General features: G+C 36.4%; 1 protein-coding gene across 1 annotated transcript; it reads right to left on the reverse strand.

Annotated features, from left to right (window-relative positions):
* Positions 1-1,673: 1,673 nt before the first annotated feature.
* Positions 1,674-60,292, reverse strand: NAA16 (N(alpha)-acetyltransferase 16, NatA auxiliary subunit). The gene is made up of 21 exons (XM_009701657.1): positions 60,284-60,292; positions 60,094-60,108; positions 58,808-58,892; positions 56,469-56,573; positions 52,197-52,354; positions 50,985-51,119; positions 44,802-44,955; positions 43,346-43,465; positions 41,114-41,209; positions 37,668-37,774; positions 12,372-12,444; positions 11,962-12,131; positions 11,456-11,608; positions 10,623-10,751; positions 9,827-10,040; positions 7,493-7,686; positions 6,650-6,758; positions 6,048-6,146; positions 5,342-5,485; positions 2,565-2,662; positions 1,674-2,286 (listed from the first exon to the last, which is right to left on the reverse strand). The coding sequence occupies exons 3-21, from the start codon at positions 58,842-58,844 to the stop codon at positions 2,086-2,088; spliced, it is 2,496 nt and encodes an 831-aa protein (XP_009699959.1). The 5' UTR covers positions 58,845-58,892; positions 60,094-60,108; positions 60,284-60,292; the 3' UTR covers positions 1,674-2,085.
* Positions 60,293-61,133: the final 841 nt, after the last annotated feature.

Consider the following 61,133-nt stretch of genomic DNA (forward strand, 5'->3'; position numbering starts at 1 on the left):
GATTTGAAGTGTCATCCTAAACCAGAGGACTGATCAGCAGTCTTATCTATAGTGCCGCAACCTTCTTTTGAAGGCCTGCATTAAATCTCTAGCAATTTAAGTGCCATCATTATAAAAGACAGAAGACCACCCTACCACTTCATGTCTTCACCTTACACAGGGTGATGAAGTACTTCTGTGGTACTGCTGAGCCAAAATGATCCCATTACATTCAACTGCCTCTCCCTGCTTGAGACATCTTCAAGGAAGTCGTTCCACAGCAAATGGCACACGGTGAATACACAAGACAAAAACATCTTGCTGTACTTCTCAGGGTTGTATGTTACTATAGAGATATACATGTCTCAATGTGATAAATAGTGATTTTTTTTTTCCTTAACTACTTACAGAGTTCATGTTAAACCAGTGGATATTGCAACTGAATGGAAAAAACCTAATGAATGTGATGTCCATAAATACGCAAAAATTCCAAACCAAAGGCAAGTGTGTACAAAATAATTTATTACAGCATAACATATGTTGGCAATATTTTACAGTGAGTTTTCCATTCAACAATTTTGAATCTAAACAGATGACACACAAAGGAGAATTTTAATTAGAACAGTTTATTTGTCTTAATAAAATCCCCTCTTCATGAACTTATATTTGCCTTTGAGGGGCTAGTTAATACTACTGAAATTATTTACATTGCAGTGAAATAAAAACAAACCAGGACTGAATGATTCCATTACAGTTTCCAGAAAATGGATTTTCTGTACAAGCCACAGTATAGTTACGTTTTGATAGCAGTTCTTATAGAATGTAAAGCTGTCATATGTAGCCATTTTGTCCAGCAATACTATGCTTTAAATAGGTATATTAGATTCAGATTTCATTTTGATGTGTTGTATATTTAATAGTTAACGCACCAGAATACAAAGTAAGAAAAAGGGTCATTATGATTTGTAGTCAGCCTCTTTGTGCTCCCTTAAACAGTTTTTAAATGTAAAACATACTCCTCGCCTACTATTTGCTTTGCAGCACCTAAAGCAACCGTATTTAGGCGTGAGAAGTACTGGAGTATTGGCCGTAAGTGGAGACCTAAGACTTTTAATGGAGGTAATACAGTAAACTTACCAGTGAATTTTTATGATGTACAGAAGAACTGTATTCCCCATTACTGTACCTTCTGCAGTCCCCCAAATTGGAGCAGCTTTTCCAACTTAAGTGTCAATGGGTGAACGGATGGGGAGAAAGCAGAAGGAAGAGGAAGAAGGGGAAGATGGAACAAAGGACAAACAAGAGTATCAAATTCATTATGTCTTCTCAGGGAATTGCTTCAGGATACTCAAACTTAAGTGTTAAACTGACCATAAACTTAAGGAAACAATAGCTATGGAACACAAGGTAGATAGAACAGTTTTAAAAAAGCCTTAGTTCTTTTTACACAAACCTAATCTTCATATCCATCAACACCGGTTCCATATAAGACACACACCTGACAAAAACATGCAAACCCCCAATGCTTTTTCATTGTCACTGTGCTCCAAAAGAACTAGACTGACCAAAGATTTAAAAAAAAAAAAAAAAACAAACCACCAAACCCAAAACACAACCCCCCAAAAAAAACAGGAAAAAAAAAACCTGAAGAACAGTAAAAGACGAAGAGGGCAATTCAAGCAGCACTTCAGTCTTAATCCGCTAAAAACACTCAAATGATAATTTATTGACAAGATATGATCACATTTATCTGTATATGTAACGACACTTATGTGAAAGCAGTCTTTAACATCCATATTTTTTGTGAGGGAGGGCTGATGGATTATTAAAAGACTTAAAACTGTACAAGTATAAACATGAAAAATGCTCATTAAGGATAATGTTTACATAAATATTGGCAGTTTTTGTTGGGTGAAAAAAATAACTAATAGCATACTCCATTTCATTTAACTATCCAAATATTTTGTTTTATACCTGTTAAAGATATTAAAATACAACCTGGAAAAGTAACCCTGATCTGTATCCAGCCAGCATGTAATGAGAGTCAGAGTTTTGTATACATGTGCGCATGTAGGTATACACACACACGAGCTTGCACACACTACTTCAAATTTCATTAGACAGCACATCATGGTTAATGGCTGTATGATTCATGGATGCAATGCTGCTGTCGTCCTCGTTTGTGGCAGGCATAAAGGCAGACGTAAAAGGGAACAGTTTATGACACGCTGCTTGATACTCTTCACACTGAGTGTGGCAGCTTCCAAAACTGCCATCAAGCAGTGCCTCAAAAACCTTTGTTAATGTCTAAAAAACCAAAAGTAACAGTTAATAAAACAATTGTAAATCACATTTATTACTAAAAAGATGTACTGTTAAACAATACTAATCTGAGCAAACACTGGTTCTCTGTCAGTATTCAGATATCTTATAGTTACTTAGTGGAAAAAAATCTGCAATCTTGTTCTTTCAAATAGTATTAATTTATCGTATATATTATATGAAGCATGTACATTATCCTACAGTTAAGTGTATATTATTTAAGATCGCACACATTTTTTGGCTTTAAATACTGTATCTTTTACCTTCACATTTTTGTCTCTCATGTTTTTATCCAATCTAGTAGCAACAGCAATTGCTTTTTCTTGTCTTGATTTGTCCAGGAAATACATCATCTTTGCACCTTATTACAAGAAAGAATACAACATTTACATAATAGCATTCCTAAATACGACACTGCATATACAGATACCCAGAATACAAAAAACTTATAAATCAATGTGAATTAGGACTTTGTAACTTAAAACTAACAAAACTAAAGCTATTTTGAAATTTATTAGAAGCGTAAGGATCAAGTAACACAGGAGATCTGCTTCTGCAAAAGTGAAATGCCTCACTTTACTGAAGACCAGTCAGTCAAGAAATACACACAAAGAGCATGTTGATGACTAAGGCCTTCAAAGCAGCAGCCTAAACAAAATCCATCCTGAAAACATAGAAGTGAATAACAGACATTTTCTCAGGGATACTCTGAAATCTTTTTAAAAGTACTGAAGATAAGTGAACAATACAGTTACTAAACAATTGTGTAACACAGTCCAGAAGAAATTCCAACCAGCATATGTTCATATGGCAGAAAGTAAGGTCAAGCTGGGCTACTAACCTGGAGCTGAGTGAAATAGTTTAGGTACAAGGAAAGTGTAATGCAAGTCTGGTGCTTTGCCTGGACTAGACTACATTGGTGAGAAGTAAGATACTGCATTAATGCAACTATGCAGCTTCTTGGACCACAAACAGTTCAGCAAAATTTGTCCAGGCATCTCTGCGAAATACTGTGTTGTTCCTTGGATCATAGCTGCCTTAATTTAAAATCTCATCTTAATGAACATGTAGGCATTTCATTACTTCCCTTTCCCCAAATATAAAGTCTAGACACACCTCCCTAGATAATCTACTACAAAGAACAAAAAGCTTAAGAAATTATTTTACTGAGAAAGTTAAAAACCCACATTGTCTCTTCTTGCTCAATTCATTTTCCCCATTATTGTTTCCTTAATTGAAGAAAGTTTCCTAGTTCTTAATGCTTTTTGTATCCAGAAGGTTTCAGAAAATAAATTACTAGACTGAATATATTAGTGTTTGAGTTACTGTCAAAAAACTAATTAACCTTAACCTAGTTACATTTGTTTGAAGTCACAGAGGCTATGGTATGGAAATTGAAAAGGGACTAACGTTTCTGCTTTTTTTTTTTAACTAGTAATCATTTTAAGGTAAGAAAACACTCATTTGTACTCTCAAGATTTAAGGTTTAGGCTTTTCAGACCTTTACATTTTCAAACTTGAATTAAAGATGACAGTTTAGTAAGTTATAAATTGTACAGTAGGTAAGTCAATCACTTCAAACCTGTTTCAGCATAAACAGAAGACTGACACATAGGTGAGGACCTAAAGCTACCAAGGACATGTCTATGGTTAGTTCACTCCTGAATTCACTTTAAAATCCTAATCCTACCTTTGTTCCCACTGCATGTAAATTGACACCTGTTGGATCACAGTGATCAATGGACCCTAAGGTCTGCTAATTAACCCTAAGGAGCTTTTACACATTTAAGCCCCTCACCTCCACTGAATGTGAAGACACACGCCTTCTCCAAAGGGGTCCCTGACATCGCTCTAACATGGGTGCCACCACTCCCAATGACCTAGCTTGGGTTCTTCTCAAGGGCACTAAAGATGTGGACAGTGTGAAGCCAAACTCAGAAGTATGACAGTCTTAGCCTGTACAATTACTACGACAAAATGACTGAACTATTTTCCCTAATAACCGAGGACCAGAAAGTAGAACCCGGAAAACATCCAGTTAGATGCCCAACAACGACAACAGTGGAACAACACATCTGTAAGAATCACGAGCAACTGCCTGCTGAGATATCAGTACTTGACTTCCCAAATCTTGAGCATGCTCACAGGAAAGGGCTGCAAGTATTTCTCTCAAGATGCTGTCCTGAAACAGTGATCTTTTAATGGCCCCTGTAAGTTTGGGGTAAGTTACCTAACCTCCCTTTAAGAGAGATGAACAATACTCTGAAGCTAACTTTCTCCAGTGATTCCGGACAGACCCTGAGTAACTTTTACAAACTAGGTGAGATTAGTACTGTTCTAAGTGCTTTAAGTGCCTAATAAATCTACACTTATTTTTGCTTCCTAACTGCTGGAGAGGTTTTTTTTTTTTCTCCTCTACTAGCTTCTCAGGTGACATTAATTTTTATTCCAAACCTTTCTGTACTCAGTAGACATTACAAATTTCAGTTCTAACTTCCTTTGACTTAACTCCAGCAGCTGCTTGTAGCTCTTCTGCAGAAATAGTGTAAGAGCATCATATTTCAACATTTTCAATATTGACCATGAAGCAGAAAAGCAAAAATAGCATAACAAGTTTGTCATGATATTTTTATTGATGCTGTTGCTACATGACAAAGCTACGAGTAGGACCAGAGACATTCCAGCTGATAAGAAAACAAGGAAGAGCACTGCTTCTAATATATAGAATTTTTGTTTCATATTTTCTAATAATTTCAAAACTAGAAGCTACAACATGAAGGATGACAATGCTTCCATACTACAGTATCTGTGGTGGTTTGATCACGCTTTTTGGATGGAAGAAGCAGGTTCCTTATGCATCTAATAAAAAAAGTGACTGATTTTTTTTATGCTAAAAGCAGGCATAAAAAACCCAATGTAAACATGTGAATTTCTGGCTCATTGGAATTTAAGTATGAATTATGGACTGCAGATAAAAATTCTGGATTTAAAATCACTTAAACTATCTCCTTTTCAAGATCATTAAAGAAGTTAAACAAACCTGACAGTTGGTGCTGAATGGAGGTAGCATTGTGTTTGAGAAATTCTTCATTAAAATTTTCCAAGTTTTTATTAACAAAGATTTTCTGCATTTCTTGAGTTAGGACCTTGCTCACAATTTCTGGGAGGTTACTATGGTCAGATACTAGAAGGGGGAAGGTAAGAAAGAGAGAAGCAAAAAAGCCATTTAAACAACTGTAGAAAACAGTGTGAAACCATAAACATTACAGCTAAAATTCCCCTGGGCATAGAAACACAAATCTTCTCAGTTCAAAACAGGTCAACACAAGCACTACCAACGCATTTATACATGAAACATTTAAAGAGTGCTCTACCATGTAAACTTTCTGCTGCAAGTTCACAATGCATACTTTGCTTCAGTCACTATCTTTCTCCCATATCTGCCACTTATTTTCTTAAAACTTAAGAATTTCAAGGATCTTTGAAACACCAAAATGAGTTACTGGGTCCACCTGGTGGATTAATGGAGGAAGGAGTGTAATATAATACACACACCATACCCTGCATAGCACAAGCTGTGTTTTCTTGGATATTACCATGGAAAACAAACAATTCATTTTTATTTTTCTTCTTCATATCAGTTTGTTTTAAGAGTATTTATATCTTACAAAAATATATAGTTATGTCATTGTACAATTTAACTTCATGTATCTTAACACATACATACATACTTCCTACACACGTACCAGCTTTAGAGAATTTAATCAAGCACTCATGTAGCCATGGGTTATTACTGTTGATAGCAAAAGCTCTTTTGACAGACTGTAACATTAACAGAAACTTTCCTATGGGAAGGAGAAATAAAAAAAACATACCAAGATTAAGAACACAGAACTTTTTATATCAACTACTGTTTTCTTTAAATCTAGTACAAACATTAGAAACATCAATGCCTACACAGAATTAGAAAGGAGATTTATTTTTCCTCATCCAAATTGTTTAATAAAATAGAAATGCCTGCTGCTTGAACTCTGGCAACACTGCATAGATGATTTTACTATCCGTTTGGTTTTGTTTTCCCCTAGAAAATTCAAGATGACACTGCAAATATCTTTCTACAGCATTTATTAGTATATACTACAACTTACATTGCTTTTTTTTTTGTTCGTTTTAAGGGTGACTAAACCAAAAATGCTATTTCCCCTGTTATTACTGGATATGATGCAAACCCCAGCTTCAGTCAAGTAAATTTCTATTCCAGATCATTTTAGGCTACACTCAGATAACACAGGCTGCAGTGAACAGTTAAAATTTCATAAAGCAAAAATAAAATTATGCAGTACTTTACCTTTTCTAAAGTATATTTCAAATGCTAATAAATGTGTTTCTATGTCATCTCCAATAAGATTCTTAAGTGGTACAAGGAACTTAATGGCTTCTTCTAATGGATTTTCTACCTGTTTTAATAAAAACACAGTGAAATTTAAAGCTTAAAATAAATGTTAAATAAAAACCACCAAGGATAGTTTCTATTATTCAGAGAATTCAAATAATCAGAGGCCAAAGGTGAACTGTAGATAGCTTTCTGAATTAAACTGAATCACATTTTTATTTGAACAGCAAGATTTGAAAGTGTTACTCATGATTTCGTGTTGACAAAGAACATTCTTGCTAACTCTGGCACTGCTTATGTAATGTACTCAGTGGTGTAATTTAGCTTTTAGGAAACAAATACAACCACCTTAGATGACAAGCTTAAGCTTCTGAAGTGACTGTGATAAAGAAGACAGTTCTTTGTCCTTAGAGAATACTGGCTCACATCTTCAAATTTTGCGAATGGCAGTCACATTTCTGTTAGGTTTTTTTTCTAGTCACTGTATGAAAACTGAAGTTCTTCAGGTTAGAACCACCTTTTTGTCAGTATCTGTTTTAATGAAGGATGGCCTACTGATCGAAAACATTAAGTTTAAAGAAAATAACAAGAGTATTAATATAGAACTTTGATTTATTAGAGGAAAAAATATTACTTTTCTTTAGTGTAAATAGAGAGATAGACTACAAAAAGTTATCTCTGCATACAAAAATGATTTTATAAAAAATCCTGGATTCTTTTAGGAGAACCTGATAGTAATCCTGTATTATAGGCTTTTTATGATAATCACATGAATTTAACATGAGAGACCATGCTAACCCTTTCCAGTTTTTCAGGAATTAGCTCTTCCCTAGGTCCACTAGCTTCCTCCTCCTCTTCATCTCGCTTTTTCTTTTGATTTTTTTGTTGTCGCTCTCTTTCTGCATGTTTTCTTTCCTCTTCAAGTTTTGCTTTCTTCTGTGCTCTTCTTTGCTTACTAAGCATTTTCTTCAATTCTTTGGCAGAGAGATTTTCTGCAGATTAAGGTAACAAACAGGTAACTTCTATTAACAGAGTATTTACTTTAAAGTCTTGTTTCTCTCAAACAACACTCTGACATACCATTACCCTCCTCCCCCCATATCAAAATGGCATACTTTTACAGACATTTCCATAAATATCAGTAGTTGTCAGACTATCATCACTATAAGTCCAACATTACTACTGGATTACTTTTTACAGCATAACACAATACTTCATCTTGCATTATTTTCTCTTATATAGTTGCTATAGAAACCTCAACTATTTGAAAGTTTAACTACATAAGTTGTTGCATCTATGACAGATTTTACCTTAGAAAACAGACAATAGTTTTCAAGGGTAACAGTAAGCTCCCATATTGACTGTAGCTCAGCTTCCTTCTAATGCTAACTAGAAACATCCAGATGGATTTACACTCCGTCTTAAACCAAGTTTACCTTTCATTAAAGTGTCTGAACAATATAACAGCCATGATAATTGCATTGATTTTCTTCAAATGCCATGGGATAGCTAAATGGATGCAAGCAAAAATTTACATTGTTTGGGGTGAGAAAAGGTAAAATATTCGGGTATGTATTAGCAGGACCATTATGACTCTTCAGGCTACTGGCTGTGTTCAGATTTTTAGACTGATTTTAGACTTTTAGATAAACCAAGAAGGTTTAACAGTGGCATGAAAAGCAGAACACACAAAACAGTTTCCTACAGGTTCATATACAAGTGAGGAGCCTTCAGCCTTTCCATTCATCCCTTTTTCCTTCCCTGCCATCCCACTAACCTGACCAGTTTAGCCAGAATAACACTGTAGTTTCCACTCTGTTTACTGTGGTGTTTCACTGAGAACAGGATTTGTGCTAATAATGTGGCATGAAACAGAAGAACGGGCTCCTGAAGGACTAACATCTTTTTTGTGGCTATGGCACCATGACCTCTCTGCTGAGGCCAGCCACCATTCTTTGAGATGGGGAAGCAAGGAGAAGGAAGCATTCTTTTTACCCCATTCATACAGTGCTGTCTTCCCCTGTGGATGGCCCTACTGAATCCCAAAACACAGCAGGCAAAAGAACTAACATGACTTGACTCTTCCCCACCTTAGTTTCTATGACGTATTGCTATCAAAATCCTCTGATCTTACATTATATAGAGAAACAAATTAAAATTGGAGAGAAAAAAAGATGCAAGTTGAATTGTGCTGTGACATGTGCCTCTTTTTGTATGTACTTCATTATACATAGGCAGATATGGAAAAACTTGTTAATCACTTCCAAATGAAAGGTAACATTGTATTGGCAACACTGAAGTGGCATTTTTGGTTTAGTTTAACTTCCCCCTCATGTCAAATATTCTTCCCTTTGCAAAGGGCCATGCATTAATTTCACCCCTTTAGTCAACAGCCACTGCAGTGTTGATAGCAGCTGCTATTCCACAAAAGCAGCAGCAACTATTTTGAGTTTTTTTCCTTGAAGATAAAAACTCATTTGTCATTGAATCCTCAGATATCTTCAAGGAAAAAAACTCAAAAAACTCATTTGTCATTGAATCCTCAGATTTCCAAACCACAGCCCACTGGTTTCCTAAAAAAGTCTGCTTTCCATTTAACACTAGTTTTAAATAGTTTCCTAAATGTACAAATTTTGCTAATACACACTTAACCATGTATTCTTTGATCCTGAAGTTATGTGAAGAATTATAAAATGTAATGGCAGTGTTAACTAATATTACTATGTAATAAATTAAATACACTAAATCAAAATTCAGTTCTTACAATTCAGACTGCTTTCCCACAAAATCTAACAGATGAATTGTGAAACAATAATGACATTTATCTTCTGTTTAAATGAGTAAATGGCTGAACTGAATTTGATTTTTCCTCTTAATATTCTGAAATGCCACTCCTCCCCAAGCACTCCAACTGTAGCTAGGTTCATTCATGCAGTATGATGAGAGGAGAACAAAGAGGAAGAAAGCTGTAGCATATTACCTGTGTTCTCTTTTCAGTTATCAAACGGTGACAGAAAAGAGGAAAAGTTTGTATATGTTACAAATCATTTATTCTGTAGCACATAACTTACGTAGCTTAATAAGCTTTTACATGTGTCATACACACATGAGCCTCCATTATGGACTACATACCTGAATTCACTTCTTGTTCTTTGCTTTCATTGGTAAGAGGATTATCGTGGAGCTTCAAGTAGATTTCAATTGCTGATCGAGCAGCCTTGAAGTAGAAGGCATGTTTCCTGAGCACATCTTCTAATCTCAAAAGGTCTACATAGGCACGAAGAGTCATCTTTCTCATGCAGTATGTGTGGAAGTCAAATTGATCATCTGTTATCTCAAAAAAATGCTTCAAGGAAAAAAAAAGAAAAAAGTCACACAAAACTCTTTATACACTTTCCTTGCTTAGTCTATTTTTTAAAATTAGATAAAGGTGAATAAAGTTACAGCTGGTTATTATTTACAGGCAATATTTAACAGGCATAGCTATATCCTTATAATACTGACTGTCCCAGAGAACCTGTCAGTAAGGAAAAATCCACCCAGAAAAATCTCATTTTGTTAAGAAAAACCATAATGTGATTGTTCAAAGACTTAGGCACTCTTTAAAAGCCAACTGACATGTGATTGTTCTGATTAAAAAAACAGTTGGCAAAAGACAGCATAAAGTTAATGTACAAACAGTTGTATAGCTAGGAGACATAGTATTTTATATTGAATACTTTTCACTTTGAATAATCGTTTTTCACATAATAGCTAGGGATGACATCTTATGTACTACAATAAATCATCAAGTATTAACCTGTTTTTAAAAATCATTATACTAGAAACTTTACACACAAAGAAAATCATGCTGATTACAACAGCAAATATTTTCATTAGCATATGAGAAATACTGGGAAAGAAGTTGATGGTGTTTGGACCTACTTACCCTTTCTACTTCATGGCATTTTTTCAAGGCATCACCATACTTTCCTAGCCTTTGATAAGCTGCAGCACATTCAGTCTGGAACCACATACACTGCATCTCATTTAGGTTTTCCATAGCCGAAGTTCCTTCCTGAAATAAGTGTCATTATCACTTTTTGGTACTATAATTAATCAGCTGCTTCTTTCAACTACAGCTAGTTTCAGGCCATTAGCAGGAAACAATCAATCCTTCAACTACTTGGAATACAATAGAAAATGGATACAACCACCCAGCAACTGATAATAGTACTTGTGATACCCTATGCTCCACAAGATAGAAAGGAAGAGATTTAAATTATTTTTTAAAAAAAATCATCTGAACAAGATTAGTGTCTCAACAGGTAATTTTCAGTTTAACTGATGATTGTATATACAGTCTTACTTTTACAGTTTGGGGGAGAAAATAGCACTATTTTTAAAAATCTTGAAGTTTGGTAAATAATTATTTACTGTGAGGATGGCAAGGCACTGGCACAAGTTGCGCAGAAAAGTTGTGGATGCCCCATCACTGGAAGTGTTCAAAGTCAGGTCGGATGGGTCTTTGAGCAACCTGGTTTAGTGAAACATGTCCTGCCCATGGCAAGGGGGTTGGATGAGATGATCTCTAAGAGGTCCCTTCCAATCCAAATCATTCTATGTTTCCATATAGTTGATTACCACTAAGTATAAGAGCATTAGCTCTAAAATGGACACCAACAAATGGTAATTTTTTTTATTTTGGTCAAAAGTTACAAGAGTGAAAAATAAACTGCCAAAGGGAAACAAAACATCTCTTCATTAAAGTAATATACTCACTCTCGTGAATTTAGAGCACATCTCCTCTGCATCCTTCACCATATTCGCTCGCAGCATGTATTTAGCACATTTAGAATTGATAAATCTGTCTGCAGTGTCTAAAGACTGCGCTTCATCCATCCATTTGGCAGCTTCCTTGAGGTTACCTACATGCTGTTAGGGAGAAATTAAACAGTTAACTTTCAGTATAAGCCTGCTATTGACCAAGTCCTGCAATCTATAGTTACTAGTATTTCGCCCTCAGAAATAAAAGGCAGTATTATTGTTTGCTGCCCCCTGCCCCTAGACTTTTTCAGAATGACAATTTTGCTGTAAGTTGTGACTTGCTTTGCAAAACCTAAACAGAATTGGTTGCATTTTCTTCCTGACAGAACACCGCCCAAAAAGAAACCCACATAAAACCCAATGCCATTAACCATGGTTAATTGAAATACCATCCACACATTCAGTTTGATGCAGGGGTTTTTTTTAAATACATACTCCACATGTACAAATTCACTTTTTACCTTGTAAATTTTTGCTTTTAAATAGAATAGTTCTATTAATGTTGGAGTGCTTGCGATTGCAGCATTAATGTAATCCAAGGCTAAAGAACACTGGCCAAGTTTGTCAAAGTGCTGTGCCAGGAAATATCGAACCCAAAGCAGTGTCGTTGGGGGCTCTTTCTCTCCATTTTCTGCAACAAAATGGAAAGAGTTACAGTAACCAGTAAGGTTGAAGACTGCATTTGAAAAACAAACACAAAAAAACCCAAAGCTTGGTAAATCAGCAAATACTTCCTGTAATGTATTCATTTACTAGAAGGTATTACAACTATTTTCTTGCAAGATGTTTCAGCACTTCAACAGTTCTTGATAACTGCCATAAACAGCATTAGCAACTACTGTGTAATTAATATAAGACCATAAAAACTTACCACATGTACTAAAAAGGTCACAAGTTTTCAAAGAGGTTTCATAACCAGTAACAAGTTCTTGGATTGTAGAAACCTGCATATAAAAAAAAATCAACTTAAGTTATGCTTTACTATCATGTTTACATAAATTAGCACACATAAAAATACTTGGGCAAAATCAGAGCAACTATACTAAAATAATTACTTAATTTGGAAAAAAACCTGGATGTATCCTCATATAGTTTATTTCATCTTTCAGAAGCTATCTTTGATCACCCATTTTAACCAGTGATACAGCAGGGAAACAGGTGTAATCTTTGGCAGCTTACGGCACAAAGTAATCAAGTACATTCGATTATTATGCTTTTTAAGTTGTATTTTGGAATATTTATTTATGCTATTAATATTTAAGTGTCTAAACTGAGCCAACTGAAGAAAGGTACTTTGGAAAAGACTCTGCATGAACTTCCCCTAACAATGAAGATACAGAATAGACTTCTGTGGTTTTCTAGCAGGCAGACCTGTACTATTAAAGATTTTTTTTTTTTAAAAAAAAGATATTGTTACCTAGAATATGGGCTACATCTTTTTACATGAAAATCTCTAGATTGATTTAAGGCTAATACTTCCTGAAATCAGATCTTGTCAACAATATTATTGTTCATTCCAAGGCTGAAGACTCAAAATTCACCCATACAGTTTTGAACTCGCACTATACAAAAGTTTGAGATTTACAATACATACAAATTTTAATATCTTTGCATTTCATGACAATGAACTATTCCAATACCAGGGGTCCAGGGCTTACAAGCACCACATAGGATTTCCAAGCATTTTATGAAATGCTCAACTTGTTTTGTAGCTACATTCTAAATGTGCCAACAAGCAACCAGCCTCTTAAGGAAAGAATATTAAAGAAAGAAATATGATCTATATATATACCCAAAACACATAAGGGACTTAAACAAGATCTGACTGCAAGCATAGCAGGATAACGGCTACAATCACCAACTACGTGAAACCTATATACGGTAAAAATCTAAAACTTCAATGGTTAAAAGATGATCCTACATTAAAAAGAGCTGGGTTGCAAAAGTAAAAATAAAAAACGTCATGGAGAAACAGCAAAATATAAAAAAGCAGGATTTGACAAAGCATACATCCACTTCAAGATACACTTTGGGAGAGGGTGGGAAAGGAATAAACCTTGTTCTAGAAGATCAAAGTATACAATTTGAAGGATACTACTTTACATAACCTAATTCAGCACAATAGGCAAGAAATGCCAAACATTTTGTTTCAAAGCGAGCAGAGAAGGTGACATGCCCCAGTCATATGCAGCCAGTGTAAATGTCTCAAAAGTGTAATAAAATGTATAAACACACACACATTCTGGAAAGCTCTGGGCAAATCTCATAAGAAATGGTTTCTGGTAGCAAAATCTCATCAAATATAATAAAATGTTACTAGATTTCAAATAGGTACAAAGTGATACAGGAATGTAAAAGCATCAGAAGTAAATGGACAAAGGCAAATATATGCATTAAGCTGTTTGCTGGCCTCAGACATCTATTTACTAAAAGAAACCTCCAACAACCTCAGAAAAATCTTTGAAGATTCTTTTCTCTAAAGTAAGTTTAAATACAGAAGTAAGCATCTACTTCAGGTAGCAGGCTTATAGTGTACATGTGCAACAGAGTAAGTGTTATTTCCTTGCTGCTTTTCACTGCAACTTCTAAGTATTCCCAAAGTTATTCTCATCTGGCTGTTAAACTTGATTTCCTCTGAGACCAGCCAGTTTTGCTAGACTGCAAGTGAACTGTGCATAAAGGGAGAAAGATCCCTTCATTTCTTTAATAATTACACCCGCCCACCACCAAACTCTACAGATAATTTTTTTCCACTACTGCACGCTTGGGAGTATGGCTTCATGGCTAGACAAAGACCACCTTACCACCAAAAAGAATGGTGCCACCCACTTCCAAGCCACAAGTGCCTGGTCCCTGCTTTGGATCAGTGCTAGTGGCTGGATCCAGAGTTACAAGTTTACTCCCTGCTCCACCTCAGCATACAGATGCCCAATTACTAGTTCCATCATCAGGGGGAGCTGGCAGAGGACAGACTCGGGGCAGTGAAACAGTAAGAAAGCCTCTCTTCCTAGCAGGAGGGTCTTCAATCAGCTTACAGCAACAGTGAAACCAAATCCTCTGATCTTGAGGCAACGGAGAATACCAAACTGTACCACGTTTTAAAAGATGCTAAGTTCTTCTAAATTCAGAATTCTGCAGTGGTTTTGGCTTCTACAGTCCAAGAAACTACACTGGAATCGTCATTCTGAAAACTACTTTGAACAATACATTTGGAAACAATTATTCAGTGAAAGTAACAGCTACAAAAATAATGCTAATCAGGTAGGTAGGTTATCGCAGACATTCTTGATGAAAATGACAGTATCTTTGTTTCTCATGACTATTCAGAATATTCTTCCTCCCTTTTTATGCTTATGCTTCAGTCTCTTGCTACTAATTTCAGGAAATAATTCCAGGTTCATGTGCTGCTTCAAGGAACAAATGACCTGGAAATATGACCCCCAATTTCTGCGTCCATATTAACTGCAAATTTAGTAGTAAAATCTGTCTCTTGGATTTACTACCATCTATTATCTGTATTCTAGAGTCACCACTGCCATCTTAAAGGCAATAATATTTTACTATTTCTAAATGCGATAGCATTCTTCATAAGTATCATTTTACAACTTCTAAAAATCAAGCTGAAGTATCTCAAAATACCATGATACTGACCATGAGTTAAATTTCAAACAGTATTATTCTAGGGAAAAAATTTTCAGTTATTCCCTTGCCATGGATCTGAAAAAGCTTAAGGTATTGCAAAAGCATAACTGAAGTCATCAACAAATCACAGGTTTCATTATGACAAGAATGGAGCCAACTCCAGAACTGGGCATCAGTTTCAGAAGTCTCTTAAATAATCAAAATTCAAGCTCCAAATCTTTCATAGGTCACTATCTACAACTTTAGTTTCATTATGAAAGAACAATGAGCTAAGCAGCATGAATCCAAGAAGGGGGAAATGGGCTTTAGCCTTCTCCATTAGCACAGATAACTGAAGTGCTTGTTTTCTCTCCTGCACCTTAGGCAAATATTAAAATTGCACATGCTCAGAAACCAGTACAGATTCTTGTCAAGTGTAATAATCTTGAAGTTAAGAAAGCATCTTCCACACTTTGTACTACTTGAAGCAAAGCCTCCACAAAGGCCAAAATGGTCTTTTCCACTCCTCTGCAGTTTATTTCCATTGGAAAGGGTGGTTTCATAAGCAAACTTTGAGTAAATGCCTTAAAATGAGCATTTGAGAAATACAAACTGGAACTGGAATAAATATTATGCAGACACATCTTAATTTCTTTTTAAACCGTAAGCATCAAGAACACAATTCACTTGAACCCCAACTTTCCCGTGAGTGTTAGTTTTTACTTAGCTGATTATTCTGAGAAATATTTTGTGTCCCCTTTTGTAAGGGACAGTCTACTGTTTCCAGGTAAATGGCTGATGGCTAGAATTCTTTTATCATCACTCATAGCTATTTCGGTGACAACTATGGGCCAGTCATTAAATGGAAACCTGTGCTGTATGCTATGCTGTATACTAAGTGACTCCTGCCACAGAGATTTTTATTTAGACAAAAAGAGGACCATCAAAGGTAAGTACAATAACAGGGGGATCCAAAATGGAATGTTAGGGCTACAGTAGCCTGAATCCTAGTTTGATTTTTTTTCCCCTATACTCCACGTAGGAGGTTAATTGAATGGAATGACAAATGAATAAGAGAGAAAAGCAGTAAGGAAAGGTTTTTAAGAAACATAAATAAGAAAGGTGAGGTGAAATACATAATGGAAGATGAAATCAACAGCCCGCTAGCAGAAAGCGGGAATGCAAATTTTTGAAATAAAATGCTCAAACCCTCTGGTTTATTACTATGGAAGTTAGAGTACTAAATTGATTGTATATCCTATTATTACAGCAGTTGGGCAAAATATTTTATATTAGACTGCTGTTTCAATGACAACCTTCAACACTAATACTGTATTTCCTTCTTCAATGAAACAACTGCAAGAAAAGGAACCGAATCACCAATACCAATCATATAGAAATATTGTAATGTACTATAAAGTGTTCAGACTTAAGTTGTGTCAAATAGCTTTTTTTTTTTTTAAGGATTCAGCTTGTTAATTTAATCAGTCACAATCACTATATTTAAGTATTTTTTTCAGTTGCTGCCATTATAAATCAGTAAGAACTTACCAGCACTTCCAATGCACAGATTAAAAGCTACCGTAGGCAACAATCTGTATGTTTAACATTTGGCACAGGTTTGAGTCCCTGTCTTTTGAATTCCTGAGAACGTGTTTAGTATTATCTGCATTATTCTCAAAGGCAAACAACCAAAAGGGAAAGTCTGAATACTGCTACTGAGACATAAAGTTTCCATGGGCATCTATAAAGCTGCCCAAACAAGAAAATATGCCACTGACCTGTAGATATAGATGCAATGGTCTTCTTCAGTTAAGAAAATTTAGTTATGCATTAATGCAGAAGAATCTTCAGGCAAATCCCAGAAATACTTTAGAAAGATGTGCTCTAGTATGTGCTTTTATAAAAAGATTTAACTGTTACAAAATTGATACATATTTACACTACTGAGACACAGGCAAGGGATACATTGTCTTGCCTTGACCACCATCAGCAACGAAAAGGATACAAAACATCGGGAAGAATAAAGAGACAGCAGACAGGAACAAGATCACACATTGATTGGCACAAGTATGTGCAGAGTGACATTTACATCACTAAAATTGCCCATCATCATGATGTATCAAACAGATCACTTCTGGGAATTACCACACAGTAAGAGACTGACACTTCAGAAAACCACTTTGACTGTTTCCTTATGGAATGCCTAATAATCATACATACCAGAAGCTAAGTATTTGCATGCTGTTTTGGCTTTGCTTTTTTTTTTTAAAAAAAAAGCCTGAACTTTTTAAAGACTAGCTATTCATAGTTCTGTATTGCATCCAGAATAATTTTAATTATTCAGTTACTTTAACAAGAGTAACTTTTTCTTCTCCTTCAAGCAGCAACCCATTCCAAAACAGTAACCGGTATCTTTAAGAGGATGAGGCTGTCTCAGAAAATAGTCCAATCTCTCAGTGTCAAATCTACAAGCTTCTGAAGTGTCAGTGTCTCAAATCACATCTTGTTCTTCAAACAGAATTCAATGGATGCTAAAAGTACAAGACCCCCATCACAAAGCTGGAGACTTTTCCATGTGGGAACACTCTGCGTAATCATTTTTGTAACCTTCCACAATGGGCTAGAAGAGAAAAATTAGCTACCAGTTCTTTAGCTTCCAGTAGGTGACCCAATAAGGCTTGTCCTAAGAAACTCCAGGTATTTACTTCTCAGTAATTACAGCAGATAGGTATTAAAAAAAAAGAAATTTCACAAGAATCTCACCTACTCAGATTCATCTGTCTCAGAAAGCTCTTGAATTAAACTGTAAGAGAAGGATGACACAGAAGGATCATTCTATATTCAAAAGCCAACTCGTATCAGTACTTAGACTGGAAAAAACAAAGAGCTGAAAGTGTGGCTGCTTCTTATTCCCCATTTACACAAACACACACCTCCTTTGTGACATCCAATCTTAAAGCAGTACATAAACCCTTTGGTTGCAGGAAAACACATTTGTAACATCCAGGAATCAGAACTGCCTCAGTATTACTGAGCAGATATTTTCCAAATAGTTAGCAGCTTGAAAGTTCAAACACTAAGTATATATCTGAAACTTGTACCAAAATATCCTATATGTGCATTCCCTTCATTTCAGAGGCAGCTGTTACATGGAGCATTACCTCTCTGAACTTCAGTTTGCAGACAATTTTAAAGTCAACTGTAGCCCTTCTGGGGAAGGGGGGAATGGGTTGCTGCCCAACCTTACTCCCTTATTTTGAAGGAGGGAGAAATTTCACAGAAACATCTTCTCTTATATTCATAAAGCACTGCCACTGTTCTAGCAAAAAGATGTCTTCAGCAGAAGGGCCTGAAAAAGAGCAGGAAAACAGCAGGTAGAAGGGGATACCCTTCATGAACTTGCTTATCTTCCACAGGATGGAGGTCTTCTGTGCTGGAAACAAAACAGGGTGTTTCTTAAGACAGATGCTCTCAATTCTGGAATCTGACAATATGGCTCAGATGTCAGACAGCTGCATTTTCTTACAATCCAAAGTGTCAACATGGGTCATCTTCACAACTGGGATGCTTGGTTTCTCAGTTGGTTCTGAAGATCTAGAGTGGGAGAAGAACTGCAAAAACCAACCTGCAAAGGCAGTATTTCTGCATGTTGCATTTTCACTTAAGGTGAAAGGATGCATACAGGAAGACACAACAGCAAGTTTTCTTGCTCTTCAAAAGAAAAGTTGAGCTATCTGCCCTTGTAACTTGGAATTGAACAACCTTTCTTCTTAAATAGAAAATTCTCCGCAGTAGTTTATTTCCTGAAGAAAACCTCTTTTCCTGCAGGTAATGTGCATGGTGCTGACAACAGTGGCCCTGCAAGTCACAGAAACTGATCCCAAAGCACCACATCATTTGCCATCAACAAATCAAACATCTGAATCAGGTAAGTACTTCCTTGAAAAACGAACCACTCAAGATGCAAAAATTCTACAGGAAGTTTCTAGCAGGAAAGTATGTCTCAAAGCTGACTAAATCAATCCCTTTTGTTTTCATCTCAAAGTACAATTGAATTTTGACAGTATTTACTATCACCAGCATTGTAAGTACTGGTACTTGAACGAAGCCTTCTGGTTCCCAGAGTAAGATGAGTATTCTTTATTCAGGAGAATGGGGTGTAGTTGAATTTGTGACAGCACTTTTCTAGCACAGCAGAAGAGGCATACGCTAGACTTGGTAAGAATCCTCATGTTTGTGCCAGAAGTTGAAAAATAGTTGTACTTTTCAAAATATCTAGAAACCGTTTGCAACTTGTTTTGCTACAGAGTATCCAAAGAAAATTGCTGTTGTGCAACTTCAAACAGTCATTCTCATCTAGAAAAGATAGGACACCTAAAGATTGAATGACTAACTACGTTTTTCAACAGCAGCCCTGGCAAAGTGTTTTCCATGGGTCAGAAGAAAACCATGTTGACATTAACAGATAAAGTTCTTGCAGCCAAATTATTAAGAGAATCTTCCACAAGACAGAACGTAGTATCCAGTACGCACCCTGAAGTAATACTCTAAATGCCTCATGGGAAATGGAGAAGCAACAATAAAAACATTTTGTAGGAATACTTTAACATCTCATTGTAGTGAAGACTTATCTAAGAAAGAGATAAGAAGGTGCTCACCGTGTGCAAAAGTGGTATCAATGGATACTGAAAAAATATTTGTGAACTCGGTACCAAATAAGTTAAGACAGAAAAAACAGAAAGCAGTTGCTGGCTCAGTTCTGGAGAACGCCTTTGATGACAACATTTTGAACAGGGCTTGTAGCTGGTCTGCAGCACACAGTAACAGTACTAAACCACCCCTTTCTTGAGCTGTCTCCATTATCAGTCCATTTCTGAGACAGTAGTAATCATTCACACACGCATACAAAGCCAGCCAACACAAAAAGAGTGAAAGCTGGGGAGCTGAACTCACAAAATAACAAAGAATAATACTATAAAGAGTTGGTTCCTTGCTTTCCTTTCGATGCTATGCTCTCCACACCACTCTAAACGGAACCTTTCACAGAAACAGCATAGCACTAAAAAAGCTCTGATACAATGATGGTACAAACAAGAACATCTTCTAAAGTGATACTCCTTTAATAACACTGTTTCAAAACTCCCTTTGTTCACAGAGGCACCTTCACAGCCTTCCTGAAAAGCGTTATTTGATTATTTGTGATGGATAAAATAGATGTACAAAATGGCAAGGAACCTGTACCTCCTTCTCTAGGTCCCTAGAACAGTGTACAGGACAATCCTGGGTTCAGAGCCAGTTAAGCTCTGCCCACATGGTAGATTTGCAACCTGAAGTCCCCATCTCCACAACCGCAGACACTTAGATGTGAACTTTCAGGCCTGAAAAATATTTATGAATGGTAGCAGAGACAACAGATCACCAGAAGTGTGCATCTAGCATGGCCCTGTCACATGATTAACAGTATTTCAATCCAGGGCACACTGACCATATCTTTCTGGATGGAAATACTGACACGAAGGAAGTTTCAAATAAAGAAGCTGCCAAAAGACTAAAAAGAAAAAGGCTCATAAAATCAATTCACCACATTGGGGAAAAAAAAAAAAGGGCACTGGGGGGAAAGGGCAGCTACACATTAGAAAAAAGGTTTTACTATGGCCTAACGAAGACAAGAAGCATCTTCATCTACAGCCAAGAGACGACTGGCATGAGTTCAGATGTGCTTTTTATTGAGGCAGCAAAGAACAGAGCATGCCAAACACACAAGCCAGCTGGCACACTTGCACTGCACAAAAGGTCTGAGTTCAGGCTTTTCCAGTGTATCCACACACGCAGGTGTACATGGGCAGCTACCTAAAGAAGTTTCTTATTCAACTACTTAACAGTTATTTAACTAAAAGAGTATCTAAGATCACAACATTTATAAGCTTACACAGTTCACCAAAGAACCAAAAAATCTCTTCAGCAAGGCTCTCACTGGTTGATTTTGGTTTTGCCTTTTTTTAAAGCAATATTCCTCTATTTAAAAAATGTCCCATCTAGCTACTTTGAAACATAAGATACTGACATTCAGATTTATCAGTTTAAAAAGGAAAAGGTGTAGGGTATGCAAATGACTGAATATTTCCATTTTTACTCAAGGCATCTATACACTAACTTGCAAGAATTTCCTTAGTCTCACTTGTCTGCTCCGCAGCTTCTTATATAGCTGATACAGATTTACTCCACCCAATAAAGGTATGAACCACAGAACAAGCCCACAGAGACGATTCAAATAAATTACTCAAGTTCTGAAAGGCTATTCAGCCTCATACGGCAAACTTCCATTGCTTACATTTTAGCATATGGGTAACATCTGAATGTAATAAAAATCACCATCAATTAAAAATTGATGTCATGAAAGTAGACACAGGAAAACATGCCATGCAGCCTTCTACTTAACACATCTCCTTAAATTCCTTTTATATCTCTCTATCTTGGACACATTCAGATGACAAGTTTGTTTCTGTAAAAAACTTTACTATTTTGTGTAACACCCAATGAAACTGTTGCTTTGAAACTAACAGCAGTTCAGATGCAGGTGAATCTCTATTTTTAAATTTATTCAACTGAGCTATCAATACTCACTCCTGCTTCACTAAGAAAACCACTGTTAAACGTCTGCGTGTGCTTATGCATACACAGGGCAAGACAAAAACCTGTCACTTGCAGTAAAATACACATCTAAAGAGAAGTTCCAGTCATTTTAAACTGACCTAAATGAGAGTCAACTGCCAAAAAAAAAAATCAGTGTGTTTTCATTCAGATCTGTTCCTTGATGTAGTTTGCTGAGCAGTTGCACAGAATCTCGCACTCCTTTTCAGTGGAAACCTAGGTATTCTACAGTCAACTTCAAGTACCTGTAAAAACACCCTTCCAGTCAGCTTGCAACTAGCCATTTTGACCCAGCTGACCAATTTTTTATTATTTACTTTTCTCTAAAGCCAATCCTATGGTATTATGGTTAGTGACTAACTTCAGCATTTCTCAGTGTGTGGTGTCAAAGCAGATATAATTCTCAGGAACGTCACTAAAAAGCTACCAGCTTATAAGGACTGGCTAACCACAAAGCATTAACTTGGCAGTACTGTATTCAGAATAAAAAGCAAAAAGTTAATCCACCCCACAACTCTGGAAAGTTATAAATTTTCTTTGCTCCCTGACTATCTAAGGGATCAGTTACAAGTTTTGCAAGCTCTGAGAAAGTAGTCTTCTTTCAGATACGTTTCTTTAGAGCCAATACACACTAAGGAAGTTCACACATTTTGGTTTATTGTGTATTCATAGAAAGAATGAGCTGCAAGAGCTTTATTAGCTTTTAGATTTTTCTTTACACTCATTTCCTTACAAATAAACATCTCCATTAATGACTTGTAATCAGTTTAAAACATGAACTGCATCGGACACAGTGTCACATACACTCAGAATTTAAAATCTGCTAACAATCCAGCATAGCTAGCACTCCTTTTTGCCCTGGATTAGGTTTGGCAGCGTGCCTTATGACACATACCATTGCTAGTAAACTGCATGTCTTCCTGAACAGTACAGTTGCATTGCAATAAGCTTGTGTGTAATCTGTACACGCTTGACTATATACACCATCAAATCCTACTCTGAGTGTCTCAAGATAGTGCTAATTTGCTATGTAAGTGAAGATTACTGATGCTAGCACTGATGACAACTGCTCCTGAAATAAAACAAGTGATACTTTTTTCTAGTGTCAATACCACCAATGAACATACAGGCTATTTGAAATACTAAACTCCAGAAGAAAAAGCTTCCTCCATTTATCCAAATGAAGTTAGTTAATATTTCTCATTTAAAAAGTAACCTGTAACATGGCGTTCTGTACACTTGCTCTGCTGAAACAGCATTATTTCTTTTTTAGGGCATGCTACATACAAGAATAATGAATTGGAAAGCTTATAATACAAGTAGCATTTGATAAACACTGCAATTGTTTTGTAATTTTGACTGAACCATGCAGCATTTCTAGTCATACGTGACTGCATTAACCAGTTTTTGTCTCTAACATCTGCACTGGAAACATGTTTTTGTCCCACATGTCACAGGCTTTGTACTTCCAAGTTATTCTTAGAGGAGAGAACTCTCAGCTAGGGGAAAGCAGCTCCGTACATCAGCTTTGCAGAGAGCAGACTACTCAAGCAGAATGGCAAACAAGTCACAAGAACATCATTCTTCATTAAAGAATTTACTGCTTTGGAAAGGTCTAGTACGTGCATGTTTACGCACAGAGTACAACTGCACAAGCTCCTGTGCTGTGCAACAGTTATCAGGAGTACAAGATCAATCTCATGTTAAACAAACTGTTAAGATGACTATAAATACAAGAGCCAGCCATGAATTTTCAGTGCTTTAAATGTAACAAGTTGAGTATTAAAACAACTCCTTAAAAGTTATTTTAAAAGCAATACACCTTGAATATGTTTACAAACAAACTGTTAGGCCATCTATTTCGGATGGAAAAACCTAAGATTCAGCCAGACTTGGAAATGAGGTTTTAACTTTGAGATTGCTGGGAGCTGTCAGAATTGCTCAAATCTTGTCCATAAAATGTAGTATCTTTCCATGCAGAAAATAAGAATATGATTAAAGTAATTAAATAATTTTTCAAATTCAACTACACATCTAGCTACATTATCAATACAAAGTTTAACTTCCCTCAAAAACTGAATGAAACTTCAATGAAAGTGTATATTGGCTACAGATGCAGCAAATACAGTGCCTATAGTAAAGCTACAGAATACTTCGAAGTTTGAACATTAGTGTTCAGCTGTATCAAATATTAACTAATTTGACTATGATGTTCACATTAGATTTATATATAAGCTATCTTTTTTGGAAGTGAAAGCTAACACAGACAGTAGTTTATAAAACTGTCAATGAGAAGTTACACAATTTGGAAAACTTTTGTGCAGGAACCCAGAGTTCAGTCAGACAACACCACCACAGTTGGAACAGACTGACCGTCCCAGGAGAAACACACTCTTCCACAGTCATCAAGCTGTAAAATGCACAACACCAGACTAAAATAAAAACCTACGGACTGCATGAAAGACTATTAAAGGCTTGATTTTGAAGTTTCTTTTCTGATTTTATGCTTCCAAACACTGATCTTTCAACTGTCTTTTGAAAATAAGCTATAGAAGTTTAACGTGCCAGTCTACTACTGAAGTCTGCATATGATTTAGAGAAGTCTACTCATTTATCTGCTATTTCCAACTACAAAGAGAGACCTCTAGAAAAAGCACATTGCTTAAATGTATTAGACACCTTTCATGTAGAAATTAGCCCAAAAGGATAAAGAGACTATAGATGGGATATTATTTTTCCCCAGCCATACTGTTACAAACATGACGGAGCCTTATGAAACAGACTCTTACAGTTAGATAGTCGTAAGTTTGGAAGTTGTGCTAGGAGAAGCACTTCGTATGGAGGACTGAGGATCTGAAGTTTATCAATTTTTTTTAACTCACTCCACCCCACATTAATCTACACTTAATAGTGAACTGCAAACGTCTGGTAAGTTAAAACTGGTATTTTCTTGATATGAGCATAGTACAGAACAAAAACAATACTAAAATTCAGAGATTACTGGCTAGCTCAGACTTACTGTTCTAACAGGACTCCCACGTCTGAATTACACTAAAGACAACGGGTTGTAATGTACAAATCAAGCAGCCGCTCTAAAGTGACAGAAATACCGATACCAAGCAACATGATATAAAGTATTTTGACAGACCTTTTTTCCTGAAGAGCACTTGCCTCATTTAACATACATGGAAGTACCAACACCCACAAAACAGATTTTTGCTTTAATTTTCATATTGCCTTAAAACACCCAGAAACAGATTTTCTAACACACTGCGCAATCCACATCAACTGACACCAGTGAATGCTTCTGAAGATAAACACCCCTAGAACTGCAACTCCTGGGCTATACAATCAATGCCCGCAGAATTTGGATAATGGATAATACTTCCCCTCTTTATTGTACTGCGTCAAGACTAATAACTCATGAGATATGACGTAAGCCACAGCATATGAGAAAACTGCCAAACAAAAAACGTGCATTATACCACAGTATAGAAACACATACAGAAAAGTAGTATTCTTCGTTTCTGAGCACTTGACTTTCCAGTTTTACAATTACTCCTAATGATCCAGTCATTAAACTGTTGACACAATGGAGTAAGTTCACAACAGCAGTAGAAGTTTGTACTTAAAGTTTTAAGACACCCATAAGAACACAAATTCAGAACAAACGAATGCTCTAAGATGTCACTGTGGTCACCACATAACTAATTTCATGAGCAACTGGTTTTTCTGAAAGCTTTTGGACAGGTTTGGGGTCTGCACAGAAGCAAGCTAATAATTTCACGTGAGCAGAGCATAAGTAGGAGCAACTATGAGCAGGTATGTTGAGAACGTTTCCTGTGCGTCTTCAGAGCAGTTATTTCCAACTTAGATCACCCAAATTAAAAAAGCTCTCCTGATAAACTAGTTCATCAGTCAGCTGCTACACCTGTCAGCTCTTGGCTTACACTTTACCTCACAGACCCAAATTGTCAGCCATCAACATGTTTTACACTACCCACTCTCACTGCAGAGTCAAAGCATCCTATCCTGACAGTACCTACAATGAAGCTTCTCATCCTTCTCCTTCCTCTATTTATTTTAAGATTTCCTTAGTCCTCCTTAACATAGAGTTATCTAACAGAAATACCATTTTTGCTATGAATGTACCAGTTGTTAACTAGATCCTGAGCCAGTCCACTTACCAGATTTCCCCTCCTGGAATTTTAACTCAGAGACACTACTTTCCAAAACTTGAACTGATGGGAGTCAGCATGAACAAAAGGCTGTCCTTGGTTGATCTTATAGAGTTCCTTCGTAAAATGCAGGGAGATTCCTAGTGGAACTAATGTTTTTCACTTCCTTACGCAATCCGCCAATAGTTCACAGAGTGCATCTAACTACAAAAACAGTTGCAACTTGCTTTAAATTTGTTTAGCTTTCTACATCAAGGAGGGAAAATGCCTTCTTTCCTGAAAGGGTTAAAGAAAGATCTTCACTGGAGACAGCCTACCTTCCTGTGTAGACAGCATTACACCTTTTTTTTGAGACTGTTGTTTCTGATGTTTCTTCCAGTCAGACATTTTCTCTCATCCAGTATTTCCTCACAGTCTCCATGTTTTTAGTTACTCAAAAAGCGCACATGTGCACTAATGTCGAGCTTCAATGGAATCAACCAACGCACCTGCAACACAATCGACGCAAACCTTGATGTTGACTAATTGAAAATCTTTACTCTTTGGATTTTTATTTCGTGGATACAGAGACCAGCATGTATGGGGAACCAAAGAGCATTTCTGAATATTGCTCAAGTACAAAGAGAACTTTTTTGAAGGAGGTGGAAGGAGCATTTTAAGATCCCTGTCTTGTGAGGAACAGTAACAATAGCTGTTCACAATTAGTTCTAATACATCTGGACAGCAGCTTACACAATGTGAAAATTACTATATCCCATGCAATTGCTTATACTTCATGTTATCAACTTCCAGCAGAAACATTCTACCAAGAGCCACCTCTACATTCACCCTGAACAGTAACTTTGCATGAACAGCACTCATAATAATGCAGCAGCACTCCTAAACACAGGGGTTTGCTTCTTGAATATGCAAAGACAACTACAGCTTCTTCCCAACAGAATATGTATTGTGCCAACTGTGTGAATTTTATTCAAGTACAAAGACATCAACATAAGTGTAGTTTAAATAGCCAAGCATAATTGCTATTTAGAAATTAGAAGATAATAAGCTTCTGTGCTATATAGCAGGCTTTTAAAATTAAAGCTTTAGCATTAGAGAAAACTCAAGGAGAATGGCTACTTTGCTGATATCCTTTTTTTAATAACAAACTTCAGAAACTAAAGCACTAAGCAAAGAATAAAAACTATAAAACCACTTGCAGTATAAAAGAGGAAGAGCCCAGTAGCTAGATAGTAAGTCTCCTATACCAGAGAAAAGGATTAAGACACCCATATCAAAGTATTTCATGTACACACAGACTGTATGGTGTTGAGACATCTTCTTTGTAAATGCTCCAAGTTTCTTAGCATGTAAAGGCATATATATAGTCACATTTCAAAACCTTTCATTCACATAGCAGTACTTTAAGTGGTTATTCCAAAATAAAACTTTCCATACTATTTCAGAAGTATCAACCGTAAGTAAAAAAATCCCACTCTAATCAAATTTTTAGAGCCATGTTTTGTTTAGATAACACTTCAAAGTTCTAGAGGAAAGCAGGATATCTTGTTAGTAAAAAACCCCAAAACAGAAACCCACAGGGTTCCTTACATAGGATGAAGCCACCTTTTTATTCTATCTTCCCCTGCTATCCTCCCATATATCTCACTCAGAACTAATTTAGTTTGTCACTTTTAACCATGGACAAAGTAGAATTTTAAGTGACTAAAACAAATTCACTGTAAAATGCCAGTTACCTCCACAGTATGCTTATGAATTGATGATGCAGAAGTTTAGTATTTCATGGTAAGATCAAGAAAATCAAGTGACTAAGTCTCCAAAGGTTGTACGAGAAGTACATGTTTTAAATAACGTTCTTAATTAAAATAAACTGCTCTTTCCAGAAATAACTACAGTTCTTCAAAACACACTATCAACATTGCCCCACTACACACAAGCATCTCTCTCGTAGCACGTGAATTTTTTCTACATCACGCAAGTGGCTTTTTCAAATGAGGACAGCTAGTGTTTATTTTCATATGTTCAATCCAGCCATCTTTTAGAGACTGCCACTGCAGAAATGGTTTATTAAGCAGCTGCATTTCTAGCTAAATAGCACAACATATTAAGAAAACCGAAAGTGAGTACAAGTGTAAAGCTGTACAGATTCAGAACTGGCACTCAAACACCTGCGTTGTTCCTTCAGCAAAAGTGGCAACTGAAGGACAAGGGTGGAACAGACAATTGGGAATGTGAACCACTCTGTCCGTGAGTCAGGGCCCTTAGATAATCCATTCTGAACTGCATGACACACACACTCATGAATCAGTTCCCTGAATAGTGTTATCTGCTGGAGTCCTACAAATTCTGTGCCTCTTATCCTCACCTCCAACACACAGAGTACACACAGATCATGAATTTTCTGGCACAGAAGCTATATAAATAAAACTTCAAAATGAAGATGACAGATCATAGGACTTGTGTTATCACCTCTCAGAGCAGGCTACTTTAGGGTAAAAGGCCATTTCCTCTTTAAATGTATGCATTGCAGTTGTCACTGTAGAGTACAGGAAAGAAAGAGGTACTTGGGGTAGTGAGTATAAGTAACAGTCATTAAAACTTGAAGTACCGATCTCCAAAATACAGCACCTCTTTTAAAGCCTAGCATATGGCATTTGTCAAGCATTAAAGACAACAGCTCCACTGAGCACCTCCCAACAGTTGTGCGTTAACACAGGAAGGCAAGTAGAAGCACAGCACACTCTGACCCTGCCGCAGTGTCACACCAATAGTCCTTGCTGTGAACATTACAAACATCAGCAGGTTTGCTGGAACAAACTGTCTCCATCAGCAGGGAACTACTCACAGGGAACATGAGCTACCTGACCTGAGAAATAATCTGGATGCAATTATGAATTTGCTAGAATTTTATCAGCATCTCCTCCTCCACTTTTGCTTCACCAACTAGATGAAGGCAAACTAAACTTCAGTTAACATCTACATCAACAGCTTGGCCAAGCGACTGCTGATTTCTAAGAAGTTAAAAGTATTCTTTACACAGCTCTTTCTCTTTACTTGAGACTACCAGAAGATGTTCACTGACAAAACACCAAACGCCCAACTATTACATTGTTTATTAGAAACTGCACCACAGTACATTGCAGAAATAAAGAGGAATGCTGCATGCATTGCCACTCAGTCTTTGAAAGGTCACTGTGATGGATGGAGCTTCCTGAGGACTGGAGGAAAGCAAACATCACTCCTGTCTTCAGGAAGTACAAGAAGGAGGATCTGAGGAGCTATGGGTCAGTCAGCTTCATCTCAATCCTTGTGAAGCTGATGGAGCAAATAATCCTGGAAACAATTATCAAACACACAAAGGACAAAGTGTGACTGTGAGCAGGTAGGACAGACTTATGAAGGGGAAATCATACCCAACTAACTTGATAGGCTTCTATGACAAAATGACTACCTCAGTGGACAAGCAAAGAGCAGTTCATACTGTTTATCTTGGCTTTAGCTAGGCTTTTGACACTGCCTCCCATAACACAGACAAACTGTTGAAGTACAGCTTAGTAGACAGTAAGGTGGACTGAAAACTGGCTGAACTGCCAGGCTCTGTGTTGTGATCAGCAGCATGAAGTCCAACTAGTGTCCCCAGGCACTTAACACTGGGGCCAGTAGTATGTAACATCTTTGTTAATGGGGCAGAGTATCCCTCAACAACCTTGCAGATGATACAAAACTGGGAGAAGTGCCTGATACACAAGAGGATTGTGCTGCCCAGCTCCCTCAACAGTTGTGGATGTACCCCATCATGTGTAACAGACATGGGCACACCCCATCTGTTTAAGAGTTCTATAACCTGATCCTCCTCTACCGACACTTACATATTTAAGAAAGCATGAAAGTGACACCCATAGGCCCTCAAAAAAAAAAAAAACCCATGAAGTTGTGTATGGTATACCAAGGTAAGAGAAAACAAACTTGCTACTTTTATCAGCAACTCTCAGAAGGCTTCAAGAAGATTTTCCACAAGTGTTGAGCTTGAAATGAGAATCTTGTTAGGAAAGATCACAAAAAGCGTTATCATGAAAGGTGCTTTGAATTTCACTGGATTCTGCCTCATGAAGAGGTTTGGAGTTTTGGGGGGTTTTTTTTGTTTGGTTTGGTTTTGTGTGGGTTTTTTATAGCACAACAGTGAAGGTTGTCAATGAAATCGCTGACAATTGGTATGTTCTGCTTTTCCTTGATAGGTAACAGGAATCTACTCTTGGACATGTAAGAGAATAGACACAAGAACCATCAAGACAGTACTAAGGGCACCAAATAGGTGTCAGTTGAGCAATCCACTGCCACTTTGTTGCATACAGTCAATTACAGAATATATCCAGATGCCTTACTCAAGAGCCTCCTTCTGATCTAAGGAGTGTCCGGTCAGAGGAGTAAATGATACCTAGAAGATCGGAATAAAAATATCATCATATCCAACGTTTGTCCTGACGTTAGGAGATGTGGGAAGATGCAAGTTGAGAAGGAAAAAAATTAAGTACTTGCTTAGGATAAGTTTTCCTCCCAGGTACATTGCTGGCTCATGTTCAGTTTGCTGTCTACCAGAACACCCAGGTCCTTTTGTGCAAAGCTGCTTTCCAGCTGCTCAGTCCCCAGCCTATCCTAGAGTACAGGGTTATTCCTCCCAACATGCAGGACCTGGTATTTCCCTTTGTTAATCTTCCTTTCAGCCCATTCTCCAGCCCATCAAGGTTTCTCTGAATGACCTCCCAGGAAGACTCGGCATCTGCTGTATTTGCCAATTAAAGGCACAGATCCACTGCACAGAGGGTATAGTTTAAACTGCAGATTTAGTGTAATACGACCACGATGTTTAGCACAGAGTGCCTTCCCGTTCTAGGTAACTCTTCCCCCAGAATTCTTCCATTTTTTGACAGAAATTATCCAAAAAAAGTTAACAGGGGGGGAAAAAGTCACAAGAAACAAACATGTTTCAAGAGGAATTGTACAAACAGGCTCAGGCTGGCATTTGAGAAGGTGACTGAACTCACAGCCAAGGCACATGTGCTTACTGTGCAATCTCTACAATAGTACCACATTCTAAAAGCTATTTTAAAATTAGATATCCTTGAAGAGAACCAGAAGTTGCTGGTGTTTGTTTCAATACTTGAAACAACATTCAACAAATTATAGAAACACTTCAAGTCTGTACTCTTATTCTCCCCTTCTTAGTTTCCTCCTTCATTTTAGCAGCCATACATTAATGTAGATGACTGATTAAAATGCGATTAATGTACATTAACTAAAACATGTTTTTCTGAAGACTGAATTCTCTATTTTTGACAGAAAACAGCAAATTTTTTCTGAATGACAGATAGCAACTCCCTAAAAAACACCACAAAAACATCAATAATATTTTTCTCTTTGATCCCTACTTTGGTAAAATCATGCTTCATAATACATACCAATGAAATTATTATCAACTCAATCCAACATGCACAGCTACAGCAAAAACTTATGCATGAAAGCAGAACTTAATTTTCTGAAGAGATACCTGTTTTTTGCATTTTGTTTGTGACCATTTTGCTACATGCAAATTTTCCCTGCACTTGTTCCATATGAGAAGAGTTCCTCAAGTGATATTTGTCTGCTTGCTGTTTTAGCAACCCAGAAGTTAGCTAATTGACACACCGAGTCAAACACGTTGTCCTTACCAGACACTACAAGATCAGTTGAGAAAAATTAATATTGAGCTCAGAATGCAGGTCTGTTCCTTAACACTAGTAACCTGTGTAGGCAGGTCACTGCCCTTGTTCAGACCAGCCACTTCCTTCCCTTTCTCCAATCCTAACAGGTAAGTAGAACCTGGTACAGTACTTTTAAATTTGTGAGCTTTGTCCTTTATGTAACCACACTCACTTTACACTACTTCATCATGATCAAGAGTTTTGACATTTAAAAGGTCCTAGGCTATATTTACAGCATTCCCTAGAGGCTGCTATAACGAAGACAAGGAAGATGTAGCCAATTTCTTCACAACATACAGTGGTTACTTCAAGAGTGATCTGAAACAAATGCACAGTGATGAACATTATTCCTGCTAAATATTTTTTAAAAATAAGAAAGTCATCAAGACAGTATTTCATCAAAGGATTTCTCTAACATATTGCACATAAAATGTGATCTATGACTATCAGCAATGATGTACCACTGAACATAGTCTATATAGTATTACAAACTTGTTCTGAATGAGACATTCTGGAAAACACAGTAAGACTTGGTTTGACAGTCTCGATCACCCTCTAATTGATCTTTTCTTCAGTTGGAATCTGGCTGTGTACCAATGTAGCAAGTTAGGAAGTGATTAGTGAATGCTTTGGTATCTGCAAACAGGGAACATAAGAAAGAACCTGAACTCCTTACATAACAAATCCTTACTCGTCCACATTACCTGTAGAAAAATCAGTTGCCAGTATTGTAGAAAATAAACATTTCCTTTTCAGTCGGCCTTAGTCCGACATTTCCTCCTACAATTCAATACCTCTCTCAATTTTTTCTTGTTTCAATATTAGAGTAATTTTATGCTACCTAGTATAGAAGTATGCTCAGGATACTGAACAGCTGGCCTGACTACAGTAATTACACAGTATTTCAATAATCAAAAGTTCTATCTCCAGCACAATACATTTGATCAAGTTCAAGTGGCAGTACAGTTTCTAGGCAAAAGACAATTATTAGCTCCATTTCTTCAAGCTTCTCATCCTTCAGTCACTACTACTTAGATCTCCTCCAGTCCAAGTGGCTTGACAAAGAAGAAAGTTAAAAACCAGTTCATATTCTACTTACAGACTAGCATAACAGCACAAAACCTTCAGAATCACAACCTCATTCAAAGAGTTTTGAAGGACTGAACAATCTATTGGGTATAGCTCCCTCGTAAAACCAGGGAGAAAAACATTAGTCAGATCACTGCTTCGCAAGCAGTGAAGGACCATAGCATCTGCGATTTGATCTTATTGAAGCAGCATCTATAGTAATTTACAGCAAAGCAAGCTTAACACTTTCTCTCCCTCCCCATCAGTTTCCAGAGTTAAAGTCTGCCTTAAGTACCTCTGAAACATAATTATATTGAACTTCAGTGGGTTAACAACTCACTCCCAGAAGGTAACAAACAATATTGCTGAGACTGATAAAACATCCAGCTAACCTGCTTATCCCAGGTTTCACCATACCATCTGTCACCTTCTCAAGCATCCAAAGTTTCAAGCAGTCAGCAACTCCTGAATAGTTTCCTTTTCAACTGAGATGTGCAGTCAAATATAAACCTCCGCACATCATAAGCTGAACACAATGCCAACACATACGATTTTCTTCTGCTCCAGAATTTTAGGGAAGACAGATCGCACAACATTATGAAGTGTACTTTAACCCATTAAGAGACTTATTTATTAGGGAAGATGTTACCTCAAAATAAGTCTTTGAGAATGGCAAAAAGCACCAAAGCTATTCAGTAAAGAAAGATTACCTATAGATTTCAGATTCTCATGCCTTTGGTTACTCAAAGAAAGTCTCTTCCACCAATAACCTTAATTATTTTTTTTATGAATCAAATAGCTTTACATTATTGCACCATGATGGTCTTTCCCACTTATGGTACCCTTCTGTGACTTCATCCAAATGACCTTAAACAATAAGTTTTGCTTTAAGTGTGAAGATTAAAAACATCTTTCCTCCTTAACCAAAGTAAAGCACATTCTTTGGTGAAGTGATGAAGAATCAGTTGTACCACACCTTTCTCCACTTAATATTCATACAAGTATGTAAACAGATTTTCCAATTAGGTAGAAGACTGACATCCCCTCCACCCAGTAAGCACTTCAGTTAGTTTTGGTGGGACATTAATTAATTATTTCTAGAAGCAACTGCTAAAGTCTGCTCAATGTTAGTTTCATAGATATGAAGTATTCATATAATAGATACTTTGGCAACAAGGATGAACAGTTCCCAACACACCCCAGGGAAACAGATGGGACACACAGTAGGCACACCTTCAGGTTCAGACATCTATACTTAGATAACCATAATATAGGTGCCTGTGCTCCCTCTACAATCAAAACAGACCTATTGGATCCAGCCAGCACAGTCAAAGGGAGCCTTGATAGCTGTTCACCTGATCCTACGTAGGAAACCACAGAACGTGGTGAGCTGAACAGTTCTCTGCATCCACTGATCTGAATTCACATGCCTGAATCTGGAACTTCAAATCACTCCTGGACTGTTAAAAACATCCCAGAGAATCTGGGACATAAACAACCAAACTGAAAGTTTTTGAAATCTGAACACCTGCCTAAAAATAATTCACCTACACCAAAAAAAAACCAGAACCAAGAAAATAGAGCTAAAGATAACTACTTCAGCCATCTTTTTACTGGATAACCATCAGGCATTTTTTGTGTCCTATCATAACTTTTGTCAAGAGCTATACTTTTTTGATTTAATCAAATACACTGAAAATTATTACCTGAAAGCAGGATTGTACAGGAGCGCAGTATACCCTTTATGATAAGCTATGCAAAGAGTATTCTATGGTTTCTTCCTTATTCCTAGAAATGTTAAAACAACAAAAAGACTACCTTCTGTCTTTACGATCCTTTATTTAGACACAGCTTACTGACCTCCCATGAGGTCTCAGATAAGATTTCAAACAACAAAACAAGAAATTCAGCCAAATATCAAACACACTTCTAGTGTCCCTAAAACAACTCAGAGTGTAGCAAACATGTAAAAATAGTACCAGAGAAGGATTTTGTCAAACCATTCTCAAAACAAAAGTGAGAGTAGCTGAAAGAAAAAAAGTTTAAAGTAATGTTTGACCAACTTGTAAATTAGAAATTACTCCAGTGTATTCTTGCTGGATTTGATTACCCAATTAGTTGAACAATTTACATTTTAAACTCCTTAACTGCTTAAAGGAACTTTGATCACGTCAATGCTAACATACTAAAACACTGCTAGTTGATCATCATAAAACACAGCTGAACTTTAACTCCTTAAATAGACCAAAAATCAGAATTTTTCCGACCTTATTTTCTGATGTTACTTCCACAACTTCAGCAATCTGTTTAGATCTTTATCACAACAATGTCTGTGTTGCAACATAAAGCATAACTTCCAACCTACACCCTTGGTATCTGGAATCTTTCTAAGCAGCGTAAGTACTGAAGAGTTTTTAAAACCTGCCTGAATAGTCTTCACTTTGAAGTCCTAAAGCTTTGCAACTCTGTGTACTTGAAGCTTGACCTCACCCAAAACTGTTAACTAATGTTAGTAGACTAGAATCTATTTTCAAATCAAAAGATGCCAGTAATTTTTACTTAAAACATTTAGTATGAAGTACCAACTTACAGCAATTAAGATAACAAACAACATTCTCCTGAACACATTTGGCAAATGTTTGCCTTCTACACAACCATTTTTTTCCTTGCCCTCTCCAAACAGAGGGGAGACATCAATATTTCTCCTCCAGAATCAGCTACTCTTCAACATTACCTTTTTGTCTCCCCACACAGGTGTAAAAGGTGTTTTTAACACTAAAATGTTAAGAGATACTTACTGAGAAACATCCTCATCTCCACTGAGCAACTAAAGCTGTATTCCTTCCCACCCCCCATTCCTCTGCATTGTTGCAGGTACTGAATTAAGTAATTTACATTTACATTTTCCTTTCTTCTGTATAAAATATTGCAGCACTTTTTTTTTATCCAAGTACATACAAATAGAAAACTTCTATTAATATAAATATTGCTTATTTCACCTTTTTCCCCAAAACCATGGTTTACGCAAGATCCCAGAAATACCTGGAGTTCTAGAAAGAAGGAACTTTCTAGGCTTAAAAACCAACTCTTCATAAAATTCTCATATCTATGCCACTTGAAAAATGCAACTGCAGTTGACTACACCAAGTTACATCTGTTTCCAAAGAAATAAATGGGGAATTGTTCATTCCCAACTTGTAGAGAATTCTGTAATTTGCTAGGTATTTTCTAGTAGGCATAACGTGGTCCTGACTACAATTCTTTCTGCTTTTAGTCAAAATATACCAGTAATTTATGTGAGAAGCTAGTATTAAGCATCAAGTCAGACGAGTTACATACTGAAATGCAACATCTTCCTGAAAGGTGTAGTACAGTTTGCTACAATTTTCTGCCACCTAACTGCTAAATTTTAGCAATTCCAAAATTAATTGTCAGACTAAAATTAAAGTTTCTCTTGGTTTCAAAGATTGTTCTGTTACATGAAAACCCAACCAAGTGAAATGTGAAAGATTGTTGTCTTTAAGAGAAGGAGAAGAGGAAAATGCTTTTGCAGAAGTTATCAGTACAAACAAATCCAAGTATATTTGGGAATTGTGAGGCTCTTGTTTATTTTAATTACTTCGTAGGATTAAGCTGACAGTTCTGAGCAGCACTGATTTGATACAATGAAGATAACTAGCAGCACAGCACATTTCTGAATAAATCTGCTCCAGAACATGGTAGTCCTAATTTTTTTTACCCATCACATCAAAAAAATCAAGTGCTAAAAGTCTTTCCACATACCAAATGAGTTTATATGTATCTCAGTGTCCAGATTTTTATACTTCAAATAGCAGAGGTAAAACTTTCACAGCACTGACTGTACCTCTGTCTAGATAGCCAGTGTATTGCCATTTTAAAAAATTTCAATCCAGTTCCAAAAGTTTAAATTGAAAAGTATGCATTAGCAATAGCACTGTAGAAAAGCTTGTACTACACATGATACCATTAAATTTTCAATACACCTCTGTTTGAAGAATGTAATCTGAACTACGTCTCCATGGCTGATATAACTTTAGTAAATTTTGGTAAGACAACTAGCAAAGAGACTCTTAGAAAGAATAATAATTTTAGTCCAATTAAAGGAATACCCACTGCTGGTTGAATAACTGCATCATGTATTTAGGGTTTTTCCAGCTACCAAAAACTCTTCTTACCTAGTCAGGAATGGATTAGAATACCCAGAGTTTTACTGCTTGTAGCAAAGATAGCAACATTTGAGTAGACTCATGTTTATTTTATTTTCTACACATTTTAGTAACATGTTTTACTTTGAAAATTTATTTTAACTATACCTTACTGACAAGCTTGGAACAAAGAATTCCATTTGGAACAATAGTTCTAATGTGACACAATTTTGCCAAAACTGTGAGAGTTTAGAAGTAGAAAAATTAAATACTAAAGTTTCAGCTAAAAGACTGAAATGGGAAACAAACCTCTGTGGTAAATACCAACATATTCATGTAATTCAAAAATGTATGTAAGAACAATTATCATCTGTGTGATTTTAAAATCATGACTTCTGGTGACATCATAAACCATAAGTTAAAAGAATCCTGACACACTTGCACTTAAAGTACACAAAAATAAAGTTATTGTTATCTCTGATTTTTCAAAAACTTCAGTGCATTCTGCACCAATCCAACTTCAAGCATTTTGACATCAACTGTCTGCAGAAGTGAAGTTTCACACATATTGAGCATCATCAAGTGGTCATTCACATATGACAAACCAGCACATTAAGGAGCGAAACGTTCAGCAACAGTTACTGGTAAGCTACAGGAAGATCTATATGTAATTCAGTTAGATAGTCTATCAGAAATTCAATATAGAAGATTTCATTAAAACCAAATAAATACTAAATTTTACCTTTTCTGGATTGTAATATAAAGATTTCAAAGTGGTAAACAAGGGTGGGCAGCCTTTACTGAAGTTAACCCTCAGGAACTTATCCATTAGTTCTCTAAATTTTTCACCTAGAAACAAAAGTGTATTTGGTTATATGTCAGTGATTGCAAGTGTTAGATAAATATAAGCACTAATTGCTGTGCAAGTCTGGATAATAGAGTAATTGAGAAACTGCAATTAAGGGTTTTCATCTTTCCTGTTATTTAAGAGTAAGATGCAAATGTGCTCCAGATAAAAAAAGATCAGAGTAACATGCTTAAGTTGCTAGTGTTTAGGAGACTGTTGATGAAGATATGGCAACAGTCCTCAAACCTGTGAAAACTATTAAAAAGAGAAAGTATTAAATGCTGGCTACAGAGGATGTAGCAAGGGCTATTTAAACAAACAGTGGAAAAAATTATCATGGTAAGAATAACTAAGTACTGGAATGGATTACCTTGGAGATCTTGTAAAAGCTCCATCACTGGGAATTTTTATGATTAAGTTAGACAAATGTGTGTTAGGAATAGTGCAGATATAAATTATTCTGCCTTGAGGAAGAAGGATGGATGAAATGAACCCTCTACCTCTCTTCTATTTTTTTTATGAGTAGGACATGATTTCCAATGATAATATGTTTCTGGAATCAGAAACAGAATAGAAGACTGGATTTCAGAAGGATAAGCACCATATCAGAATCAACTTTATCCAAATACACTGGCAGAAAGCTAAAGATCTGATTTAATTAAGTTTTCAGGTAAAAATTACAGTATTTGCGGTACATGCCATCTTTGAGAAACACTGCTGCCAAAAAAAACAACAACAAAAAAGTAGGACTTCAAAGAAAAATACACAGTCAGGAAAATGGCTGGCTTTCATGTTTTTATTCTTATGATGAAAAGAGGTTGGTTTTAGTTGTTTCCATTTTGGTTGTGGTTTTTAAGTTTTATTGGTTTTATTTGCTTTGCATAGGGATGAAGTTGCTACACTTCACTGGTTACTCTGTTGTGGACTTCTCTAAGTCTTTAAACAAGGAAGTAGTACGCTTCACATAATGCTAGCATACACACATAAAACTGCTGAAATAAATTTCAATTCATTAAAACACATTACAGATTTGATTAAGAGGTTGGTTGATAGATATTCCGAAAATTAAGATACTACTGCTTTCTATATAACACTCTCACATACTTCCACCAATTCTTAGTTGTCCTAACTAACTGTTAACTGACACCGAGACCAATAAAAGTAAATACGTTCTCACCTCACTGTACCAAAACAAACTGCTGTATTTAGAAACTCCTATTATATGTGGATGGGGAATCCATAACTGGACTATAAGCACATGCTGTATTACAGGTGGATTAAAACTTGTTTTCTCACACTACAAGAAACTCCTCTATATGATAAAAAAATCCACCAGTTTCTCAGTTTCTTCCATTGAATTATTCAGATTTATATTCTTGATGGAAGAATTGTAATTCAGAATTTAGGAAAGCAAGATTCAAGTTTCCATTAAGTACATATTTATAGAAAGCAGAACAGCTTTAAAACAAAGCCTGAAAAATGCAGAAACACACAGCTAGGCACACACCTATGACGTGAAGCCAAGCTTAAAATTTAGTCTGAGGCACAGAAAAGACCTGTCCATGGGAACAGTGAATCTATAGCAGCATAAACAAATTGAAAACTCGATGGCCAGGTTGCAACCCCCCACCCTTGATCAGTCTGAAAATTAATCGTAACAGCCTTCCTCCATAAAGGTGGTTTCCAGCTGGATCCAGGAACTGATTTGTATCAAATACAAGGTTATTACGATGCAATGCATGGCAAGGCCTGGGAAGGACTGCCCTTTTAATACAAGCCTGCACTTTAGAGTATTTTAAATCAATTCTGAATCAACCAGTGTTGGCTGCAAGCAACTGGTCAGTGACCACACTGGAACAGCAACCTCATTTAACCAAAAATTCTATGCTATTGAAATTTGCAAATACATTTCTGCAAACAAGTTTGTTTCTATACCTTCACATTCTTAAGTACCTGCTGTACTTAAACACAAGAAATTATTTAGTAAATAGATTAATCTCTTAGGGATCAAAACCAGTCTTATACATCCACGACTGATAGAAGCTTAATAGATTAACAGAAACACAAGTTTTAATTTAGGAAACTTCTTGTTATGAAACTCTGCATCAAGTAGCCTACTGAGAGTTTTTTCTTGACCAATTTAATCTTCAATTTTGCTTTCATTTAGACTATTGCTACAGCAGGAACATCTAATCCTTATTACCAAATCTATTTCTATCTAAATATGAACATTAGCTGAGAAACTACACTGTCAGATATGATACAGTAACCTAGTGAAATGAAGTCAACAGCAAAACACACTGTTAATAAAGATACAGAAAAGTGTTCTGCAGGTTATTTCCTTGTTTGCTATGTCTTACCATAAGAATTTTATTACAAGAGAAAAACAAGTAATTGTCACGTAGTTTTTCAAATCCACCTGAACTGCTTTAAAATTTGCCCTTGTATCTTCAAAGAAACTGAAGTATCTGGGATTAAGTAAGGCACAAGTACTAACTTCAGGGCTAAATCTCTTATGAGGTAGTCAATCTTGTGATTTTACACAGGAAAGTTTTCTGTTTCAAAAGATATATACATATTCCCTCCAGAACTGAGGATATTCGTCCACTGTATTTGAAAACAACTTCTGAAAGGACAGAGTCACTGAAAGAACTTAGCTGTAAAATTAAAAATAAAATAATTTGAGATGCAGCACTGCAGACCTGCTTTTTGTTCCAATTTTTATTACATTATCAGCACAAAATTAGTTTATGTTGCAGATTTAAGTTCTAATGGTTCTACAACTAAGTGTTGTACACCCAATAAGATATTCAGTCATAAAAAGATCTGGTGTTTTCTCTGCAGTAGAAAAACTGTACACTACAAAAACTGTTGGGAAATTCATCAGTCCTATGCTATTGTGATTGTCATATGCATCACATACACCTGGTTTCAGTCTTTATAAATTACAAATTGGTTTATATAGATACATGTATAAAGATATATATTTTTTTTATATATATCTTTATATCTACACTTTAACTCAAGTGTGCTATATCCTCTACCTTTTAACTTATAATTCTTAACTTATGATGCAGAAAAGTGATGTACAAGAATCCCTACAATCTATATACCACTCTGTACTGTAGTTTTATCAATACAAACATTACATAGTTCATATCACCATATTAGAGCACATGAACTATCAACTCCTAAAACATGATAATTTTGTCTACTGAAAAATGCATACATCTGATTTTTGTATATGTACAAATAGGTATTAAATGCACATTCAACAGCCTGATGAAAACTTAAGAAAAACATAAAATAAACTAATACAGAACAGATATGCAACTTGTTACCTGAAACAAAGTTTAAAGGTAATCTTCTAGGTGAAACTGCTCTGGGATGTCTTTTACTAACTTCTTCATAAATCTGAAGCCTCTCTTCTAAAGTGCCTATTATCAGTAAATATAGTAGATATAAGTAACAGAGATAAAAATGTGTTCTTCTAAATGTTTTTAAATGTTCAGACTTAATTTAGCTAGACTTCTTACACAGTTTGGATTTGGAACAATTTAAACATTTCAAGCTATTTTTTCCAGTTAATCATAAACATTACTGTGTAAAACTGTGTAGTGAAAACACACTGTATGTACAAGACAACTACCAGTATTAATTACCGTAAGGATAAACTGCAAACATGACAATTACCTTGCACGTTCAATCATACAGTACTCAAGTTTGGTTTCTTTCAGTTACATGCTCTGCAGACCCATTCACACAGTTTGACATTCATAGCTTCAATTAACTTTTTTTCACTATGCATCTGTTTCAGACATACTTTAAGCATTCAGAGAAATACACTCCATTTCTAAATCACAGGTATACAAGTAGCATACTATACAAGCATGCCTTTATTATAGGTCCTCTGGTAGTAGCAAAAACAGGGCACAATACTGCCAATGTACGTACTGAGCACTAGAACTCTTTATACCTTAACGTTTAACAAAAATAAAGCTACTTAAAGACTTTCTTCCCACTCCTCCCCTTTCCCCCATAATATGCTTTGGAGCTCCAATGTGGTTACAACTTAATTAAAACTAATCTGTTGCTTTGAAATGCCATTTTCACATAATTAAGATCAATTTTGATTAAATGTTATTAAATTCAAAGAACTTAATTAAAACTGAATGTACAGATCAAGACTTCACACAACATATATTTAATAAATATATCCATCTTCCTTTCATAAAAAACCCAATTTATCTTGTCACTGAGCTCAGATGTTGGGGAAGGGGGGGGAATATGTTACCCAGTGGCTCCAAGAGACAGAGTTCAAAAAGTTATACTAAAATAATGTTTGGATTGGAACTAAAGCATATAAAAGCCCTAATTGAAGTCACAAGTTGGAGCTCCAGAACTTACCATGGGGGAGGAAATAGTCCTAAGACCACCTAAAAAATAAAGTAGCATTATTAGTTTGATAAATTAGTACAGTTTTAATCTACATAGAATTTTAATATGTCAAAAAACTACTGGATTCGTTCTTTGTTAAGAACTACATATTTTCATCAACATATTCATTACATCAAACGGAGTAATCAACTTCTTGGGTAATTTATTTTCCGAGACAATAATCATGACATTCAACTCTATGGATAGACTACGAAAACCATTCGAGAGGCAACACTACTCTCTGCATTAGTGCAACAAATGCAATCATTTTCATTTCCCAATCACAAGCCATATTCCCCGACCTTATGAAATCCAACTGTAAAACTTCCTAAAAGAAAGCTGGTTGAAAAAATATAATCTAGCTATAATATCTACAAATAATATCCTTGTGGGCTTATGATTTATGATGTCATCAGAATAACTCCAATAAAACTTCCACTAAGTGGTGAACAGTGAAATACAAGGAAACCATTCCTATGTAAACACCTGAGAAAGTTACCACTGCAAAACACTTACAGTATAAATTGTTGCAATACTGTAATTTAAAAGAAAAACAATTAGCTATTTTCCTGGAAAGACAGAACAGCAGTAATGTCAACTAGCATTAGAATAACAAAGGTTTTTATCACATTTATCACCTTTTCCTCCAAAGAACAGTCAGCTTAAAAGAATTTTTTTTCAGACTGCCTGTCTTTAAAAGGCCATCTGAGACAGACGTTTGAGTATTTCTCTACGTGTCCACAGAAAGAGGTACCACCTAACAAGTTTCAGAACGATAATTTTATGTTGTGGTGTATGATAGTAATCTGACAATCAACTACTAGACAGGAATGAATTGCAATTTGGTTTCCAAGTTCATGTGTGGCAAGGAAGTGTTCTTTGTGTAAGCACGTTAGCAAATGCCACCTTTAGCACCAAGAAGAGAAAGACTTGCTGTTGGTATTTTCATGCATACAAGTTCTTCAGCAAAGATTTTTAAAATGGATAAACACAACTATATCATATTCAAGAAAGAAAGTCCATAATTTTCCACTGAGTCAAGCTTTTTAAATCGAAAACAGTAATATATCAAACAGGATTTTTAAGTATATCCTGTATCATACGTATTTTCAATGTATTCGCATATCTTAACTTACTAGGTTGTAGGGCCTTTTCCAAGCCTTCATAATAATACCAGTTCTCTGCATTACGCTCAATTAACTCTTCGTACACTTCACCAGCTTCTTTCAGTCTTCCCAACTTCAGTAACATCTCTCCTAAAAACAATGCAGTAAAGAACTGTGAGTTACATGAGAAAACACTGATGGCTTGGGAGTAAAGTTTACAGAACTAGATACATAAAATTGGGCTTAATCATATGTAGATACTTAAAAAGAGGCTTTATTTTTCCAAAGGCATTTACTGTGTATTACAAGTGCTACTTGAAGCTACCACACATATAGCTCAACACAGTTTGGAGCATTCAGCACCTGTGAAAACAAAGATTATTTGAATGTCTGTATTGAAGTATTTAAAACAGCTATTGGGATTATCAAAGAAACAAGCAACTCTTCCTTCCAAGACTTCAATGCATGACTATGTCACTTCTTATCAGGCTGCCTACTTAACTACACCTATATTTTTCACACCAACTAACCAGTTTTTAACCAGTTAAATCACACTGGTTTGCTCTTAATTAAATTGTTCTACCAGGTCTGGCTTGCATGGAATTACTTTTCTTCACAGTAGCCCATACAGGGTTTGGGCTGGCGGTCATTGCTTGGAGACTAGCTAAGCATCAGTCTGCTTGTGGGAGACCGCAAGTGATTGCCTTTGCATCACTTGGGGATCTAGGTGTTAGGGGTTTGGGTTTCCCTCCACCCCTTCCTTTTCCCTTCATTTAAGCTATATTTATCTCAACACATAGGTTTTCTTGCTTTTGTTCTTCCTATTCTCTCTCCTGTCCTGACAAGGGAGGCTGAGAGAAGTGACCGAGCAGCTGTGTGGGGCCTGCCTGCTGGCCAGGGTCAACCCACCAGCTGCTCCTTGCTTGCATAGTTGTGAAGAATACATGCTACTGCACTATATAATTCTGTATATTCAGAATTCAGTATTAGTACTTCAAATCCATAAAACTGAGTTATTTTTAACCAAAAAAGTCAACTTCAGTTTTCACTTAAGTAGGGCAATACAAGTAAGCACATTAGAAAGCTTAAGAAGGAAACAAGAATTTGATACTCCAGTCAAAAAAAAAAATAAGTGTTTGTACTACAAACAGTATTTTCCATGAGATTCCTCTTCATGATATTTGAGACTGGGTTATACTAGCTCTGATTTACTGAAAGTTACTCTAGTATATACCAATATAAAATTTCTGAGATCTCCTCTGTTCCCATGTCAACTGAAGTTAAACTACCTGCATCCACTATCTGCTTTAGTAGGGCAAGTTACTTGAGCACAAAACTGTAAACCTGGTCTTACCAGTTTCCCTCTAGTAATCGTTTTAAAACAGTTAAAGATTTCACATGCTTTTTCTTTTACTGCTTTATCATGTCCGAAAGTCAGTAGCAAAAATTTAGAAAAAAATTGGTTGAGGAAAGAAAAATGACTTACCTTTGATTTCTTCTACTATTAATTTATCACATATTTGCTTTTCATATGTCTCTATATGTTCTAAAGACTCCTGAAATAGATCTGCCTCTCTCATCACTTGATTTTGATATAAAATCAGTTCACTATATTCATAATCTATTTTATTAGGAGGAACCTGGGGGGAAAAAAAGCAATAGGTTAGTTAAGATTTATCTGTACTTCCAACTGTATGCAATATTACAGAACACAAGACTCAGGCTACAGAATATATCTGATCTATTTATATACCCATCCAAATATTCCAAATGTAAAACTCCCATTATTCACAAATCAAATTAGATTCATTCAGGATATCCTTTGTTAGAGAACAGTTTAGTATAATTCCTGTATTTCTCTTTACTCTATCACTGTGGTGAGCTAAATAAAGACAGAATCCTTGCCTTCTCTCATACAATTCAATAAAATTTGCAAATATCTTGGTAATCTTTTCCTTCTGAAGGACTCGTGTATTCCACAGCAATTTTGACCTCAGTTCCATAGTAGACTGCTGGGAATATCACAATACTCACTTTCAGCATACCAAAAATTCAGGATCAAACTATTTCCAAGAGCAATGAACCACCGAAATACTGGCCAGAGCTTGACAACTAGAATTTTTCAGACAGGAAATTTAGACTTTTTCTCTCTAACGAAGTGTTCTCTGTACTATGCTTCAATCCCCCAGAAAGTATACTGTACAAGCATGCAAAGAGTGTTTCCAAGCAACAGAAAGTTATTTTGAGGTCTGCTGCGAGTTGCATACCTAGGACTTTGTGTACAGGCTATAGTAAAACTAGTGGGTCATCCACCTTCCAGTGATACAGCCACTGACACTGGATGGCATTCTAAAGTACTCCTTTCTAGGACTAACTCCCTCAAGTGTATTTAGGCAATGAAAAGTCTTTCCAGAGTTATAACTATTATCTCATGCTAAACACTCTTCGCTAATATACACAGAAGCTAGTTCAATTATGATTAAATTGCAAGAATTTCAGAGACCAAATGCAGAAGTCTGCAGACAATGCCCAGCAGATCTATACAACAGTTTACTATGTGAAATATACTGCCTCAATAGAAAGAAAGACAGTTCAGTCTGACCTCATTTTTTAAATAAGAAAAATAGATAAGAAGCAGCTGAGCTTGGTAAGTGTTAATGATTTTCTTTCCCATGACACTATATACTTTGTTTCTTCCTGAGCAAGCAACACTTTGAAGTCACATTGGTCACCAAATGGTTTACTATTAGTTCTCTGTTCCCTGAGTAAGGCTTTTACTCTGTCTTCTTCAAAGAACCAAGTAATTTAATAAACAAAAAAAATCCCAAACATTAAACTCGTTGAAATTAACATTCATATTAAAAGAATCTTGTCCTAAACCACTACCTCCAGCCCTTGCCTTAGCACAGATCAATTTTAGGAGATTTAACATTTCTGTTTACATGCTCCTTGAATTTTGAGGCAGCTTTTACAGTACTGAATTTTTAGAAGAAAGATTTCCTTTTAGATAGAAATGTTCTGAAAGACAGCATAACTAAATACAATATTGTAAATAAGTGCATATCTGACAATGAACATGAGTTTTGGGGCTGAAAATAACAGCATTCAAGTATTTTTTAGTAACTGCTAATATATTATAGCAAATGATGGTTAATGGAACAACACTAGACCTTACATATACTCGAGTCAGCAGCTAGCAAGAAATCCTATCCATTTCTTAAAGTATATTTCTTCTACCTGGAGCTCCATTTCTGTTTCCACTTTTGCTCAATTTTTAATCCATCTTAAACACTGGAAGTCACTAATGAAAAAAATGCTTTCCAGGTAACAAGGTTAACTGCTTCACAGAACTGACATATGCAACAGGAGTTAAGCGTTTAAGCATATCTTCCTGCTTATCCTTACTGCAATACCACAGAACTGAAACTGCAGAGCACCAATTTAGTTCTTTCTCCTTCACTTCCCCCGATAAAAAATATCCCCTCAATACAACACACATCTAAATTCCCCAAGCAGCACAGCTTTTTGCCACCTTACGAATTGGTTTCAGGCCTTCAAACACAGATTACCCTAAAAACCCTTATAAAAAAATATACATATATAAAGAAACAGATCAATTAACCTTCTCATAGCTCCTTTGGCTTGGCAGGACTAACAAATGAAATTATGAAGTGTCAAACAAACAAGTGGACTTCCTCTTACACATAGAGCAAATCCACCAGAAAGATACTGCGCTTCCTGCCACTCCATTTAAAAAGCCATTTTTAAAAGCAATTTTAAGAAAAATTCATTTTTAAAGAGATTTTGAAATCTCATCAGGTTAATGATGATTTAAATGTGCAATTCATCAGAAGACAAGCATCTTATAAACCCCATACTTAATCTGAATAAACAGACTGTCTTACAAAGAATAAGATATTCTATAAAATGTTTTGACCATGCCATTGTTATTGCTGCACAATACATCTTTACTCCTCCCTCCCCTCAGAAGAGTTAGATTCTTGCACGAGATGTCCAACTTTCTCTTGAATTCAATTCTGTTGTTTCAGAATAAATGTCTTCCTCTCCTGGATCAAGAAAAAGAATCAACTTTACAGCTGTAGATGCCCTAACATAACTGTCACTGAAAGAATGTGACAAGATGCAGCCAAAACATACCTAAGAGCAGACCCCCAAAACTCCAGATGTTTTCTGTCCATATCTGTAATTGTGGGCCTGATGCAGAAATTAGGAATAAAATAAAAATTAAGAATAAAAATTTTGTTCAGGAAAAGAAAGAAAAAAAAGGGGACATACAACAGTAAAACAAATTGCATAGTTGTTTTACACCTTGGTTCCCAAAGTTTAAATGCTGAAGTGACTCAAATAATTTGATTTAACTTGGACAGCACAGGCTGTTGTATTTCCTGCAGTGATGTCTGCATTCAACCTCATAACCTGCCTTTGACTGAAATATTGTGCATCTGGCTAGTTTACAGCTTTCAGATGACAGGCAATGTTGATCTGGATACACTAAGAGACAGAAAATTCACTGTTTCCAATGATAACTTAACCATTAGAATAAAACTGCCAGTGATAGAAAGTGATTTATCATTTGAATTTGTTGCTCAACTTCCTGCCACTACTTGTTCCTTTATTTTTCCACACTAAGCAATCTTCCTAGCCATCATTCTTCCCAAAACCAGTATCTAAACTGTACTGGAATCACCTAGGTATTTCTACTTACAGTAAACAAAGATAACCCCTGCCCCTCACTAGATAGCATTTTCTTTAGTCCTCTTATCTTTCCATATTGTTCTCTCATTTTCTAACTTTTTAAAAACAGGGTCATCAGTAAGTCTTAACCTCTCAGTAATCAGTGCTCTAGAAAGAGAATCCCTGCCGCTTCTCAGCAATAAGGGAGGTTTTTGCTTTTCACCCATAAGCCTGTCCTAAGGGACAATTTTACAATAAGCTAAGTCAACCTAACTGCAGCCTGGATCAACAACAGCAGTTCACTTCCCTCTATTATTCCCCTTCCTCTTTCCCCTCTCACCTCACAGTTGTTCAGTTCAGCCAATCAATCCTTCAAAAGAGTGATTATTTTTCTGTCACTCTGGCTTCCTGAACCAGCCCTCCATGGGTCAACCAGTGCTGCGCAAGGAAGCGGTGGGAGCACACAGGAAAAAGTCAGACTGCTGGTTTTGGCAACAGCTTGTAGCTAGATTAGCTCCATTATTTTGTAATACTGCATCTTCAGATACTCACCTACAATCACTAAAGTGATAGTTCCTTGATCTTTTTCTTAGTTTTACTGCTTGGTTTTGGCTGTGTTAATTCACATCTGAATGGACAGAGCTGCCTGAGTAACCCAAGTAAATGAATATGAACACCCTACATTACATAACATGTCACATTTACTTCTTTATTCAATAATAATGGTATACAGCATCAGGCTTAATACAGATTGCCATAAGACTCCTTGAAAACATCAGTTTGTTGAAGATTCGCATTCAATAGTGATTTGGAAACCCTTCAGTCTTTCAACCCTCCTTTTAAACCTTGAACAACATCACCCTTTTATCACAGTCACATGCAATATTTATCAAATCAGTCACAAAAGTTCATCTATTGAGTTGCAGTGCATACAGAGTACAGGGCAAGAAGGAAGATTTGGAAAGTGAAGTAAGCAAGAAGTCTACCTCCCCAAAGATCAACGGAGCATCCTGAACTCAACTATTTCAAGTGCAGTACTGTTAAATATCTGGAGACCACACAAACAGTACATTTGGTGACTATTGTGGAAGAGCCAAAGTGGGGCAAAATTGAGCTGTGGGGCTCTCCTGACTCTTCTGGACCCAACACATTGATTCTCTCTTCCACTGGTTGGGGCTCTACGTGGGCCTGCATGCCTCAGGGAGCTAGCACAGCAAAGCACAAGACTCTCTCTGTTGAGAAGAGAAATTAAGCTAATGTGGTCATCTTATTTTTAGTGTTTTGAAGGCAGAAAACACAATATACCACTTAATCGTCTCTACCAATCTCAAAAAAGAGGAAAGGTTTGACACAACTAATTTTCTATAAACTCTTGTTGTTCAACATTTGTAGCATATTTCTGTCCTTTAACACTTAACCAGCTTTTCCACCATTTGCCTGTGACTGATACTACGCTAATCAACAGTTAAATAGCTCATCGTTCAAGTACAAACCATTTTCCTATTTATGGAAATTTCCAAAGTATTTCCAGTTTTAACTAAAATAGTATCAGATCTTGAGATCTTCTCAGGATTTTTTTGTTTTAGGGTGAGATTTAAGATAGTGATAACTTGCACAGCAGACTCAACTGATTTAACAGGTTCATCTATGGCAGATGATATTTGTATCTGGCTTAGTCACTAGACTGAAGAGCGTATCATGATGACTACCCTCAAACAAGCATATTTACACACAACCTTTTAGAACATACAATATTAACAGCATCATTTCCATTGTCTCCAAGGGGCCAATACCACTGCTAAGCCCTCTTAGTCCTTGAAAGAACCTCAATTTCTTACACTTCATTTGCAGTTTCTCCATCTACTATATACTAATTCGAACAGTCAGTTCAACACTGAACTCAGATTGGGCTCTGCTGACTCACTCAAGAACCATGGCTTTTTGGCTGTCAAACACTCAAAAAGTGACCCAATTTTCATTTAAACTTATTGTTTTCAGTTTTTATTCAACACTGAAGTTACAGCTCTTTTGAAATATCAAGTTGTATACACCTGGCTTGCAACATCCTTTGACCATGGTACATGACCAAGACACAAACACTGGTTCCCTCCTAGCAATTAACTTCCTTTCTTACAGTTAGTCTCATTCTGGCTAAGATCTCCAATGCATGTCTCAGAAAGGATGTGAAATTTTTCTTTAAACAAAAAAAATCAAAATCTATAGGTCAGGTAGTATCTTAGTATCTGCACATGATAGTTCCAGCATGCCTCCCAAGCTGAATGCATCTATAAACATGTTTTTTCTTTCCATGTTACAGAATATTCAACACATCCACTCTGTTCTGTTAATTCAGACCTTATAGCTCTGCATTACCAATAACAGAAAACAGGAACACTCCCTCTCTCAAAAAAAAGGTTATAATCACTGATTTTAGCATTGTACCATTTTATTTACTTCAACAAGTTTCAGCAACATCAAATCTTCTCAAAGAACTTTCAGCTATGCTTTCATGTTACTTTTGACATCACGTGATGATTTTAAGTGTATGATATACACACGCATACAAAGCAATGAAAAAGTTTCTTTTCACATTTTTTGTAGAGACATAATGGCATCTAGGCTACGGAAGGGCAAAGGATAAATGAGCACCTCCAACACTAAACAGTATTTTCTGAAGTTTTACCTACTGTAAAGGGACAGGATCACACAAGTTTTCTTTAGCTACAAGCCTGAAAGATTAAGTTACTCAGTCTACCCTTATGTCCGCACCGTAACAGTATACTGAGAGAGGAAAAAGTATTCCTGTATAATTTGCACCAGCTGCTAAGTTCCCGGAAGTCTTTCTGCTCAAAGCAGAAAGTTCCACAAGTAACAAATTTCCTCCCAATTCTTAACTGGTTCCTAATGATGAATTAATTCCTCAGATTCTCTTCTTATACAGAAAGTGTTCTCTTTCCAGAAAAGGAAGTCTTACCTGTTGGGTTTTCCTAAACTCTTCAAGTAATTTTAAGGCCATATCATAATCTTTTAGTAAGTGATACGCAATGGCATATCCAATCCAGGAAGCCCGTTGTGTGGGGCGCAGCTGAAGTAGCTGGTATCTTGTCTCCTTCAGTAAAACAAAAGCAATTTTAAAATAAGAAAGATGTTAAAAAAAGGAGTTACTACACCTTTATCTTCATGATTTACCACCAGTACAACTAATATTTTAAAGGTCTTTTAAAAGCCCTAGGCTATCTGACATTCTAACAGCATGGGGAAAAGCAGCATGTTTCCGTCTAATGAAACTGGGGGCTACATTCTAAATATAGGAGTCATGGCACAAAGCATAAAATCTATTTGTTGGGACACAAAAGCTGTCATTTTCAAGAGTACCTCTTTAACAGCCTCAATCATTTCCAAAGATAGAGCTCTGAAATCTCAGAGGAGTTTCTGTTAGAAAGCATGAGCTCACTGCCACCCAAAGAGCAGTCCCACCCTCCTCATGTCCAGGCATGAGGTCCTCATACTTACACTGCTGCAGCACTTCTCAGACCTCCTTCCTGAGTCAAATCATATCCTTAAGTAAGTTATTCCTTTCTCTTGCATTAGCAAATTCAACATCCTCACTGAAGGAGACCAACTAATGCCAAAGCCCACAATCCAGTCCCCTACTTCACTTGAAATGGAGGATGGAAGATGAGGAGGACTTTTCCCTTACAGCTAAATCAGGTTTTATTTATGATAAAACCAGCACTGGGATTCAAGAAATCAGTCATCATGGGGCAAGTTTCCCACATACCAAAACATGATAGTGTATTTCTCACAAAAAACTTCAGTATATGCACCCAAACCACTATTTGCACTACTTCACAATAACACAGTAAGTAGTCCTAATCGCTAAGCTTTAGGTCTTAGCATTTTTATTTTCATTATTTTAGTGAAAAATAAGTTGAGAACTAGAGTTTTACAAGGTGATCCACAAGTCAAATTGTACAGAATAACTGTACTTCTCATTCTGTTCTCAACTTTATATGGAGCTCTGCTGCAATACATTTTCATGCTTTCCTAAACAAGAGCTTAAAACGCTTTTGAAACAGCAAAACCAAGTAGCCACAGAATTACTACCAATAAAAGACATAATAATGGAATACAACAACAAGAGAATGGTAATAGCAATAAGTGGGAATTCAAAGAGAATACTTACTCTATATCCTTCTAAATCCCTCATCTGAATCTGCAACAGAGAGAGATCTCTCAAGATCTGTAGATTATCTTTATCTAGTTTGAGTGCATTCCGGTAACACTTGATGGCTTCATCGTATTTCTTATCAGAACGTTGCAAGAGACCATAGACATGCCAACCTAATGCACGTTAAGGAAGATGCATTCACATTTTTCACAAAGTAACTGCAGTGCATTTGTGTCAGATCAAACACCTTGACATCTTCATTGAAGGTTAGCACCCTTATAAATTGTTTGATTACTGCACTCAGACTTTACTGACACATTTTTAAATATTAAATGCTTCCAAATAAGCAATAAAGTCTCATTTAAAAGTCTTCTGTTAAGTCACATTCATACCCCCCAACATTGTTATACAAACTAAATGATCCAAACTCCACAAGACCCAGAAGAGTTATTCCTAGAGATGTATTTTTTAAAACAGACTACTGTTATTACAGTAGGAATTCTTGCTTCTAGAAGTGTCTCACTCTAACAATACAATTGGTCTACAAGTTGTACTTCTCCTCACTTGCCTATCTGTAACCTCAATTAGTCTCCAAATTTTACAGCAAGGGATAAACAGAGCTACACTTTATTCATCAACAAAAGGAAATCTCTGCACTTCTATGCATCAAAAGTCCTTGTCACATCTCAGCATCTCAGACTTCCATCAGTAGTGTGCCATTTCAAAATACTTCTCACAAGCATCCTTTTTTGTCCTGGAAAGATTCTTAATTCAAAGCATGAAACCAACACATGTCATCGCAACACACTGCAGTGTGTGTGTTTCCACCAGTCTCCAAAAGCTGTATGAAAAGAAAGATCACTTGACATGATCTACCTTTTGCTACTCCAGGTTACTAGTAGCTCATTGAGGCGATATCTTCCACAGTAGCAAATCTGAACTTTGATTTTCAAATTAGAAGCGGCTCAAGAGTTCTCTCAAGCAGCTCTCCCATGTGCCCCCAAAGCAGCAAAACACAGCAAATCTTGGGGAAAGGTGTATGTGTCCTTCACCTGCTTTCAAATAAGATTGCGCAAATAACTCATAGTGCTAACAATCCAAGTATTTAAGAGTTCTTATGCTGTTGAATTGAGACAGAAGCAACTGTTGTCTCCAAAGTTACAATCATTTCTGAACTTAGCATCTCAAAAAGTTGAGAAAGCACATAGAACATTCAACGGGTTAACCTGGTCAAATTAATCAAAGAAACAAAACTGTAAGTTCCCTCTTGCTAAGAAAGACTCATGTCCTGAAGTAAGTTCTAGATATGAAGATATAAAGCACATTTGTAATTATCAATTATCTTTTAAGATATAAGACTCCAGTGAAAAGAAAATACTTGTGAGAATTAAGTCTGAAAGAAGCTTCTAATATGCAAGCATGAGACTCTGTTTTGTATTTCTACTGAAATGCAAAATTAATTTCGGCCAGATGTAGCACACCAAAACTCCATATGCACCTTTGAGACTGCTAGGAGAGCTGCTCTTGCTGCCTTGATGACTTAAGACTAAACAAGAAAGGGGGACAAAATGATTTCGGATACAGTTACATCAGTTGGTCTAATACTGCTACTTCTTTCTATAAATCCTGCCTTGCCTATTTGATCTGTGTCCTGAATACTTGAACTCAAAGTTAAACATAGCATCCTCATATAACTGCCTCGAACTACTAATATTTTAGATTCCTACCTAGAGCACGACAATTCAGTCCAACAGAATTTATGTGCACTTCAACAGCATACTTAGACTAAGATGATGCTTTGAGTAATTTATCAGGCATCCTTACCATTCCTAGTCTCAATTGGTAATCTGACTTAATCTTTCATAAATCATATTCTTCACCAATCAATCAAGTAAAGAAAAGCATAAATGCATTCAGAAATAAGTGTGTGCAGTAGTCAAGACTAAGCATAAGAAATTGTAACAGCTGATAGAAGCCAGTAAAGCACAGTGCTACCAATTTATTACAGTAGACAGCTCTGGGCAGTCTTGCATGTGTTCCTACAGTGTCCTGATTATAACATGCCATTATCTGAAACATTTATTCTTGAAATAAGTGTAGACGTCTGACTAGATCATTATTCAAGTTATATCCAAAAATGGGTCAGAATTTGTTTGTAGTTTGACCAGAAAATTTCTGGATTTCTAAACAATTTTACAATGGCCTTTTCCCATACACCTCAACATGGGGAACCACAGAAGAATTAAAATCTTCTACTCCTTAAACAAGTTAGAACACTGAAGTGACCAGCTTCTACCAGGTGCTTTCTAAAAAGCACAGATGACAAAATACACCAAAAGCACCTTCAAACATTACCACAAGAAAGTAAGAACACATAGATGTACTGCACCTCCTTGAAACTAACTATTGGAACAAGGTGACTTTAGTGGCTACACTCCCACCTCTCCCTTTAAACCAAATGACAGGTATTAAGCTCACATAAAACACGAAGTGTAAACTTTTAGAGAACTTCCCAAGCTCCGCATGGGTATCACTGGGGATCAACAGGCCTTCAAGCTTCCATCAGAGCTTTATGGCTAGTCATAAGCCTTCGCAAAGGACGTAGAAGGAACCTTTATTAAAAAGCTCAGCCTCTGATCTCAGTTTCTCACAGGCTACAATATATATTCTCCTAGTCTTGACTCTCCCCATGTACTGGAGTTCCACCATCAGGAAAGTTTCAGATATTTGGGTAGTGACATTATGATAACACATCAGGTGCTCCTGAAGTGTGGTAATAGTAAAAGAGGTTTGCTATTTCTTTAAAGTTTACCAAGAGATGACAACTGAAAGTACTGTGACAAACCTGATGCCTACTCAGGAATTCTGTATCAGCTAGCTTGCGCTCACTAGAGGAGTAATTTTGCACATGCAGATTACCCTAGGGGATTCTCTGTAGAGCTGTAACAATACACTTGAATGCAAAAAGTTGGAACTTACTGCTTTGTCAGAGCTAGCTCTAGGGATGCAGCTAAAAAAAAGAACATTTGTGCCTAATAGGATTCAGATGAGTTTACACTTTCTCTGAATTCAGAAAACAAAAGTCCTTGTAGTCTTCTCAATGTAAGGCACGTTTAAGTCAGTAAAACAGTGACAAAAATCCACTAAAACTCATAACCAGAAGAAAATAATTTTTTTTTTAAACTTGTCCAGGAAGAGGGTCCCTTTGACCACCCCATCCCCTGAATTAGACCTCAAAAAGCACAGATTCCCTCCAGCATTTTTAGGGAAGTCTTCTAGACAGTCTTAAGAGTCAAAAAAGCAGGCAAGAACTGGTGACGTTGATAAACCCCACTTTGGAATTTTGTTTAGGAATCAGAATCCCCCCAAACTCTCCACTAACTTGCTCAAACTCTTTTGCTCCCCGATTTAAGGTGCAACACTTCTTACACATAGATTAAAGTTGCTTTGGTATTCCTTAGGTGTTCAGTTTTTAAGATCAAGAAGGTACAAATTATCTTTGGTTGCTCTATGGCATACCTCTCGTAACTCTGATAACCTCCATACACTTAAGAGGTTTTTCACAGCCTCAAGCTCCCTGGACACTTAATACAGGAATGGTGTGAACAGTCATCCCTTTGTCTTAACTAGACGGTCATCAGAAAGTGTCTCCTGTGATACTAAAGGAACTTTTTTTAAAATGGTAAAACTTAAATATTTAATGGGAAATTTGCCCCTTAACATGCAACTTGGATGCATACAGAACAAGGCATTCTGTGCAAATCTGTAGTAGCCTCCTACCTGTGGCTTAAACAGTATACAGCAACTCCCAAAGCTCTTGAGGAGCTGTTAAGTATTTCACAGGTATAAACTTTCGGAAGACAAGCCTAGAACAGAGTAGTAGTCATCAAGCCAGTAGACCTAAACCATTACCTAAAATTTAGTGGCAGAATATTTTCAGAGGACCCCTAGATTGGATTTCTTATACCTTTTTATGAGAGCTTTAGAAAAGGCCAAATTTTACAAGCCGTACCTATTATCTGCAGAAAGTAGACACCACAGACTGCCTTTTCCTAACAGGTAAGTGTAAAAGGCATTTTTCTTAAAGATTTTGCAAAACAGTAGAAAGGAAAATAAAACCTTATTTCAAGTATTTGATTACCAATTAACATTCACTATACACACCTTATTTTAGATGTTTTTTATACAGACCACATTATGTACTTCGAAAGTATGTAGCAATAAAATCACACATGCAGAAGTGAGAACTCATAGCAAAAAGATCATGTTTTCTATTACAAAGGATACAGACATGACTCTTTACATCATTTCGAAGTCCTTTACGAACAAATTCATATGCTTCTTCCTTCTTCCCTAAGCAGTTCAAGGTCAGTCCTTTCATCGCGAGCGTCTCTGTAAGAAATATCGTATACTCGTGTTTCTGACTTCCCATATGCCAGTTTCACAGTGCAGATATCCTTTGAAGTTGTTACACAGTGAAGTTCCCCATTAAATGATAAATTTAGATCAGGACAGCGGCATAGCACAGCTGAAAACTGTTATATGGAAGCATTTCCTTCCTTGAAATTGGTCTTAAAAAGACCAGACCATCATACAGATGTGATGAACACAGACAACCCAAACTTTATTCATTAAAAAAATACATTTAATTGGCTTTAAGTGAGCTAATAACAAGCTAAAGTAATTTTAGAGAGCTTCTCAATGTGTGTTAAAGTTCCAGGTAGGCAGAAAAAGAGAAAAAAACTCAATAGGTTGTGTCATACAAGAAACAGTTCTCTGTCACAGTCAGCTCCACTATTACGTTGCTTACAAAGCACTAGTTAAGAGAAGCATATTTCCTGCTACAGTATTTTGGGGGCAAAAAACCTTCTTAAAGTAGTAGCATTTTAATCAACATTCTGAGAGGCACAAGATTCCAAATATTACATTGGTATGACTATTGCTACCCCTCTTCCACCATTTTTCAAGTAACACTGTAGGAAACAAGTTGCATGTAATGCATGTACTCTGTCTGAAAGCTGTTCCAGATCCGTATTTTTCTTTTTTGCTAAATGAAAGACCACTTAGTTTTGGCCCCACCGGAAGATTAGTCATATTTTCATCATAGTACTCTGGTTTTCCTCCAATTGTAACCTTTTCCCCAGTATTAACGGCAATTACCTGTCATGTCAAGGTCAGCCATAACAGCAGTTTGGCATTTCATTGATAGACCTGTTTAACACCATTTTCTGTTAAAGTAAACCTAATTTGCAAGTGAGCAACATATTTTTGTTTTTAAATTATCCTACATCCACACTGTAAGAACAGAGAAAGCTAGAATGATACCTTCCCAATAATACCAGGAAGCTTGCAAAAGAATATCCCCACTGTCGGAAGGAGAGCAAGCTACTCCTACCTTCCCACACTGGGGAGATAACTGTCCAGCCACAGCAATCCATCTGTTTGCCACCCTCTCACTAAATTTTTCAGATTCCTTGTCTCTGAAGCTAAGTGTGACAACAGTGCAGCTTCCCATCAGATCATTTCATTGGCTTAGTTCTGCTTCAGCTGTTCATTCCAGGCTTTGCTCCCAAGCTTCAAAGCCATTAGTGGCTCAGAGCCCAAGTAGTACGTGGACTGCCAAGGCAGCTAGCTGTCCTGGAAAAGTTTAAGAGGCAGCAAGAGCAGAAAATAGAGAGAGATGTATACTGAGATGTTACAAAAACACAAGTGCTAGTAGAGACAAATGCATTAGGTCAGAGCTGGACAAGCCACTATCTTTGACACAACAAGAAAACTGTACTTTTATCTCTAGGGAAGTAACGAAGACAATGAAGAAACAGCAGACATTGATGGAAGCACGAAAAGGATTAGTCGAACATTTTGCCAAAATTTGACAAATGTCAAATGGGAAAATAACTTTACTGACACAGTACAGGCACACTCAATGTTAGGCCACTTCAATAGTGGACACACAAGAAAAATTCACTGTATCAGAAGGAAAGATTGGCTGAACCATGCAACAGAAGTCCTGTAATACAGTAAGAATATAATATCTCATTGAGGATTAAGTTCTGACAGATGTAAATAGAAGCAAAACTTTGCTTTCCCATTTCCTGCAATATTTATCAGAACAGATCTCCAGATTCTGTCTTTAGCTCCAAGTCTTGGCAGCAACAGTATTACACTGAACCTTGCTCCTTATAAGTAGCAATTTGGTATGCACTACAGAAAATTTAAGAGTATAAACTCAGCAAAAAAAAGCAAGATTAATTCATTGGCAGAATACCTTCATGTAATATTCAAAAAAAGACTGGGCTTGCTATTAAATAGGAATGTAAGAAAATTCCACACTAATATTCTGACCCAGAAACCTAGAATGCCAACTTACTTGGAAGCTTCACTGAAGTGTGCTTCCACCATATACTTTGATCTTCATCAACCCATCACACAGGAGTGTTAGACCAAGTTTCCACCCTAGCTCAGTCAGAACGCAGAAAGATTGCAAATCCAGAGTAATTATTCAGTCATAAGGACAGAATCATACTCAGCAACAGGCTCCTTTCTTTCCCAGTATTATGGAATAGACCGATTATACATTTAAGCTCACAATAGAAGGAAAAAAAAAATCTTGAGTCTGCAGTTACCTCCATGTTCAGCAAATTTTGGGTTAGAGAGGATCATCTTGCAGAACTTGAGTCCATTTTTGTACTGTTTTTGTTCATAACATTTCTGGAAAAAAGGTAGAATACAATCACTGAAATGCATTTAAAACCAGAGCACCGTAACATACTATTACAAATGTAGTAGTTCTCAGTAAGGTATGGTAATCAGTTCACTAGCAAGCTCTAGTTGAACATGATTATTCATATTACATTGCTTTTTTTCAGCATTCAGAACAGCATCTGCCTTCTTTTACATGTAGCCAATGCTCTACCTCATGGTCTCCTTTTTTGTAAAAAGTTAGCAACTCCATTTCAACAGAAATAGGAAAGGCAAGTAGAAATGCCTACTTCAATTCAGAAATTCTTAAAATAGAGAGCCAATTTAGAAATCTTGACTCAACAGAACTTCTGAGAAGAGTTAGTCTTAAAGAGTCTGGACACTCCTTTCAACATCCCATTTCCCTGGCCTTGTGTAAGAAATCTCAGACAGAAGACTGTCCTTGTTGCCAATGTAGATTTTCGGGAGAAAGAGAGAAACCATGAAGTAGGATAGACCCATTGTAACATCAAAAATCTATATACAGATACCCGGGGAGGGAGAATTTACATGGGCATTGGAAAAAAATTCAAATTTCTAGCTGGAATAGTACAGCTAAGGGCTAACTTTAGATTTGTTTAGGGTACCATTTACCTAATCACTAGGCAAACTGGCGAACAATGTGGTTCAATTGTGGGAACACAAGAAAAAAAAACACAACATGTGCACTCAGGTCCCTTTTCTTTTGAAAGATACTACCTGATGTTAATAAGTCAGTAAGATCTTCATAATTTAAATCAATTACTGATCACTACAGTTGATCACTTTAAAACAAATTTACTTAAGCCAGTTAAAGGCGTGCCTGTATCAGTAAGCATGAAAGTGATTTAAATTCATTTAGGCTTTTTAACTCGAAGGAAAAAAACAAACCAGGCTTAACTCAGCACCATTTTCAGTTAATACGGTGTATTGTCCTGCTGTAATTTAGACAGCTGTTCTCAGGAGAAACTAAGTCATTTCAGTTATGTGCTTGAGCACTCTTAACTGTCTCTCACAGATCACTCCTACTCCATCAATCTTCCAGGACAGAGATAAAAATCTATGTTAAATTAATGCAGAGTGTAGCAACTCCTTTGCAGTCATAATACATCATCACATTGCTTCCCAAGGCACAAGCAATACCAAAACACATCTATGCTCACTTCTGGGTAATTCGCTACAGTGCCAAAACAAGGATCCTCCTCCAGTCTGTGGGAAAGGGCTTAACTGCAGACAGTTTAAGTCTCTGTTACCTGAACCTCGAGACACTTGCAGTTAACCATGATTAAGTGGAGAGTAAATCATACGATAATTTAGGTAAACTTTGGAGGTCACCTAAATCACCCCTCAAAACAAAGGAGAGCTAACCTTGATAAGTAGATCAGGTTGCTTTGCCTGGCTGATTTCTGGCAGGATGGCAAGGGAGTTCCCAGAGGCAAATAGTTATACTATGGCAATTAACATTTAAACAACAGCAACAATAAAGCTTTGAGAATTTTAAATTGAGAACTAGTTTCCACATCTTCATCTGAAATAACCCAGACTGCTGGAAAACATGGAGTCCCCTCTAAGTGAAGGTGAAATTCTCCCATTCATCTATTTTTTCTTTCGTAAGATAAGACACTTAGTATAATTTAAAAAAAAAATCTAAGAAAATACCAACAATGCTCTAAATATGCTTTCTAAATTTATTCAGGTATGTCTAAAAAAGTGACATAATAGCAAACATTCATCTATGATTCTAGAACTCTTGCAATGTTGAATGAAACTCCAAATATACAGCAATGCTTAACCATAGAACAGAAGCCATTTGAGTCAAGTGTGGACTTAAAATACATTAACTACTTGAGGAAATCATATCTGTTATCTTTGTTCTGATATTTTTATCCTATAGAGTTTGGTCTCAAGCCTAGAGTAAGAACTGAACTTAGATAATTACAGACAAATTTGAGATTTTGGGGGCACAAAGAAGATCACATTTTTTGAAAGGCAAGATATGGATAGAAGAGAGACTTTAATGCTCTCCACTGAGCGTGAAGCACGAGTTCAACATTCACCATTGTTTAGCTCACTGATGTACAAGTATGCTGGTTGTCTTTGTCAATAAACAGGTTAGCTCAAAACCATACACAAACCACAGCACTTCTTGCCCAGCTGCTAGTTACTAGACAAAAGAGGGGCTGACTACAGAAACATAACGAATCAGTATGAAATGCAACTTTATGCTAGACA

Source organism: Cariama cristata, unplaced genomic scaffold (genome assembly GCF_000690535.1).
Source record: "Cariama cristata isolate BGI_N322 unplaced genomic scaffold, ASM69053v1 scaffold16956, whole genome shotgun sequence".
Taxonomy (NCBI): domain Eukaryota; kingdom Metazoa; phylum Chordata; class Aves; order Cariamiformes; family Cariamidae; genus Cariama; species Cariama cristata.

Excerpts from the sequence above, each read along its gene's own strand:
- NAA16 (XM_009701657.1), bottom strand. The coding sequence starts at position 58,844 with ATGATCCTCTCTAACCCAAAATTTGCTGAACATGGAG. Across the intron at positions 51,120-52,196 it reads GGGATTTAGAAGGATATAGA|GAGACAAGATACCAGCTACT; the intron begins GTAAGTATTCTC and ends GTTTTACTGAAG. Across the intron at positions 44,956-50,984 it reads AGTTTAGGAAAACCCAACAG|GTTCCTCCTAATAAAATAGA; the intron begins GTAAGACTTCCT and ends TTTTCCCCCCAG.